The following is a 72,089-nucleotide window of genomic DNA, read 5'->3' on the forward strand; positions in this document are numbered from 1 at the left end:
CCTTCCACATAACACCTTGCTCTCCTCTGGAAGTCACTAAGACTGAAGAACTCAACTTTAATGTACTGTGGTAATTTGAGTATTTATGCAGTTCAAAGTTTTTATTATAGTTGCGTCTAGGAATGTTTGCCTTTGAACTTATGGAGCTCAATATAGATGTATTCTGGAGGTTATCCTTATTACATTTAAGGATCGTATGTGTCTTCTTAACATCTTTGATGGTGACAATGGAATACTGTGTTATTGTGTAAGTGTTATTCAGTAAATCTTCTGATGAGACCAAATGGAATGATGCAGCTGATATACGAAAGGGAAAGGATGCCATTGAGAGGGAACTGGACAGGCTTGAGATGTGGGCCTGGCAAGCCTCATGGAGTTCTACTATGCAAAGTACAGGTTCACCTGGATTGCAACAATCTGAAGTGTGAATATAGGCTAGGCAGAAAATAGACTGCCCTGAGGAGATGGACTTGGGGGCATTGGTGGACAAAAACCTGAATATGTGCTGGCAATTTGTACTTGCAACCCAGAAGGCCAACTGTCTCCTGGGCTGTATCAAAAGAGGGGTGTCCAGTGGGAGGAGGGAAGTGATACTCTCATCTGGAGTTCAGCACCCAGGCCTGGGGCAGCCAGTACAAGAAAGAAATGGAGCTATTAGAACAAATGCAGAGGAAACCACAAAGCAGACCACATAGATGGGCCTGTCAACAACTATTCAGAAATTGTTTTTTTTAAAGAAGCTTCTTGGAAATTTTGCACAATTGGGTCAAAATGTAAATATTTAGAATATTTCTCCTGTCTGATTGTAAAGAAGAAATCACTAAGTACCTGGCTCAGTGTCATGTTGTCAATTCTGTGCTTACAATTTCTTTTAAATTAACATTTATGTTGGTGAACTATATGGAATATACGCTTTTTAAAGAACCTTTGTAGAACCATAAAGTAAAGACCTAAAATTTCCCCATTAGCGTTACTTCTCAAGGATAATTCTGTTGAATTATAGCACTGTTATCATAGTTGAAGCAGTAGTTATGCAGACTGGAATGTTTATAACTTTTTGGCTGTCAAGGACCACTCTGTGGTTTCATTCTCCTTTCTTTCAAGATTTTCAGCATCAAAACTATTCCTAAGAGAAAATATATTTTCTGCCTTTTTCTATTAAATTGCAAATTGTTTCCAAAGTCTCTGTACCTAACCAATACAGCCAAAGGTTTATATGTATGAATAGGTTAACACATATTGTGCCTTTTAAAAACCTGGAGTTTTAAATCTTCCTATTTTCTAAAACAGAATAGAAAATAGGAACCCATTCCCCTAAGTTAGCTACCGGTAGCTCACATAGCCAAAGCCAAATATTATCCCTGCCTTGCTTGGATTTTGTCAGCTCAAGTAGACTTTTGGATCTTATAAACTTAAGTTGACCTTACTGATCTGGAAAATACTTTGTTTTTGTTCATTTTTTTTCTTCTCTGAATGCTGCTGTCAGTGAGAAACTCTCAGTGCAAATTTAATTAAAGAAGTGCTTACAACAGAGTTCACCCAGTTAACAGACACATTCTTTCAACTAAAAAAGCCGCCAACGAATTAATGCCATTAGAATTTGTTTATTTCTCTGTTGTTATTAGTTACAGTTTTGCATGTCTGCTTTCTGTGGATTTGTTTATGCTTTTACCTTCCTACTCTGCTGAAAAACAGGCTGCTTTTCCATAACTGGTTGTTAACTGACACATTGCCAATTTTAATCTTATTCCTTGGATTCCTTGGATTGCAATAATGTATAAAACTCAGTACTTAGAGATAAATATGTATTTTGAAAATAAGCACTAGTTATAAAAATCTTAATTGAAGAGAAATTCTTAGAGCTTACTGCCCGAGGCATACAATTTGTAGCATAGCATGCACTCATGTTAAATAGCACACTAATGAAAAAAGCCAACCTAAAATGAGAACAAACCTATTCCAAGCCTCAGGTTACACTTGAGATAGATCAGTAAATTCCTCATTGCCACTACTTTTCCTAAGTTCTTAGTTGCTGTGTGTTGAATTACTGTAATTTCTCTCAGTTTTATTAAATTAAAAAACTTTCAGAAAAATACATTAGATAGAAACCTGATTGACCCCTGGGGAGTGCTACTTGTGACTTGTAGGTTATTTTCTAGGAATGTACTGCTTGGCAATCGTTCTCTAGAATTAATTGGTACCTGATGTCCTGTGAAAACAACTGTAGCTCACTTTTGATAAGCTCTAAGACTATATCCATACTAGTAAATGTGTGTACATGACTGGGAATGTTCCTAGATGCTGCAGTGTCTGAACTGCCAACTGCATGGCCATTCTGTTTTGGGAACTTTCTGTGAGCCACTCTATCTGCAGAAAAGTTCCTCAGAGCCTGCTACTTAGAACAGGCCATTACTATACTAAGAAATAGTCTAATATTCTCTCTGTGGCAGCTACATGATGTAGGAACTATCAGTGACACAGTGGGAGGGGAACATGCATTTCTCTAAGTTGGATATGTGGATGAAGTCCCTTTTTCTAACTTTGAAAGTTACACATTAAAATTCACATTAAATTAATGATACTTACAAATCCAATGATTTTTAGAGATTTTTCCTTTTACTTTTTAAATTTTTTCCCCTTTCTTTCCTTCTTTTTTATTATTTATTTATTTATTTTAAAGTGTGGAAAATTAAATTCATAATTTGTCAACATAGTTAGGATTTTGCATTTGATATTTACTCATGGCTTTCAAAATATAAAAAGGGATCAGCCCTTGTGGTCTTGTCATATGTAAGTCTTTATGACCCTAGGACATCAGAGATGTTTGGTAGAATCCATGGTTAATTGTTTGGGTTTTCTTGTTGTCTCTGGGTTTGCTTTTGGTTGGCTTTTGTAGTCTCAGTTTGGAATTTAGGGAATACTGCTTCTGAAAAAATAATATCACTTTGGAAGCAACCACAAAGCTCCACAGTAACAGCAAAAGTTAAGGGTTAGGTTTTCAAGAAAATATATCTTTTAGTCCTTTACTACAGTTCCAGTATTTTCTGATAGAACATTGCCTTTAATTTAAATGTGAAGGAATTATTAATTTCATTGTATGCAGATTACAATTTTGAAGTCACTCACTACCCACTCCTATAAGCTAACTTTTAAAATATAGCCAATTTATATTATTCTTTTATGATCTTGTCTGCAAAACAGTGTATTAAAATCACATTGTAGTAATTTACAAGATCTTATGTTAAATTATCTTCTTTTATTAGCTGTACATTATTGTTTTCAAAATCACAGGAGGGCCTGTATGATGCTATAATGATGTAGATTTAAGTGATTTCTGTATAGTACAGAATCAATTTCTATATAATATTGCATAGTACAGAAATTCACAAAGAATAAATCTGCATGAAAATATTGTATTTTATTTAAAAAAGTATATTTTAAAAGATCCATCTTAAAAGTAAATCAGTTACTTTGGATTACCTGTAAAAAGTTTAACTCTTTTTCTTGAGTTATTTGTTCAAGATGATCATTCTTGAACTTGAAATTTAGCAGCTCATGATATGCATCTGAAATTAGAACTATCCTCTTCTGCTTAAGTTAAGATCAAGTAATATGATTTTGCTCCTTGATAAGGGTGTGATGGTCCCTTTGTAAAAAAACCACCAAGTCAGCAGAGTTCATTATGTTAACTGATAAATAGCTATAATGTGGTAGGAAATGCAATACAAGCAGATCCAAATGTTTTTAGCTCAACGTGTCAACCAAAGCACACAAACCTCAGCACAGCTAAATCCTAACCTAATGCAGCCAAATGAGCAGCAAAAATGAGCCACAGCTATCCTGAGGTTTCAGAAGCTGTTTTAGATGAAGCATCAGCCTGGAAATAGTCCAGTGGAGGGCTACAAGGATGATAAAGGATCTGGAGTACCTCTCTTATGAGACACTGTGTCTGTTCAGCCTTGAGAAAAGAAGACTGAGAGGGGATCTTATTATGTTTATAAATATCTCAAGTGTGAGAGACAAAGGGACATGGCCAACCTCTTTTCAGCAGTCTGTGGGGACTGGACAAGGGAAAATGGCCATAAACTGAAGCACAGGAAGTTCTGTGTCAATATGCAAAATAATTTCTTTATGGTGAGGGTGATGGAGGACTGGAATGGGCTCCCTAGGGAGGTTGTGGAGTCTCCTGTGGAGACGATCAAGGCCTTCCTGGGCACCTACCAGTGCTGCCTGGTCTGGGGAGCCTTCCTCAGCAGTGGGGTTAGACTCAGTGATCTCTGGAGATCACAGAATCACAGAATCACAGAATTATAGGGGTTGGAAGGGACCTCTAGAGATCATCGAGTCCAACCCCTCTGCCAAAGCAGGCTCCCTACACCACGTCGCACAGGTAGGCGTCCAGGCGGGTCTTGAATATCTCCAGAGAAGGAGACTCCACCACCCCCCTGGGCAGCCTGTTCCAGTGCTCCGTCACCCTCACCGTAAAGAAGTTCTTGCGCACATTCGTGCGGAACTTCCTATGCTGGAGTTTCAGCCCATTGCCCCTAGCCCTGTCCCCACGCACTACTGAAAAGAGACCAGCCTCGCCACTGTAGCTCCCACACCTCAGGTATTTATAAACCTGGATCAAGTCCCCTCTCAGCCTTCTTTTCTCAAGGCTAAACAGACCCAGTTCCCTAAGTCTCTCCTCATAGGGGAGATGCTCCAGGCCCTTCACCATCTTTGTGGCCCTCCGCTGGACTCTTTCCAAGAGATCCCTGTCTTTTTTGTACTGGGGAGCCCAGAACTGGACACAGTATTCCAGATGAGGCCTCACCAGGGCAGAGTAGAGGGGGAGGATCACCTCCCTCGACCTGCTGGCTACACTCTTTTTAATGCACCCCAGTGTGCCATTGGCCTTTTTGGCTACAAGGGCACACTGCAGGCTCATGGCCAACCTGTCGTCCACCAGGACGCCCAGGTCCCTCTCAGCAGAGCTCCTCTCCAGCAGGTCTCCCCCCAACCTGTACTGGTGTATGCAATTATTTCTACCTAGATGCAAGACTCTACACTTGCTTATGTTAAACCTCATCCGGTTTCTTACTGCCCAGCTCTCCAGCCTGTCCAGGTCTCTCTGAATGGCCGCACAGCCTTCAGGCGTGTCAGCCAATCCTCCCAGCTTCGTGTCATCAGCAAACTTGCTGAGGGTGGCCACTATCCCCTCATCAAGGTCGTTGATGAAGATGTTGAACAAGACTGGACCCAGCACAGACCCCGGGGGGACACCACTAGTCACAGGCCTCCAGCCAGACACCGCACCGCCAACGACAACCCTCTGCACTCTGCCAGTCAGCCAATTCTCGATCCACTTCACCGTCCACTCATCTATCCCATACTTCCTCAGCTTTGTTATAAGGATGTCATGGGGGACCGTATCAAAAGCCTTACTAAAATCAAGGTAGACTACATCTACCGCTCTCCCCCCGTCCACCCAGCCAGTGACATCTTCATAAAAGGCCACCAGGTTGGTCGAGCACGACCTCCCCTTGGTGAACCCATGCTGAGTACTCCTGATAACCTCCTTTTCTCCCAGTTGTCTGGAGATGGCATCCAGCACAAGCTGTTCCATCACCTTCCCTGGGACAGAGGTGAGGCTGACTTGCCTATAATTACCCGGGTCATCCTTCTTGCCCTTTTTGAAGACTGGGGTGACATTGGCCATCCTCCAGTCTTCAGGCACCTCCCCAGTTCTCCAAGACCTTTGAAAAATTACAGAGAGCGGCTTAGCAATAACCTCCGCCAGCTCTCTCAGCACCCGTGGGTGCACCCCATCAGGTCCCATGGATTTATGGACATTAATGTTTCCTAAGCACTCACGGACCACCTCTTCCCTGACTAAAGGGAAATCTCCCATTCCCCAGATTCTCTCATCAACCACCGGGGGCTGGGATTCCTGGGGGAGAGCCCTTTCACTAAAGACAGAGGCAAAGAAGGCGTTCAGTATTTCCGCCTTCTCAGCATCCCCCGTTACCAGAACACCCCCCTCACTTAGTATGGGGCCCACATTCTCCCTAGCCTTCCTTTTGCTGTTAATGTACTTCAAAAACCCTTTTTTATTATCCTTTATCTCCTTAGCTAGATTCAGCTCCAGGTGGGCTTTAGCCTTCCTGGTCGCATCTCGGCAGTCCCTGACTACATTCTTATATTGTTCCCAAGTGGCCAGACCCTTTTTCCACATATCGTGTACTTTCTTCTTTCTGCGGAGCTTGCACATGAGTTCCTTACTCATCCACACAGGTCTCCTGGCACCTTTTCCTGACTTCTTAGTTACAGGGACGCACCGATCCTGAGCCTGGAAGAGGAGCCGTTTGAATGCTAGCCAGCTCTCACAGGCCCCCTTGCCTTCTAGCACCCTGGCCCACGGGATGGCCCTAAGTAAGTCCCGGAGGAGATCAAAGTTGGCTCTCCTGAAGTCCAGGGTAGCAATCCTACTTTTTGTTTTGCTTCCTCCGCTCAGGATCACAAACTCCACCATCTCATGGTCGTTACAACCCAAGTTACCCCCGACTTTTACTTCCTTAACAAGTCCTTCCTTGTTGGTGAGAATAAGGTCCAGCAGCACCCCGCCCCGCGTCGGTACCTCGACCATCTGCATTAGAAAGTTATCTTCAATACACTGCAAGAATTGTCTGGACCACGCATGCTTGGCCATATTGGTCGTCCAGCAAATATCTGGATAATTGAAATCCCCCAAAAGTACCAATGCCCGGGAGCGTGATGCTACTTCCAGTTGGCTACGGAAGGCCTCATCAACCTCCTCTTCCTGATCAGGAGGCCTGTAGTACACACCCACAACAGTGTCCCCCTTACCAGCCTGGCCCTTGATTCTCACCCACAAGCTCTCGACTGCTACATCACTCTCCCCCAGGTGGAGTTCAATACATTCTAGCTGCTCTCTCACATAAAGAGCAACTCCACCACCCCGCCTTGCTAGCCGATCTTTCCTAAAAAGGACATAGCCCTCCATGACAACATTCCAGTCATGCGAGCTGTCCCACCACGTCTCTGTGATCGCAATGAGATCATAGCCATGCGATCGCACACAAAACTCCAATTCTTCCTTATTCCCTGCCCTCCAACCCCTATAATTCTGTGATTCTGTGAATCAGATGAAAAGGAGACCATTTTCAGTGTGTTTTTAGAAGAGAAAAAATCCAACTGAAATTTATTTTCACTGATGTTGCTGAGATATGCTGTCTTTTCTATGATTCGAACAGTGAGAAAGGACTTTTTAGGTTGGCACAGACTCTGACAAAAGTTTTATCAAGTTTTTGTGTCAGACTGAAATCCCATTCTTCTTCAAGGTTAATAAGCATAGTATTTTATCTTACATTCTAGAGCAATGAATGTGGCTTTCTAACTTTGTAACTCTTTTATTGTTTGTTTTATTTTCAGGCGTGAGTCATGTAACCTTTCATCTACTTAGATATAAAAGCACTATGAATTATTTCTTTTAACATGTTCCTATTTCTTCTTGCCCAGTTGGTCTGTGTTATTTCTTTTTGCAATATTGTTTCTACATCTCAATAAATATCATCCTACTTATTGATTTATTTGTTCATTTTTGCTAATTGTAATAAATAATTCTTTAATATTTTTGAATACACCTATGTTATTTTCCAAACAACATGGAATTCACCTTGCTTAGGTGGAGAAAACTGAAATTAGTTGTGTTCACATTTATTCAGTACTTATGTCCTACCTATCAAATAACTACTTTCAAAGTGCTGTGAATTCAGGGAGTAAATTCTAAGAAGAGTATAATCTCAAATGTTACTCTAATCTTTTATAAATACAAATGTCTATGTGTTTTCACTCTAGTACAGAACACCAGACTTGCTTTCTGGCACTTCCTTTGACCTGGTAGGCACACATCTTAGGATGCAGCTCAGGATATTGTTGGCTTTCTGGGCTGCAAAGGCACATTGTTGGCTCACATTCAGCTTACCATCCACTGGTACCCTCAAGTCCTTTCTAGCAGGGCTGTGCTCAGTCCTTACATTGCTCTACTTGTATTGACAGTGGATGTTGCCTTGACCTAGGTGCAAGACCTTGCACTTAGATTTTTTGAATGTCATGATGTTCTCCTGGGCCCACTGCTCAAACCTGTCTAGGTACTTGGGGATGTAGACTGCACCCCACAGCTTGATGTCATCCACAAACTTGTGAAGGGTGTACTCAACCCCACTGTTGATGTCCTTGATGAAGATATTAAAGAGCATCAGTCCCAGCACTGACTCTTGCGGGACACCACTTGTCACTGATCTCCATCCAGACACTGAGCCATTGACTACTACTCTCTGGACTTGATCCTGAAGCCAGTTCTTCCTCCACCAAACAGCCCACCCATCAAATCCATACCTTTTCAGTTTGGAGAGATGGATATTGTGGGGTTCTCTGTCAAAGGCCTTACTGAAGTCCAGATAAATTAGTTGATCTTTCCTTGTCCATTGATGAAATTATACCAACTTCAAAGGACTCTAGGTTGGTCAAGCAGGACGCATAGGCTTGCAGATGCTCAGGTTTCTCAGGGGATCACAAGCCTGACCTTTGCTCATAGCAGGAGGAACGTTACTTCCTCCTTCCAAACCAAAGGCTGTGTGACCAGCAGTTATCAGACTGAAGCAAAAAAGTTGCTGAGTACATCAGCCTTCTCCTTGTCTGTTGTTACCAACTTGCCTGTGTCACTCAGTAGATGGGGGGTAAACACTGTTGGACCTTCTTTTTCTGACCCTCCTGGACTTTCCTTTTCTGGTTGAGGTATCTGTAGAATCCATTCTTGTTGTTTTTGGCAATCCTTGTCAAGTTTATTTCAAGTTGGGTCTTGGCTTTCCTGACCCCATCCAGACACAGCCTACTCTTCCCACAGTGCCTGTCTCTGTTTCCACTGTCTGTGCATTTTCTTCTTGCTCTTCAGTTTGATCATCAGATCCTGGTTCAACCACGCTTCTCTCTTGCCTTCCTTTTCTGAGTTGCTATACCCAGAGTTGGAGAGCTTTTTAGCTCTGAGGAAAGCTTCCTTAAAAATCTGTCAGCTCTGTTCTGCACCCTTGCCCATGAAAACAGTTTCCAAGAGTGTTTCATTGGTGATCTCCCTTTAGAGCTGGTAATTAGTTTTCCTAAAATTTAGTGCCCTGATTTTATTCACTGACTGTCTCATATCCCTCAGGAGCGTGAACTCCATCATAGCATGGTCATTATAGACCAGGCTACCTCCAGTCCTGATGTGAGCATTGGCACTGGTGAGCAACAGGTCCAATATTGCATCTCCCCTGCTGGGGCTGCCTGTCACTTGACTCAGCAAATTATTCTCACTGTGTTCCAGGAGCCTCCTGGGTTGCTTACAGCTCACTGTGCTTCTTTTCCAGCAGATATCTGGGTGGTTGACGTTCCCCAGCAGGACGAGTGCTAACAATTGTGACACTTCCTGTAGCTGAAGGTAGAAAGCCTCATTGACAGGCTTTCCTTGATCAGACAGCCTGTAGTAGACAGCAGTTATGTCATTCCCTTTGCTGCCTCAGTCTCTATCACTCATAGGCTTTCATCTTGCTTGTGACTCTTCTTCAGGGACAGCTCTTCACATTCTATTCTTCTCCTGATGCTATCGCAATGTCTCCCATCCTCCTTCCTTGCCTGTCACTTCTGAACAGCTTATCACCTTTGGTAGCCATAATCCAGTCATGGGAGTCATTCCATCAGATTCTGGTGATGGCAACTATACTGTGGTTTTCTAGTAGCACGGTAGCTTCCAGTTCTTCCTTCCAGGCTGTGTGCATTGGTGTAGAGGCACTTCAGATGGACAGCTGGTCCTGTCACTTTCCTAGAGGATAACTCCTTAATTCCTTTTAAATATTCCCTTGGTTTTCACTGTTCTCTTCTCCTATTGTCCCTGCAGTCATTGTCTCATTATCATAGGGTTTCGTATGTGTTGCATTTTTCCAGCACCTCTCAAGGCAGCATGTTCTTCAAGGACCCATTTAGCACCCTGTCCCTCTAATATAGCTATGTCATCCCACCCCTTATCATAGGAAAGCTCACTATCCCCCCAAGTTGCCATAGTAATGGTCAATTCATTCTCTTACAGACTAGAGATGCTTGATCACTATGTACTTGGTCCTGATCTGGTGTCTGTTAAGGAAATCAATAAAACCATGAATGTCTTTTGTGATCATGCTGTCCCAAATGCTAAGAGATCAGCTGAAATAAAATTTCAGTGTATCCTGAAAGATATTTTTGGCTTTTAATTTAGCAGCACTTTGAAGAAGAGCCTTGATTGTATTTTGTCTCTCTTTTTCTTCTTTTTTCTTCTTTTTTCTCTTTCTTTTTTCCTCTTTCTCTTTCTTTTTACTCTTTCTTTTTCTTTTTCTTTTTCTTTTTCTTTTTCTTTTTCTTTTTCTTTTTCTTTTTCTTTTTCTTTTTCTTTTTCTTTTTCTTTTTCTTTTTCTTTTTCTTTTTCTTTTTCTTTTTCTTTTTCTCTTTCTCCTTCTCCTTCTCCTTCTCCTTCTCCTTCCCCTTCCCCTTCCCCTTCTCCTTCTCCTTTTTTTCTTGGCAAAATCGAAGGCTAAGTCTTTGTTTCGTTGCAAAATATCATGTGAGTGACTTAGTTTCTGTGTGTATTGACCATAGTTTTTAGTAGAAAAGAATAAGAGTGAGCTACATTCAGTAGTACTACAATTTACATTTTGAGAATGAGAGAATGTAACAATGGTCAATAATCTGCACAGGTTTGGGATTTAAGTATGTACTGTTTGGGGTCCACATGAGGTGTATCCCTGAATAAAACTAGATAATGTAAGAGTTCACTAACTTACCTTGCTCTGTCCCTTTGGCTATTTCTCTCTCTTTCTCTCTCTCTCTTTTTTTTTTTTTTTTTTTTCCTGGGACAGTGATTTCATGCAATGCCACACTTCCTGCTTCTGGTTTCCAAATCTCTTTTAATTTTAGTGTAGTTTTTCTATCCACAACTGCATCAAAACCACTTTTTTTTTTTTTTTTTTTTTTTTTTTAATCCCTCTTCTGCACATTAGGACATTTTCATAGACTCCCAGATACTCCTGAGCATGGTTTCACTTTTTTTTTTATACTTCTTCAACCAAGCAGGTGCTGAATCCAGTTGTTGTGCTCCTTGACATGATAAAATAAAACAGGCTGAAATTACATATGAGGTGTATCTGTACCGGTAGTCTTATATCTTGCCTATGCATTTGGAACTTTCCTGAACCATTCCACATAACGTAGGCAGAGAAGGACTTTATACTCCATTTACCATATGTGATTTATTCAAATGAGTGGTCAGCTGAACAGTTTGTGCTCTGCTGGGTCACATCCCTGCCCTGGGGCTGTACTTCGGTCAATAAGGAAACACGGTTTGGTTAGCAGGTGGATTTGCATTCTGTTTAACTCTATCACAGCTTTGGCACATGCAGTTTGCATCTGCAGATAGACAAAGAAATAAGTGCAGGCAAATTTAAAACATTCATGTTCAGAATTTAAACAAATCACAGAATATCCCAGTTTGGGAGGGACCCAAGGGGACCAATTAATCCAACTCCCAGCTCCACACAGGACCACCCAGAATCCACACCTGAGAGCATTATGCCTGAGAGCATTATCCACTTGCTCCTTGAACTTGGCCAGCTCAAGGCTGTGCCCAGTGCCCTGGGGAATCTGTTCCACGCCCACCACCCCCTGGTGAAAAGCCTGTCCCTGACCTCCAACCTGACCCTCCTCTGAGGTTCCAATGAAATGTGAACTTTCACCAAAGACTTCAAGAAAGTGAATGGTTTTGACTTGTCAAGGCATGCAATATAATAAAAAAATACTTCAGTACAAAGCACTAAAATGCGGCTCCTTTAGTTGACTGATTTGCACTCAGCTTTTTGCTCACTATTTTAATGATGTACTCATCTGAATTACAGGTGATGAGATAGTAGCATGCACTTTCTCTACAACGTAGAGAACTCTGCGATTTCAGCTCAGGATATTCTATGATTTATACGTGGGAGTCCAAAGTGGCTAGCTAGAATCTCTGACTGGAAACCTTGGATGATCCAGGGCTCGTTGCCGTGAACAAAGCAAGTGTTTTCGCATTGCTGGAAGGTGTGACTGAGGCTTAAGACTCTGTGGCATCTTCACAGCGTTGGCATTCCCATTCAGGTATTGCACGTGAACCGCACTGCCTCTGAATTGCCTGGCACCGGCCGTGAGCACTGCCGGGAGCACCAGCCAAGGGCACCCGAGGCCCAGCACCCGCCGGCTCACTCCTCGGGACCTTTCCGCCTCCCCCCGGGAGCCCCGCCGGGCAGCGAGGAGAGCCGAGTTGCGCGTCGGGGCCGGAGTCGGCGGCAGTGCCCGCGCCCCTCAGTAACCCCCGCTCCGCTACACTCCTCTCCCGGGGCCACCGCTGCGCCCGCAGCCGCCGAGAGCCACCGCCCGCGGCCCGCCTCCCTCCGGCTCGACAGGTACCGGGGCGGAGCGGGGCCGGCCCGCCCCTCCCCGCCCCGCCGAACGCCCGGCGGAGTGGTGCCGCCAGCTCGAGCCGCCGCCTCTCGCTCCGTCCCGGCCGCGGGCGCAGGAGCCGCGGGGCAGCGCTGCCAGCGGGATCGATGGACGCCGAGGCAGCGGGGGACGAGCAGTCCCGCCTGCGGGCGCTCTTCCTGGCCTGCGACGCCAACGGCTCGGGCCGCATCGAGCGCGAGGACTTCGCGGCGCTCTGCTCCGAGCTGCGGTTGCGGCCGGCCGAGGCCGAGGCCATCTTCCAGCGCCTCGACAGCGACCGTGACGGGGCCATCAACTTCAGGGAGTTTGCCCGCGGCTTCCGCGGCGCCACCCGGCGGCGGTCCAGCGGCGGTCCTGGGGAACCGGAGCCGGGGGAGGAGGGCGAGGAGGCGGCGGCGACGTGGAGCTCGGCGGGGCTGGAGCAGCCCTGGAGGGACTTCGAGGTGCGGCTGGGGGACGAGGCCAGGTACATCCCCAGGTAAGTCCCGGAGCACAGAGACTCCGCGCTACTGCCGGCGCTTCGGGGACCCCGGGCCAGCTGTGCCGGGCGGCTGAGATCCCCGAGGGCAGCTCAGCGCCGCTGGCACGCTGTCCTTCGGGAGCGGCTCTTGTGAAAAGGGCTCTGCGCTCTGGTTCTGGGATTTCCAGCTCTTGTGCTTTTTCTCTTTTTCCATTTTTTCTTCCCTTTCTCTTTTTTCTTCCCCTTTTCTTTTTCTTTTTCATTTTATTTTTCGTTTTTCGTTTTCTTCTTTTTCGTTTTCTTCCTTTTTTTTCTTATTTTCCTCTATGCGCAGCTTCTCCCTCTCGCTGCTCTCCGACCAACCCACGCGGGAGACTCGGGTGGAGAGACGGGCGGTAGGCATGCACATCGCGGCATCCCAGCACTCCGGCAACGTGCTGCGCCCCGGGAGCCTCCGCCGCCGGTGCGGGCCGGATGAAGGGCGCTGTCGGGGAGTGAGGGTAAATCACATCTACCTGCACGGAGCCGCCCGGCCGCGTTTCGCTGCAGGGCGTAGGCCGTAACCTGCCTGAAACTATAGGTGTTTTAAGTTGTTGCAAAAATGTTGCTCATAAAAATACAGGGTAATTCTACTGCGCTTAAATGTTGCAATTTAAACAGAAAAAACAGGCGATCGGAATTGAAGGTCTTGCCGGGAGACCAGTGAGTTAGCCTAGGTGAGCGGCTGTATGCAGTGGAACTTAAGCAGAGCTGCCGCAGTGTGAGAGGCGCAGGAGACAAGTCTGTAAGTTTTCTGCCACTCATATCGAATTACAGTTTTCTGCTTTACACATTTCAAATCATGGACAAATATATAATCCTAGTCCTCATGTAATGCTCCTCAAATCACTTCCTAGTACAGTAATACGGTTCTAGCTGTTTCTAAAAGTGCTTATCTCTTCAAAGAACTTCTCAGGGAGTTACAGAACCCTCATGACCACAACCAGAGGAGACTTTTTTTTTAATTTATTTTATTTTATTTTATTTTATTTATTTATTTATTTTTTCCTGAGAGTGTAAGTAACACTGCCCATACTGGAATGGTCCATGCATGTCAGTGCCTCCTCAATGTTCTGATCTTTTATACCGAGTTTGAAGGCACTAGTCTTCCCTGCTGTAAATGGAGACAAAGTGTAGCCTCTTGTTAAGAGAGTCTGCAGAAGCAATTCAGAAAATTCAGAACTTAGCCTGAAGCCAGACAGTAACTCAGTAAGTGATAGAAGAAAGTGACTCAGGACCAGTGATGGCATGTGAAAGCATCTCTCTCCTTTATGAACTAAGCCTATCTCTGTGCTGCAGGAGCAGCAGTGCAACTGCTGGATTCTTGCACTGGAGAGGATAGCAGGGGATGGGAATGGCCCTCTGACACCTCACTGTGCAGATATGTCATTTCATTATGCTGCTTTGGGATTCTAATGCGTCAGATTGCAAACAGAACTGAACGTCAGCAATTAAGTATGTGTGTCAGGTGGGCTGTTGCCTGATGTAAATGTTTCCCATTCATGCTCAGCTTTGTGAATACCTTGGAACACCCTTCACAGTTGGCTGTGCTTCTTAGGTGTGTGCCAACGTCAGCCCAAGAACAGTGTGCCCTTTGTTTTCCTTGTTGTTTCTCTCTCCTCTCCTGAAGCTGTGGAAGCAGACCTTTGTTGCAGCTCAGCTTTTTTCCATTTGTGGCACACTTTCTGTTGTTGAAACATTTGTATAAGTTTTTCTTTGTGTGAGTAGTCCCACTGTATATATTTGGATCAAATATGTGAATAATAGTGAATATAATAAAATTGTCAGAAGAGTCTGGGCAAGGAAGGGTTTTTAATGGAAGAATGTAACAAAATTATGACAAGTACTTCAAAACAGTTGCTTATTGTTTTACTTAAATTACTTATTTTTAGTTGTTCGTCCTTTATTATTTTTTTCTATATCAGTTTTCAAAACCAGAAACAACAACAAAAATACAACAAAACAGACCTATCTTAGTGCATAAAGCAGTCACTGTTAACACCTTTTGTATCGTATTTGCAGTTTCATGTGTTGGAAAATCATGAGAAAAGTAACTACAAGGAAGATGCTCCTCCGGTGGAGATGAGTGAAGTCCATTTTTCTGATCTCAACCATGTAGGGGGTTTGGTCTCTCCGGGTGCTTCATGTGCTGGCCCCACTCTAGCACAGTACTGGCATATGCTTTCATACTGCTATGGTTTCTATAGAAAAAAAAGCAAGACATGGGAGATAGAGTGGGAGAGATGGAAATCAAAAGGGAATCTGTCATTAGTATATGTGGTTCAGGCTCTTTTTCTGAAAATGAGCTTTCAAATAGCATGAAAAAGCCATCACAAAGGCACACAAACTGCAGTAACACTGATTAATTTCTTAACTTAGCCCTTAATGGAGAAGTAGACTTCGGATAGTGATTGTTTACTTTTAGGTACTGCCTAGTTCCAGAATATTTTGAATTCAGTTAATATTTCAAAAGTACTGTTACTAAGTGATGGATCATGCCTCTCCTTAGTTTGGTGTATGGGTTGCACAGTTCTGTGAGTTTATGCTGCGATATCTTGTAGTTAAATAAAGGTGTATGACATCAGAAAGTCTGTTTTCAGCCTAGATTCTTCCCTCTCTGTCTGAGCAGGTCTGGGCTGGGTTCAGTTTTATGTCCTGCTGAGAGGGACGCTGTGAGTCAAATTACTGTTGGTCATCATCTTCATTTGTGCTTAGTGGACAACTGTGCCTTGAGCACAAAAAATTGTAAAATATTTCCAGGCTGATCATCCAGTGTAATGTGTGAAGCCAGATTTTAGTGGGATTGCATGTAGAGAGCTGTTTTTTAAATTTTTGGGGGCATCCATTTCATTTGAAGTACAACTTCTTCTCCTTTGCAGTTAAACATAGATGATGGCAGTGCTTTTGGTTTCTATGTTGTTCAGAATTCAGACCTGTTAGCTGGTTTATTCCCCTAAGAAGTATTTGCAGTGACTCAGCAGCAGAGAAGACATAAGAAATGTGTCTATCTGGTGCTCCAGGCAGGAGTACTCCAGTGCACTGCTTGTGCTGAAAGGCTTTAGCCTTTGGCTGTGTTATCTATTGTTTCATTCCATTTTAATGTGTGATCATCCTCAGATCTATTTGGATTTCTGTGGTAATATGAAAAGGTTCCCTCTACTCCCTTAGCATGTATATGCTCCTTCAAGCATCTGTAATTGTCTCCTGGTGGCAGTACTTTTCCATTTCTCATCTTGGAGCAGATTATAATCCAGTATCTGCTGGCACTTCAAGAAAATTCTTACAAGCTCCATGACAGTTATCTGTGTCAGTAAATCGTAGCTGAAAACTTCCCAGGAAACAAGTTCTGAACTCTTTATTTTGAAGATCTTAAATCAGAAAGAACTAAGATTTTCAACTGTGGCATACTGTGTACATTCTTATGTATTGCTGGAATAGTTGGAATCTGTTTTAACGATAGCAGCAGATAATTGTGTGACACTTGGCAAATTGGATTTGCATAGAAAATGTGGATTTGGGGCCATGATAAAATGAGAAAAGAGTGATATTTTTAACATTAACTGCTTGAAGTGCAAGGGCAGGAGATACTCCTGGCAAATACTGCTGGCCTGCATGAGAGGAGAGGAGCTGCAGAAAAAACAGTCCAAAACCTGTTCCACTTGTGCTGTCATGAGCCAGAATGGATTTTTGACAAAGCCAATACAGAGGTCAGGTCTTGCTGGAAGATTGCGTTTTCTTCCAAGAAATGAAGAACACTGGAGATTTCCTTGGATGTGGATGTGTGTTTCTCAGGGAGACAATGGAGGCAAAGCCTGAGGAAAAGCATCTGCTTGGAACTCCTTTATCACAGCACTGGAAAAGGATCTTTGCTGTAATTATCACATCTCATCTTTTAATACATCTCATGGCAAGAGCCTGTCAAATGCGCTCTGCTGAAAGTGTGACAGATGCCTTTCTATGATCTAGAAGACTTTCAAAGCCACCTTAGGTTTTCCTGATTTTTTTTTTTTTTTTTTTTTTTTTTTTTTTTTTTTTTTTTTTTTTTTTTTTTTTTTTTTTTCCTTTTAATCATAACAGCTTCCGTGTGAAAGAACTTGTCTTTCAGCATGTGTCTACAGCATTTGGTTTCCTGAAATTTTGGTAACTCAAGATCCGGAGCCATAAGTTCTTCTTTTGGGATGTTCTTTTCTACAGACTTCATCTTTTCCTTCTGTTCCACAGGCTTTTTCTACTCCAGCTCCACTACATGCTTCAAGCTACACCTTTGCCTTTAGGCAAAGAGAAGTGCTAATTCTGTGGAAACATTAAAATTTCCTTCCCTGAGAATCAGCTGAGGCTTTTCTTGCCTAGACTTTCACATGGATGTTGTATATTTGTTCTTTTGATGCAATCCAATCTGTGAAAGGACAGGTTAAGTTGGTAGTGAAAAACACATTATGTTTCAGGTTGAGAAACACCTGAAAGTTTATTCTGTATGAAAATTTCATGGAATCTTGTGTTTCCTCAAGACACTTAATCAAGGAGAAAGTATTAGGCCAGACTTTTTCAACCCACACCCTACGGACTGCATGCAGCCTGGCCCAGCTCACCTTGTGTTTGCCCCCCACCCCATGCAATCATGGTGGTGGCTCTGCCTCACTGAATGGCCTGGTCCAGCCCCAGGTGGACTCTCATACCCCAGAATAACCAAACATTGATGTGTAATTGTATCATCTGAGCTAAAACCAGAACATGGGGAGGTCACAGTGCAGTGACGACTTCAGTGATGACAAATAATTGTATGCATTTTGATACACTGGCTAAATGTCCTGTGAACTGCAAAAAATATGCATCACTGTAAGGGAATTTGAGAATAGGCTTCAAGAGCTCCAACAATGTAATCATTTTTTCGGTATATTTGTGACTTCTTTTTAATTCAGCATAAATGCATTTTAAAAAATGGAATGTGTAAAGTTGCAATCAGATGTTCAACTGAAAAATCTGATCATGTCTCTCTACCAGACTTTTAAGAGAGAGAAAGTTATCCCTTGCTTCACAATCATACCTTTTTGATCAATTGTTTTCAAGGATGAAACACAGCAGGAATAAAATTTCATCAAAAAAAATCTGAGAAATACATGGAGAGCTCACTAAGAATTGCAAACACTGCTGCTGAACAAAACCAATGCATTGGTTTCACAAGAACAAGGTCAAATATCCCACTTATTTTATGTTTTCTTTTCCTTCCTTCTTCTTCTTCTTTTTTTTTTTTTCCTTCCTCTTTCTTATTTTTTTCTTTTCATTTTTAAAATAAAATTATTAAAAATAAAATAGGTTTTGTTACTTATATGCATCAACAATTTCATTTATTTTACAAGAACTGCTCTGAAAAGAGTGGTATTTATCTGTGTTATTCTTTTGACCCATGACATTGGAGGTGGATGCTGGTGATATGTCAGTAGAGGCTGAACTTTCCCATAGATATTCCATTACATTTTGTTGTTGCGTGACAGATGGCAGTAGAGGAGCAGTCTTGTAGAATGGCGTCTGACACGGAAGTGTGTATGAAGCAAAGGAGTATCACTGAATTCCTTCATGTGGAACAAAAGATACTCATTGACATTCGTCAATTCTTGCCAAGCATTTATGGAGACAAAGCAGTAGGTGTGAACACAGTGAGATGGTGGGTAGTGCATTTCAACAGTGACAAGAGTGACAGTGGGTCATCTCTGCTGTGTAGGCTTTCGTGTGCACAGCGTGTAGGCTCTTGTTCATTGCTGATGAAAATGCATAGCTAATAGTACTGATTATATTTAAAAATTTTGTTTTGTAGTTGTGAATTTGCTCTATCAAATAGTGTCATTGTGCTCATTGTATCAGTTGTAGTTTCCACAGAAATAAGTAAGATGCTCTATTTTCAATGCAACCTATGTTTATGTGGCTAAAGACAATTCCTCTTCACTTACTCCTGCCCATGTAAGCCAAGAGGTTGTACTCTCATGTATTAGGCACTCACCTGTGACAACAGTAGAACCTTCACTCTTTAAAACAGATTTCATGGATTTTTTTAATGGTTAACATGATGGCATATCCAGCTTGTTTGCATTTCTGAACAAGGTATTTCTCTATCTATGGTAGCTAACAGATATTATGATCTCCAATGTAAGAACAATTGTCAGATTGTAATGCCTCTTTCTCTTCCTCTAAATCAGGCTTTCTTGGCTCAGATCACCTTACATTTCATCCCTTCTTATCCATGTTAGAAGAGAGGTTCTATAGACAATGAGTGTTTTTATAAGCAACACTGGGAAGAGAGTGTTGCAATAGAGATCATTGTAAAGCTTAGAAACAGGAACATATTCTGCACCTATAAAAATAAAAAACATGTGTTTTTCCAGTGCCTGAAAAGCAATAACAGTATGGATAAAGAAGAGAAAAGTAGCGAGGGCAAATGTCAGAAAATCATCAAGGGGTTCTTCAGAGTCAGGGAGGTTGTGATGAGAAGGGGTTTGGCCTCTTCTTGAAGGTAAAAAACAGGATGCAAGGAAATGGCCACAAGCTGTACCAGAGGAGGTTTAGATTAGACATAAGGAAAAGCTTTTTCTTTCAAAGAGTGGTCATGCACTGGAATGATCTGCCCAGGGAGGTGGTGGAGTTGCTGTCCCTGGCAGTGTTCAAGAGGCGTCTGGATGAGGAGCTACACGATATGGTTTAGGGTTTAGTATCTTGTGGCAACAATGGCAATGGGAGGATGGTTGGACTAGATGATCTTGTAGGTCCTTTCCAACCTTGTGATTCTATGGTTTCATGAAAGGAAAAGTGGTGTTGTAACATCACAGTCAAATCTTTGATTTTCTTCTGTTTTCCACTATCTTACTGCAATTTGTACTATAATTGATGAAAAATGGTGTTTCAAATATGCTTGTTTAGGTGAAGCTAAGTGGACCATGTAATCCAGCCTACTTTCCTTGGGAATTACAAGGAGAATAGATGTAAGAATCTGAGCAACTACTTAGTCTTTTTTTAATACATTCCATCAACTTTCTTTGAACTGCATTCAGGGTGTGGACCAGTCGGCCAACTGCCACTGTACATTCAGCCATCCAGAACAGCACTAGGAGTTTATATAAATTGGTTTATTTGGAATTATGCCATGTAATGGAATCTAAGTGTCTGATATCTCTAAACCCCACTTTTTTTTTTTTTTTTTTTTTTTTTTTTTTCCTTTGCTCCACCTTATTCCATTTTGGTATTTTGGATCTATTATATTACAGATGGCATTATTCTCAGGGCAGGTTTATTTTCTTTCTGTAATGCAATAACTTTAGGCAATACAAAAACTCCCATGTAAAGATGTGAAAATATGGGCTGATTTCATATACTAATATTACAGAGAAGGCAAACTAAAATAGTAGATTTTTTTTTAGATGAAGTAAGGTAAAGCCAGAGCAGTACTTGTCTACTGTACTGTACTTTTTTGAGCCATTCATGCCTTGTGCCTGTACTTGCTAGAAGCAGCAAAAAAGCACGTGGGGTAGGCTGTGAAAGCATACAGCTAGAAGGTCCAATGGGACAGTTTCTTTCACACTGTGTATTAAAAATCTCTTTCTATGCATTTGTTGTCATGAGTTAGCAACACAACACAGGGTTCTTGTGCCAGGAAGTTTTTTTTATTGCTGTGATGATCATGATCATGATGTGTATCTGCATCATCTCTTGCATTCGTATCATCTTGTGTATCCCTTCTTATTTTTCTAAGCAAGCATTTTATATTCTGACCTGTGCATTCAGTATATTTCCACTGATAATCCATGGGCTAGAAAGCAAGTAATTTCCATAACAAGCAGAGAGCTTATCTTATGCCTAGGTACAAAACACCCCTGTTTATTCAGAACTTCTGTAGCCTTTCCAGAGCCTCATTATCAGAGAGCTGGCATTTGACAAGGCCAAGCTGACCTCTTCATCTCCCACATAAATGTCTACATTTTAGTTAGTGAGGAATTTAAGGGCACCCTTGAGCATTTCACATGAATTTTGTTGAAAATGAATGAAGAACTTCTGAATTCCTTTTTTGTACTGCAAAGACTGCTGAATCTTTAGCAGTCATCATAGTAAAATCTGTTTGTGAAATCTTCCTCAATAAATAATTTTGAATAACTAACAAATATGCAAAAAGAAATAGTATGTATTCAGTGGGAGCTGGAAACATACCAATACTTTCAGCAGTGCCCATTGCAACCATTTTACCGTGCTGCAGTGGCATTACTAATAACTAGTAAAGCATGTGAAAATAGGAGTGATTTTAAATGTAAGAAGAAATGATTAACAACAATTCCTCTTAGAATCATAGAATTATTTGGGTTGGAAGGGTCATCTATTTCCAACCCCTTGCTATCGCACCTACCACTCAAAGCCCTATCCAGCCTGGCCCTGAATGCCACCAGGGACCTGGGTATCCACAATCTGTTCCAGCGTCTCACTGCCCTCACAATGAAGAATTTCTTCCTAGACTAAATCTACCCTCTTCTAGTTTGAAACCATTTCCCCTTGATCCGTTACTACATGCCCTAATAAAAAGTCCATCCCCAGCTTTCCTGCAGGCCCCCTTCAGGTACTGGAAGACATAAGCATTTAAGTATCATTCCATCAGTTTTGTTGCATGACTAATTTCTCCCGTTTTTCTGTTGCTTACATCAGTTGTTGAGTCATGTTTCTAAATAAGATTTCCTGTGAAGCTGCTATAGAAGTACTCAGGTTAGTGTCACTGGGAGTTTCAGTGCCAATTTGAGACTAAAAGAGCCTTGTAGGTGCTTTCTAGGATTCTGCATGTTTTGTTTTCTAACCCTCATAAAACAAGGTCACAGATATTTTGAGTCCATCTGTATGGTAGTCAGTCATGAGGAAGAATAAGAAATATAAGGCTTTTCTTTTCATCACACACTCTCATAGTAACTATTTTTTGCTTCTTACAGCTGCATCTTAAGGCAAGCAGGCAGGGGTATGGCATGGGCACAGCGGTGTGGAGGGGCTGATTTTTATCTTAATTTCTGTTAAGTGTATTTGCATAAGCTTTTAAAAAAAGCTGCAAGGGAGAGTGACAGGCATTCTTATAAAGAGAATTCAAATTGCAGAAACTCCTTACAATATTCCACTACAGATTCTAGCACAAAGTATGGTAAAGAAAGGCCAAACTAATAATTGTTTCTTCAGTTCCTCAATGTAAGACACTGTAGTTTCTGTTGTAGTGTAACCAGTAACAGTCCATGAGGTAGGAGATTCTGCTGATAGGCATGTGCTGTTTTTTATCCCTGGACTCTTAGTACAGACTGAGATACTGTGTAGTTTTGTGGATACAGCTTCATTTTTATCTGAAGACAGCAAATGACTAACCCTGCATAAGACGAGGTAAGAAAGATAAAGTGCTTGTGAAAAAGGAGATATACGTCCTTAAATATCCAACCACGATTTGGTAACTTGTGATTTGGAAAAGGCTCAGGTAAACATTTGCTCAGGTAACGAATGTTCTGTCTTAGTATCAGGTAAAATGAGTTTTGCTACTGCTTGTTTGCTTTCTAGGAAATAAGATTGTTAGTAGACATCTCTTTGCCAACACTGAAATTGAAGGTGAAAATATAACTTTATAACATAAATCTTTTGTTTATGTTTTTTATTCCTAAAAATCATATATAGAATCATGGAATTGTTTGAGTTGGAATTTACTCTTAAAGGTGATCTAGTCCAACTCCTCTGCACTGAACACTACAGCTAGGTCAGGCTGCTCAGACCTTGTATGTCTCCAGGGGTGGAACATGCAGCACCTCTGGGCAGCCTGTTCCAGTGGCCTAGATTGTGCTGAGTCTATCTGCCCTTTAAGATGGATAACTTAACTTCTAATTTAGACTAGATATTAAGAAGAAATTTTTTACTATAAGAGAGATGAGACACTGGAACAAGTTGCCCAGAAAGTCTGTGAATGCCCACTCCCTGGAGATAGATGTTCAAGGCTAGGCTGGATGGGGCTTTGATTGACTTGGTCTAGAGGGAAGTGTCAATGCCTATAGCAGTTGAGGGGTTGAAACTGGAAAATCTTAAGAGATCATTTTCTGCCCAAACCATTCTGTGATTCTATGATTCTGTCAACCTTGCTGTGCCTAGTGTCATTTCTGTTTAACACAACACACTGCTAAAGAAGTATATGAACATCCACGCTGTGAGAAGAAGTGGCATTCTTCAGTGTCTAGTTCCAAATACGCATAGTAGCTGCTTCTGTGTAAAATCTGAAACTATTATGGAACAGTTTGTTAGCTGTTTCAGTGAGATATTTGCAGCTTTGAAGGACAACTGCTGAAGTGCTAAGAATTCATGAAATGCAGCATATGTTACCATACCCCGCTATCTAAATAAATGGAATTTCAAATAGAGGGGTAATGAGAGATTGCATTTTGTAATGTTTAAAGTACAGTCATGCTCCAGCTTCAAGGCTAATCAACAGTAATGGAAGTACGGTAGGAAAACTATAAATGGTATCACCTCGAGACACTAAACTTACTGTTTGTCCAGCTGCTTGTACTTGGAAGTCACTGTTTAAATACTACAAATCTGCTATATACTGGCATTTTAACTGAGATATGCTGAATATGAATCACCAACATTTTGTGGTAATCACTGTCAGCAGAACCATGCTGAAATTCTCTGTTGTGCAGTAATCCTTCAGCGCAGAAATCTTGCGTACCTCTGAATGTATATTTGAAGAGATAAGAACTTTTTTTATTTTAACTTTTTTTGTTTTGTTTTGTTTTGTTTTGTTAATTTTTCCTATCCTGGTGTTAGTATTTATCTTGGAGTTGTTATAACAACTGTGGTTGTGAAGGAAAATGTCTGAAGCTGTTTTTTAAAGGTGGAATATTGAGTAAACGTACATTAAGGGAGTTTTTTAGCAGTATGTTTTTTTACATAGTTTGTAACAATTCTGTATTTTTATGTGCTATTTTTATGTTTCTGTATATTAAAATAAACATCTGTATTTCAGCTACAAACAGATTTTATGATTTCTTGAAGTATTTCAGTTGATCAAAACAGGACTGTGAGATAAAACAATTATACTGCTGTTGTAGTAAAAGAAGTTTTACTTTCCGTGGGAAAATCATATAAAATAAACAAAGTTCTGGGATGCTGATAACCTGCTTCAGGTGTAAAATCACAGTGATTGTTGATATTATGGTTGTGTTTAATGGGTTAATGAGTACTACCTTTATGGAAAATATGAAAATGTCAGCTGTCTAACAAGGAATATCTTTAAATCAAAGGTTAAACTTTCCTGTAACAATAAAAAGAGGACAGGTACTCATGATGTGTTATAAATGATGTGGGACTAGTAGTTGCAAAACAGTATTTTTGTTTGCCTTTCTGCAACCTGTATGCTGTGTTTCCTCTTTACAGATCTGCTTCCTGCACATTTGTAGACCTCCTTTCTTTCTGCTTTTTTTCCCCCTTTATTTTGTCTGTAAGCTTTTGAACACTTGCTCACATTTTGGTATATTGTCTCCATGGCAGTCAGCTTTTCTTGTCCTTGGGATTACTAAGTTCTGTTGTAGAATTTTCTCTGAGAAACTGCCTTATTAAAGTGCCATGTAACATGACCTGTGACATGACACACTGTTGTGTGACCAGAAAACTGAGCTGTTTATGTAATAATATGTGTTACAGAATCTTGGTGCTTATGCTATTATTTGCCTTAGGATCTTGCCAACAATTAAATTGTAACTGACAATTAAAACTGTTCAAATATTTTATTTTTGCATTGGATCAGCCTTTAAGAAGCAGTATAAATTTCAAGAGAGTTTTTAATTACTCAAGGATCTACGGAGACTTTTCTTTTTCCCTTCTGAGATGAGTCTTTCACATATAAGTCATACATGGAATCAACTTTTTACCAAAAAGATTTTATTTTTTTTTATTTTTTTATTTTTTTTGTGATGTAAAAGAAGGCTGTCATTATTTGAGTTGTAGGCTTCTCAACTAAAATAACTGGTTTTAAATGAGAGAGCTATGTTCTCTCTTCTGCTACAACTCCCATCAAGTTTTTCATGCAAGAAATATGAAGGAAATCCAGTAGCTAAGGGAGCATCAAGCTTTATGTGAGTAGCTATGTTTTCTTCCAAGCTTGCATGGGTAGTTTTTACATCTATCAGGTGAGTTCATAGAATCATAGAATCACCGACATTGGAAAAGACCTACAAGATCATCCAGTACAATCATCAACCCATCACCAATAGTTCTCACTAAACCATGTCCCTCAGCACAACATCTAAACATTCCCTGAACTCCTCTAGGGTCAGTAACTCCACCACCTCCCTGGGCAGACCATTCCAGTGCCTTACAACTCTTTTAGAAAAGTAGTATTTCTTAACGTTCAGTTTTGCAGGTCATGTTTATTTATTTCCTTGTTATTGCAGGATTGTTCTCTGTTCAGTTTATTCCCTTTAGTGATGTCATGTTCTTCTTTTTTTTTTTTTTTTTTTAACTTAGGTAGTTGGTATTCTTATCCCCTTCCATTTCCTTTGTTATTCAGTTTCCTATAGCAGTAAACCTCTCCACAGTGTATAGTTTATTGTTATAGCCACCAGCAGTCTTGATTTACATTATAGTTTGCTCCAGTGGCACAGTCTTCTGTGTATCTCAAATATAAGTACAAAAAATTTACTTAAGCTAAAAAAGGTTTTTCTGCAGTAGCTATATTAAAGAAATGAAAGGGGTAAAAATAATTTAGAATAATTCAGATGTATCTTTGCTGTATATTCAAAGTCTGTACATGTTAAATTTAAAAAATGGGCAATAAAGAGGTACACTTCAATTTATAGCATTTTTCAAACCTCTACAGAGCATTGTTCCAAGTAAGTATGTTGAAAAAGGATCTGTCTCTTTCAGACAAGAGCAAGTCAGTGTTCTGTATCAGAACATACACCTAGTGGAACCAAGATTAATCCAGTCATACGAACATGTCATTCAGAACTTCATCCGAGAGATCAAACTTCAAAGCACAGAGATGGAAACCTTGGCCATCGCAGTGAAAAGGTACAGTGAGCTTTACTTCTAGTTCATTTATGCAGTTACTTTTCTCTCTATTCTACCTTGTTGGGTTAAACTACTATTGGTTAGTGCCAAAATATGCCGAACAGAATTTTCATAAACAGAGTTCAGAAGTTGTTTACATGCACACACTTTTGTGTAAACGTTCCCTGTTGAAGTTCTGGGTACGTCCTGTCCTTGTTCTTACATCTAATTACTTAATCTAATGCATTTTGACCACTCTTCACATCTGTAACTGTGTGGTTTAGCACCCACTCCCATTACAATTTCATTTTAAAAGACAGTTTTGCTTCTCCAGCTTCAAGGAGATTAGCTCAGGACAGTATAGATAGTGCAAGTTGCTGTCATTATTGTCTAGAAGCCTTGTCATAGGAAAACCAGAGGGTCCTTTTTTCCTTGTAATTTAAATTTCAATATGAGGTATCTTTCACACTAATAATCTGCCATCTGCTGTAATTTAAAATCTAATTTGCATGTATTTTCAAATTGATTTGTGATTTTTGGTTCCCAACCACATCGGTTTCAAGGTCTGGTCACTGTTAAACGCTGTTTAAAATTGTTTCTATTGTTAAAGATTTTTTCTATGTTTGTCTATCTAATTCATTTCAGCAAATGTACTTCACACAATTTTCTGTCAAGACACAGGACAATTTCTAAAACGATATTTACTTTTAAACTTTAGAGCTCAGGATAAAGCAACAGTTCAGCTCAGTGAGCTGGAGGAAGAGATGGAACAACGGATACAGGCTGCAGAGCAAAAAGTTAAAAAGGAAGTGAGTATTTTTTGTTTGCACAATTTCATTGTGACCAAACTCTCTGTGCGTTTATACAGGATTAATGGCCAGGTGAATCTTCATTGCTGCCAGGCTGACTCAAAGGCACTGTAAACAGAGCCTGGATGAAATGAAACCTCCTATGAGGTGGGAAATGTATTCTCTTAATGCTTACGCAAAGGGGAATGGCTGCTCAGATGTAATAAAGAAAGAAAAAGAAACAAAACTCTTTTGTAAGAAAATTTTCATGCAAAGGAGTTTATTTCTGAGAACAGTATCAGTAACTGATTAGAAAAAATTGGCATTCACCAGGAGATGATGGAATCTACTTCTAATAATGCAAGAATTTAAGTAATTAATGCTCAGATCATTTATTCTTCATCTTTACATCCAATTGAAGCAGTAATCTTTCCCCTGCTGGTGCATTTTTATCCTGCAGTTTTAGTTTTGAGATTTCTTGAGGAGAGATGCTGTTTGTGATAGCAGAGTGTGAGGGCCTGGACCCCTCAGTTGATGGGGATGTCACTTGTTTCAGTGTGCACAGTTTTCAGATGTTGTTCCAGCTCACTTGCAGTCTTCATGCAAAGTACAAGAATCCTTTTCCCCTCTCATATTGAAAACTTGAGTAGAGCCACAAGTGTCTATCTAATTTTAAGAAGAAAGCAGTAAAAGAAAGTTGCTCTGTCTTGCCTGCTTCCTAATGAACTGTTCCTAAATTTATGTGGTATACCTAGCTTTGCACTGAGTGTAAGAGCAACAGTTCTTGCAAAGTATTCTAATGCAGATGAAAGAAATTCACATTAATTTGGTAGCAAAAACTACTGAACCTTTACTTATTTGGTATGTGTTCTTTCATGAAAGCATTTGCAAAATAGGAAGCAATGAAGTGCAGTCAGCCAGTGGGTCAATTTTAAATATCCCTTAGCCTTAGCAATTGAGCTGTGAAGAGAAATGGTGCTCTGGCAGATTTGCTTCAAATGTCTTGTTCTGTACAAAAGGAAACATTCCTACCATCAAAGTCTGTTTTTTTTTTTTTTTTTTTTCCTTGTAACAAAACACAAAGCATAAAAATGTTAAAGAACCCATTCCAGCAAAATAGCATATGTATATTTAACCAATTACAATAAAACTCTCAGAACAGAAAAGCTTATTATCCCCATAGAGAATATGCATTTTTGTTTAGAAAACATAGGCATTTGCTTTGGAAAATTTCTGTTCTGCATGAAGTGTTTAATCACTGGAAAAAGCCCTGTAAACCTTATTCCCTACTGTAAAAGGATGACCTGGATGCATGCACTTGTTCAGTCTGAGAACCTCTGCAATTAGATATGATCTTTACATAAAAGTCTGCTATCTATGATCTGCATATAGCTTGTTTTAGTTTCTAAAAAGGACCCTTGTGATGCAATAAAATGCCTTGTAGTTTGCAGTGCTTATGCTAGATCTAGTCTTTGGATTGAAATGCTAAAGAAATGGCAGGGCAGCTGTTTTTATCATTGTTAGTTTTCAGATTGTCACTGAGCTGAGATGGAGTTTTCACACCCAGATATCAAAGGTGGGCCGTGACTTGTTTCCTACGGTACTTTTCTCATTTTCACTCATGTACATTTTCTGTAGCTCATAGCACCTTGTACTCCACCTCCTAAAACGCCCTGAGAGTAAATGTAAGATATTTACTTTGTGGGATTGTGCTCAGCCGTTAATCTTACGGCCTGCACTCATGACCATTGTTTGTTAGAATGATCTCACGCCAGGGTGACACCTGCCTCTGCGTGATGGTATCTGCAGCATGAGCCTATCCCCTGTTTTATTTCCTCAGGGAAGCAAATAGTTACCAAACAGTACTTAAGAGTCTGATACAGGGACCAGCAGTCAGAGAATCCAGCTTAAGCTGATTACTTTGACTGATTATCATTTTAACACACGGATGTCAGCGTCTGACTGCATTCTGAGCAAAGTCCACACCTGCCATCTCTTGTTTGGAAGCACAGGCTGTCAGTCTGGCAGCACGTCTTGCCACTGCCATCTGTCTCCCTGTGCTGCGAACTATGCACCTCTGCATCCAGGAGTGTTAGGCAGAGCTGGGCGCGTGCTTTTCCTATCAGTCCTAAAGTCTTCTTTGTCCCAGTCCCATGTCTCTTTGTTTGAATTAAAATGATTTCCTCAATAGTGCAGTTGGTTTAAGATCAACTGCTGTGTGAAACACCCATGACTAAGGATGCTGCAATCAGCATGTCTTTTGCCAAACATGGTCCTGTAGTAATGAAATGTTTGCAAGCAAAAAATTGAAGTATTGAAGTAATTTGAAGAATTGAAGTAAATGAGTAACGAACCAACGGTGGTATAGTAATGCTGTTACTAGCATGTTGGATCCCATCTGTATATATATAAGATCATCTGTATATATATAAGATCATGTATATATATACATCTGTATATATAATAAGCACCTACCTACATGTAAAAATGAACACTGAACATTATCCTTTTGGCTTTGTTTAAGACATTTAAAATGTTAAGGGCAGGAGACTGATGGACTGACGTGAAAGCAAGCACTGAATTCAGGGCTGAACCCCTACCTTTTCTTTCTTCTCAATGTTTAGTTTCTGAGTATTTTATAAGTGGACTGCAATAGTAGAAACAGTGTCTGTGGATTTAAGGACAGGGTGGTTGACTTAATATGAAATTACACACATTAATCTACTGGGGAAAAACACATTTGCTTTCCACGCTGGTGGTTGTGTCTTTTACAAAACTTTTGAAATCTGTCTCCACATTTACTAAGAGAACAAATATTACAGGAGAAACGAAAAGCTGAAGAAGCACTAAATGAGTTGAAGCGCCAGTATGACACTGAAGTTGGGGATCTTCAGGTGACTATTAAAAAACTTAAAAAGGTAAGTGACTTGAACTCATGACTTGAATTTTTTTAGTTTAAGAGATGCTGACCTTATGAAGGGCCTTTCCCAAGACGGATATTCACAATGCGGCCATTTAAGTTTATGTGCATAGGTAAATGTCAACTTAAAATTAAGTTTTTTTTCATTTGTGTTGTAGTTCTGTGTTGTTGTATACATTTTGTATAGTTTACTGAAATACATAGTGAAGAGACCAGATAGATAGCCAGATTGTCTTGCTGAATAATTTTCTAGATTCTTGTATGTGATATGTTAGAAACATCTAGTACGTCGCCACTCATTGTAATGAAGAGAATTAGATGAAATGGGCAATAAAAATGCAGTATATTGAACTAATACAGTGTTTTTGTCAGTAAGCACATTTCTTTCAGATTTTAATTTTTGGGATAAGTTTGAGCTATAATTTTAAATAGACATTACTAGTGGTATTAGTTATTACTAGTCTAAATCTAATTCCAACCTGATTAATTCAAAGCCCAATTGAAGGATAACTTGACATCTTAGATATGAATACTGGTTTGGATTATTTTATAATCTAGGTTTAATTTTGTGATTAGTGTTTGCTGTAAACTGGACTAGAATTTTTATAACTATTGAAGATTTATTCTTATTTCATCACATTGAATTGAGCTTAGAAGATCACTGATATAAATGGAAATTTCTCATGAGAAACACAAAAACTTTTGATAAATACGCTGTACAGAATTGACATTAGATGGAGTAGTACATATATATACACATATTAATGTTAGTGAGGATACAGCTGTTACAGTCTTCTCAGTTGCTGGGTTTTGTGTTCCAAGTTGTATGTATTCAATACCAAATTCCAGAGTGCCAAGTAGAAATTAAGTATTTGTAATGTACAGACAACCAGAAGTTTTTGGAATAATTCTCCCTACTCATGAAGCTGGGAATACTATTGATTTTTAAATCTTTAATAGCTGTAACATGTTCTTTGGGTTGTTTGATATGATTTCCATTACATTTTATGTATTTTGAATGAGAATAATCAAGTATGTATGTTAACTGGGTGATTTTATAATCCTTTTAGGTTGAAGAGCAATCAAGAAATATAAATATCAGGGAAGATGTTATTGAACTGAAAAAGAGAATGCATGATATGTTGCTGGTATGAAGTGTTTATCATCAATACATTAATTAACTTCAGTTTTATTCTTCTTGCAATGCAGATTTTTTTATTTTTTATTTTTGTATTTAATACTATTCAATAAAAAATTAAATTAAATACATAATTTAACAAGTTAGAAAAGAGAGAAACTTCTAAGGTTATTGATAGCTGCATGAGGGTCTCTATCTTGGAAAAAAACAGTTCTATATAATGTTTTTGCACACTTAGGAACGGCTTAAAATGGCATAATCCCATTTTTGTGGGACTGTGAAACCCGGAAGTCAAATTTCAGTGAACCTTGCCTACTGGTTTGCTGACTTCTCTGATGTTTAATTCTCTTTTCTCATCTCTGCTGAACTTTCTAGAGTTTCATTTTCATGTATTATGTTGGTTTTTATTTAAGCATTGTGGTATGTCAGCATTTTATGGAGATGATTGTGACAACTAACATCTAATGTCTTTCTTTTATACAGGAAAATCAGAAACTTAAGAAAGACCTCTTAGAAGCACAAACAAATATTGCTTTTCTCCAGAGTGAGTTGGATAGCTTGAAAAGTGAATATGCAGATCAGACTTTGAACACAGAGAGGTAAATGCTTTTACTTGATTATCTTCACTGGGAAAAGAATTTTTTGTTTCATGTAGGTATAATGTATTAAGTCAGTAACTTATTCTCTAAAGTTGCCTTAGGTGGGTGAATGAATATATGACACCATGACTACTGTTCATTTCGCTTGTCAGATATCCGAAAGAACTAGTTCTGGATGTGATGCAAACACTCATAATTGTTCAAGGAAATCTAACAGGGACTTCAGTTAGGAGTACAAATCTTTTCCTCCATGGTTTTTGATCTGAAGAGTATCTCTATAAATATTAGCAAAAATAGTTTGAAAAGCTTTCCAGCTTTTCTCATCCATCTCAGCTAGTTTGTCTAGGGCAAGTAAGTGCTGCTTCTAGACATTCAGGTTGATTTAGAGGAATCTTTATGACAATGTTACTAAACTGTTGTCCTCATACAACATAAAAGGTATTTCAAGGGACAGTGAGTCCTCTTATTTGATTATTTCATTGATCATAGAATTATAGAATTGTTTGAGTTGGAAGGAACCATTGATGGCCATCTAGTCCAACTCCCCTGTACAGAACAGGGGCACCTACATCTAGACCAGGTTGCTTAGAGCCCCATCCAGCCTGACCTTGAAAATCTTCAGGGATGGTGCATCCACCACATTTCTGGGGCAAACTGTTCCACTGCTTCACCACTGTTGTCACAACAAACTTTTATTACATCCATTCTAAATTTCCCCTCCTTTAGTGTAAAACCATTTCCCCTTGTCCTATCACAACAGATGCTGTTAAAGAGTCTGCTCCTTCTTATAGCACCCATTTATACAGAAAGTCCCCTTTTTAGGTTTCTATCTCAGCTGAAACCATGACATTCTCTCAAACCAAGGCCTGCCGTGAGAAGACTGATGCAGCTGACTCTTAGCTTGCTGAACTCTGGCTGCTTACCCTCACCTCATGGGCCCATGGAATGCCCAAGGCCTGTTTGTCCAGTCCAGCCCAACCCAATGACTCCACCCCGCAACCCTCAACTTTACTTTTCATCAACCATTTTTGTTGAGATGTATTGGCAGAGATTAATGAAGTTAGAAAATTATTTTGTGTAAAAATGCTTTTTCTGTATTCTAGAAGTCAGAGATGTGTACCCTGAAAAGCTTAATTCAGAAATACCCTGAAAAAGTACACAACACAAAATAAAAAAAAGAATACTATATTAAATACAACTTCTTATATAACTTTTTTTTTGTAGAGACCTAGAAATGATTCGGGAGTACACTGAAGACAGAGATAATCTGGAAAGACAAATTGAAATACTTCAGTAAGTTCTCAGCTCTTCAGATGTATTTTTAACAAACATAGTCCCTATGTAGGCACAGGTAAACATTTCTATTGCTCTGCTATAGACTGGGATGAGATTTGGGAAAAAATACAAAGTACTAAAATGGCTTCAATTCTCATGGAAGGTAGCTTGCTTATCTATATAATTTCATCTTATATTTGTGTTCTGGATAATTGAGTCAGAATCTCAGAAGCATGGATTTGCCAAGGTTGGAAAAGACCTCCAATATCATCCAGTCCAACTGCCCATCTATCAGTAACAGGCTTTGGATTGTTAGAAAATGGCGTTTGTCTCAGCTGTGCTGTCTTACCAGTGTGACTGCAATGGAAGCAGTGGTTTCCTTTTGTTATGAAGCAGGAAACACAGCCCTTGGCATGACTTGGAAACATATGGGCAAATTATGGCTTTGCCATTAGAAGTCTTTAGAATGCATATTCTCAATAAAAGATGGAAAATAGGTTGGTGCAAAGGGACAAACCCACTGCTTGTGATGGGGCACCTGCACAGGGGCCAGGTACTGGTGCTGGTGGCTGAGTTCCTCACTGCCCAGCGCTCTAATGGCACAGAGCTAGTCCGTGTTACATCTGAGTTTTGTGTTTCTCTCTGATGTCTGTAAGTTTCTCTTTTCCTCAAACAAACAATCAATCAATCAAACAAACAAGCAACAACAACAACAACAACAACAAAAAAGGCACATGAGATTCCACTTATACAATTACATTTAGAAGGCTGAATTCATTTGGAATGGTATTAATTACCTTTCTGATTTTTCCTTTTTGCCAAACATAGTTGTGCAGCAGATGACTACTGTACAATCCAGTTTTAGCACCCTATCCATGATCTGCTTATGACTTCTAAAATCATACCAATTTTTTCTGCATTGCTATTTACAGGAAGACTTAGGAAGACTTTACTGTGCTTTTTTTATGTTCAGTCATTTCTTTCAGCAAAATTTCTTAACCAACAATAACACCTACTATTCATCTACAGTAGAATAAAATATTTTCTTTTTAAAATGCATATTTGCATATTTTTTCCAAATTTTATTTGCTTCATACTACATACTTATATTGTATAGTTTTAAAGTTTAATTTGTTATACTTTCATAAGTTAAGCTATATTTCCTTTTTAGATCAGCTAACAGAAAACTTCATGACAGCAATGATGGTTTAAGAACTGCACTTGAAAACAGTTTCAGCAAGTTCAACAGATCATTGGTATGTAACTATAATTTTGCTATGTTTTATGAGTAGCTGTAAGAAATAACATCCCAGATATAAGTTGGTATATATTCAATGAGTACTTGGAAAACTGTGCTACATTCAACGATCTTACTCTGGGATTTTATTTGTGTGGTTGGATTTCATTAGATTTAATGTGCAACCATAGGGCTTTTGCTCCAGCAAAGCTTTAGGTGCTTCAGAAAATACTGAGTTTATCACCAAATGTACCTGATGAGGTGAACAAATTAGCTGTTTCTTTCACAGAGAAGGAAATGTGTCAGATTTGTTTATGTGGGAGCTCTTTATCACTGAAAACATAGATTTTTAGAAAGCTACCTTCTTTTTAACAAGATCTGAACCTAACTTTGACTTTTGTCCAGGCAAGTCAGTGGGCTAACAACTAACAGAGGCTGTTGATAATAGCAATCTCACTCAGACCTTCTGGGCTTTTTTATGGGCTTTTGGGACCTTTTTGGAACTTTTCTGGTATTAGAAAGCCTTCTAGACTTTAAAACTATTAATTGGACAAGCTCCTGTAATGCGGAAAGTGTAAAAAACAATTTAGACAGAATAATGGTCCTAAAGTAAAAATACTGGACAGGAATATTGAAGACAGAATTTCCTTCTGACATGCCCCAAAACATACTCAAGGAAAGCAAATTCTGTCTCAGCTAATAACATTTCTTTTTCACACTAGTAGACAATGCATAATCAATGTAATAATCCTTTTGGAAATTTCATTTTCTTATAGTTGAATGTGGCCAGCAGGTCCAGGATTAAGGCAACAGTGGAACCTAAATGGTGTATGTAGTGTTCTTTAGACATCTAATTCTGTTTAAGGAATGAAGCTTATTTAAACATAAGTGGTTGAATATACATTAAAATGCACAGTAGTCATTCTGTTGATATACATTTTGATCATGATGAATATGATGCTTATATTATGCTCATCAAACTTATTATGCATTTATTATTCATCTATCACAGCGGTTAGCAAATACCTCACCAGGAAGTACTATGTCTAGGAGCAGTCCCAAATGTAGTGGTGGACAGTCTCCTCTGAACCCACGTTATGACAGGTAAGCCAGGTTTGCTTCTACTAAGTTGAAAAAGACTAGGTCATCAAAAATGTCTTAGGAGATCAAATATCGTCAAATAAAAGAGAAAGTAATTCTTCCTGATTTGGAAGAAATATGTAACCATAGCATAAGATCCACAGTATGGTGAATTCAATAGCAATGTTTTCAATGATATCAGGAAGTTCAGGAAAAATTTATTCAGTGGTAATGGTGAATTAACAGAGAATTCAGACAACCTCTTCCTGTTTTTGGTTTAATTCTCAATGTCCCCTCCTTCCTCTGATACCTGTGTAACAAATGTTACTGGTCAGAGTGTCCTTGGTTTCACACCTACTGAATCAAGGTCGTGGAATCATAGAATCATAGAATTGCTCAGGTTGGAAAAGACCTTCAAGATCATCAGCTCCAATCACAACCTAATATGGTAGAGTTACCATAACTCTTAATGACCCCCTGCTAAATTGTGTCCCTGAGCACCACATCCAGACAATTTTTGAACATGTCCAGGGATGGTGACTCAACCACCTCCCTGAGGAACCTATTCCAGTGCATAACCCTTTCTGTAAAGATTTTTTTCCTGATATCCAACCTAAACTTACCCTGGTGCAACTTGAGACCATTTCCCCTTGTCCTGTCACCAGTGAGAAGAGAGCAACCCCACTCTCGCTGCAAGCACTGCCCCTCCACCCCCCGTGGGGAGCTGCAGCCACCATCAGGCCTCCACTCAGCCTGCCCTGCTCTGTGGGCTGAACAGACCCAGAGACCTCAGCTGATCAGAATAACAGAATTGTAGGGTTTGGAAGGAACCTCTGGTGATCATCTAGTCCAAATGATATGATGCTAACTTAAATAAACCAATATGGAATAGGCATTTCCCTCCTTCCTGGTCAACCAAACTACACAGCTCCTCACACACCATGCCATTAGACCCTTCTCCATTTGGTCCCTCTCTAATAGCATCTTATGTTGTGACACCCAAAGCTGCACCCACTGCTGGAGGTGAAGCAACACAGGACAGAATAGAGTGAGACAACTGCTTCCCTCACCCAGCAGTGAGGGGTGCTGCAGAGTACAGTTGGCCCTTCTGGCTGCCAGAGTGCACTACTGGCTCACATTTAAGTTGTCACCAACCAGAACAACCAGGTCCCTTTTTGCAAGCCTGTTGTCCAGCCTGTCACCCCTGAGTCTGCATGTAGAACCAAGGCTGCTCCATTCCAGGTGCAGAACCAAGCACTTGCTCTTCTTCATGCAGATGATGACCAGCCTCAAATTTGCCTAGATCTTGGTGCAAGGCCTCTCTACCCCCAAGGCAGTCAACACTCCTCCCTGCTTAGTATCATCCACAAATTTACTTAATAGAACTTCCATATCTCTATTGGGATCAACAGTGAAAACATTAAAGAGAAATGGCCTTAAAATGGAGCCCTGCAGAATCTCATTGGTGACAAGCAGGGCAAGCCTCCCTTTGCCCAATACAGCTAAGTTTTGGTTGTCATGGGACATTCTTAAGGTCACATTGCCATGGCCTTATGATGTCATGAGCCACCTCCCTGCCAACTGCTATAAATGTGGGGACCCTGACAACAGAACACTGACTTGTGGCTGGGAAGAACAGACTTGAGTCTAGGAGCACCTTAGACTCCACTTTGGGAATGATCCTCCTCCACCAAAGAAGCTTCGGCTTCTAGAGAGCAGCAGCGAGCTTGAGCCACTGGAAGTAGACCCACTGGGGAGTGATGTTTAGCCCCTGGTGGTAGACCTATCTCCAGAGGATGAACCAATGGAGGTGGATCCACCTCAGTCAGGCCCAGGCAACCACTATAGCATTATGCTTGCCCAGAGACATTGCTGTAGCCATTGGCATTGCAGCAGGGGCTCTTGATTTCCATCTTGGCACTGACGAGTCACCATTCGCCAGAGAGACCCTGGGCCAGCTGCTGTACTCTAGAACCCCTTCTTACCCATCCTCTATTCTCCTCTTTCCCCAAGACCTCTCAGTTTAGTGATGTCTTTCTACTTTAGAAAACAGCTTATGTGGAAGGAATAAAACTTAATAGGCATCATTAGGCATGTTATTAGATGTGATTTAGTAGTTTCAAAAGACAAAATGAGATATGAATGTCTCAAAATCTGCTAATTTTCAATAGTTTGTCACCTGATCATCATTATGAAATACTGATTTGGATTCAAACATTATAAGCAATTTACATTAGTAAGTACTTTTTTCTTCTTTAGCTTTACAGTGCATCTAGATCTAACTTGCTTGAAATGCATTTGAAATTCCTAGTACTGAATCCCTGCTTCAGAGAGGCTGAAAATTCACTAATAAAGGCTTTTATTTCAGTGAATCCTTAATAAGCTTGACTTTGTTGAAGGGTGCACCCTTCATTTGTTTTTCACTGATTTGCTATAGGCTAGCAGATAAGTGAATACAAAGAGTACGAACACTGTGATATTCCAAACAAATATAGCGCATGTTCCTTTCATTATTCATTAGCCTGCAAAGATTGAAATTAGACAGTTCTGCATGTTATTGTGTGGTAAAGCGAACTCCTTAACAACCCTATATGTTGGATCTTCTGTGGTGTGCACTGGAAGCTCCCAGCCCCTCTCGCAGCAGTCTTTATGGACTGCTGTTGATATTGTCTATTGTAGCAGTGAAGTGCTTCACGTGTGTTTCCATAGGACAAAGCGAAATGGATTCTTTTTGGCATGTAAATAAACAAACACTCTTAAGAGATTTATGCATTGTTTGTAATCTGAGCACTCAAGAACTGTTCTTTAAAAAAAATTATAAATGCAAAATAATATAGTACCATATGTGTTAAATGTTATGGTTAGCATTTGTAGGTATGCAGCATTCTAGAATGATATAGATTTTGTTGGAAGAAAACCCCAAAAAATTGTGAACTAAATCTATTTATTCTGTTGTTCTTGTTTTTCAATACTTGCTTTTTAGGTCATCTCCATCTTGTGTGGATGAAGATTACTATTCTTTAGCTCTTTGTGACCCCATGCAAAGAATAAACAGTGAAGTTGACAGCTTACCTGAGAGCTGTTTTGACAGTGGTTTGTCTACCCTGAGAGATTCAAATGAATACGATTCAGAGGTGGAATACAGGCATCCAAGAACTTTTCAAAGACCACAATGTATGCAAGAGAACTATGGTGGTGATGCTTCTGATATAGATGTGAGTACCAGACTTAACTGCCCCTCTAGGAATCACATTTGGTAGGAGGCAAGAATGAGGCGGATCTTTGCCAATTGACCATATAGAACTGAGTATGTGGATTATTATGTACTTAAGCAAAATCAAAGGTTGACTTTTGTAACATTCTTAAATAGTTACTCCTTTAAAGAAAAATGTATTAGGAAATATTACTTCTCAGAAAGGGTGGTCAGGCACTGGAATGGACTGCCCAGTGAGGTGGTGAAGTCACTGACCCTGGGGGTGTTCAAGGAACGACTGGATATTTTGTTGAGGGACATGGTTTAGTGGGAGCTATTAGTTATAGGTGAATGGTTGGACTGAATGAACTTTTAGGTCTATTCTAACCTTGGTGATTCTATGATTCTATGTATGTTTCGATTTATTTTGGTATTTTTAAGTATATTTAATATTTTTGAAGATTGCTGAACAGTTCAAAAGAGGAGCTCTTTTTCTAATGACTTAAAAGCAGGTACTATAAAAGTATATAAAAATAGATTTTGGTTCAGTTTTTTGTGCTATGCTACAGCACTGAATTAAAAAATCACGTATACAAGAGCTTGATATTAACAGCGCTGGGAGTAATGTCTTGTAGGGAAACACTTTTCTTTTTTGTTTAACAACCTTTGAAGTTACTGTTTTTTTTCTTTTTTTTTTTTCTTTTTTTTTTTTCCTTTTGGTTTGTTTGTTTGTTTTGTTTTTTTCCCACTTATTTTTAAAGTTGAAGTTTTCCCTATGGAAATTTTCTTTACTTGGAAACTTTCAGTAAAGCATGTGTCCCAAACAGCCAACACATTTAAGAACAGAATGTAGGCTGTAATAGACAGCAAATGTTTTAGTAGTGTTTGGTACCACAGAATCATAGAATGGCTTAGGTCAGGGACTTCAGAGATCACCGAGTTCCATCAGGCTGCCCAGAAACCAGTCAAGAGTGACCTTGAACACCTCCAGGGCAGGGTCATCCATGATTTCTTTGTGCAGGTTGTTCCAGTGTCTCACCACCTTTTCTCTGAGTGAAGAATTTCTTCATAACATCTAACATAAACTTCCCCTTTTTCTGTTTAAATCTCTCCCCCCTGTCCTATCACTATATACCTGTGTGAAATATTGGTCCCCCTCCTGTTTCTAAGCTGCTCTTGTACTGGAGAATTGCACTGAGATCTCCCCAGTCTACTCTTCTCCGTGTGAAACAATCCCAGTTCCCTCAGCCTTTCATAGTAGAGGTCAGCCTCTGACTATCTTTGTGGCCCTCCTCTGGACCTGCTCCAACAGCTCCACATCCTTCCTGTGCTGGGAGCCCCAGTCCTGGACACAGTACTCCAGATGAGCCTCACAAGGACAGAACAGAAGTGGACAGTCACCTCCCTCTCCCTGTTGGCCACTGTTCTTTTGATGCAGCTCAGGATATCATTGGCCTTCCAATCTGCAAGTACACACTGCTTGCACATCTTAAGTTTTTCATCTACCAGGACCGCTAAGTCCTTCCTGGCAGAGCTGCTATCAAAGAATTCATGTCTAGCTCTGTACTTGTATCTAGGATTGCCCTGACTCTTGCACTTAGCTTTATTGATTAGATTCTTGTGGGCCCACTTTTCAAACCTGCCTATGTCCCTCTGGATGGCATCTCCTCTTTCTGTTATATTGTCTGCAACACTCATCTTTGTGTCATCAGCAAAATTACTGGGTGTACACAATCTCATGGTCTAAGTCATTGATAAAAATCTTGAAGATCACTTGTCCCAAGATAGAACCCTGAGGGGGCACTGCTTGTGACTGGTTTCCATCTGGCTGTAGAGCAATTGATAACTGCTCTGCCTAAAAGCATCTATCCAATTATTTTTCCACTTAGTAGTTCACCCTTCAAATCCACCTTTCTCCAATTTAGAGATAAGGACTTGATGTAGAACCATGTCAAAGGACTTGCACAAGTTCAGGTAGTCTGCGTCTGTTGCTTTTCCTTTGTTCACCAATGCCATCACTCTGCTGCAGAAGACCAAAGAAGTTCATAGAACCAAGAAGTTAATGTTCTTCAGAATTTGCTATTGTTTTCACTGTGAAAAATAGAACATGTAGAAGAATACTGAATAATGAGTGTTATTTATTTGGTTTAGAGAGTATGTCACTTAAGGCAGCTGTTTAGATTTCACAGAGAAGAAGAGAAAAATCACAGTTTCAACCGGAACTGTATAGTTGAGTTAGGTTCATTATTTAATCCAAACTATTAAAAACAAAGGTTTCAATCAGTTTTAGCTGTGCCATTGAAGCAGAAAGCATATTTTTGTAACAAACTTAATATATTGACTTATACTTTCAGGTTCCTGAGATCAGGGATGAAGAAGCATACAGTCCTGATAACAGCAGTACAATATTAGATTGGAAATCCTCAAGACCAGTAAGTCGAAGCAGCTCAGTAGCTTCAACAAGGAAATACGTATATGCTCTTACTCCTCAGGTAACCAGTTCTCTAGGGAAAAACAAAACAGAAGAACAAACAAGCAAACAAAAAATGAACTGTATTTTAATTAGTTTTATATGAGATAAATCAGTTTTTGTTTTTGTTTTTTTCTCTTTTTTCCTTTTTTTTAGTCAGATGCAACAGATTGTACTCCAAAATACCCAAGTTCAGAGAAGGCTTACAAGATCATTCTTGCTGGAGATGCAGCGGTTGGGAAATCTAGTTTCCTTATGAGACTTTGCAAGAATGAATTTAGAGGCAATACCAGTGCAACCCTCGGTACAGTTGTTGTTCTTATTAAATATGAATATTACTGTTGTTATTCAGAGGTAGAGGATGAAAAGATTACCCACTGTGATTGCTAGGTTTTTCTGAATATGCCTGCAGTCTTTAGGTGGCAAGCGCTAATTGAGCATTAAAGCATAGAACTAACCAGTATTTGGAATGGATAATAGGAATTATAGAAATAGGTAATAGGAATAATAGAAATTGAACTCACTCTGATCTAGTTGTTCTTTGTGAAGCTCAAAGTCTGTTGCTGAACAAATCAGAGTACCAATAAGGGGAGCTACAGTGCAATGAACTTAAAATTTATGTCCAGACTTTTTCACAGTTTTTCTGGCCATCTGGTCTTCTCATTCTTTTGTCTTGCACAGTATCCTTTAATGTCTCTTGTGTTGTTTCTTTATCTCAATTTCTTTAAAGTGTTATTGGGGTGGGAAGGATTTCTGACTGACTTATTGTGTATATTGCTCTAGCTGCCAAATGACAAACTTCACTTACTGTTTCCAAAGACTGAATTTTTGCTTTCCAAAGTCACATGTATTTCTTTTATTGGCTCGCACTTAGGATTTTTGCTATATTTTTGTTATAATTTATTTTTCCTTTTGCTGGGATTTGAAATAACATCTGTCTTATAAAACATTTTCACCTATAGAAGTGTTTTGCAAAATGAAGCAGTGATATTTGTTGATCATAATGCTAAATTTTTATCAATGTTTCTGGGAAAATATCTGGTTCAAATATTCCCTTAAATGATTTTCAAAAGACAAATATGTGTTTTCATATTCAGGGGATTACTGCAGCACTATTTGAGTGAATCTATTTAGTACAAGCAATGTAGTTTGAGAAAACTGCTTTATCTTTGTATATGCAGCATAACATTTAACTTTCTGTGGATTTTTTAAGGTGATTAATGTTTTTCTTAGACAATATAAAATTATTCTTTTCAGGTGTGGATTTTCAAATGAAAAGGTTAATTGTTGATGGAGAACCTACAGTACTACAACTGTGGGACACAGCTGGGCAGGAGAGGTTAGTGACTACCTACAACTTAAGTCATTTCAGTGTTTTGGGTTTTTTCTAAATTAAATTTGGATTTTTTTATCTAGATGAAAAAAAGTCCAATAAATACTACGTGTAGCAATTGTAAATAAGTCATTATGACCATATGTAGATGTCTGTAGGAAGATGTAACTGTGCGCAGCTGAGAATCTGAGGCAAGTGGAATAGTTATTTGTTAGTTTTGGTGATGCCTCAGAGAGAACTATTAATGTTCAACTCAGCATTAATTAATTACATTTGTCTGTCCGTCTCAAGCAATACAAAAAAAAAAAAAAAAAAAAAAAAAAAAAAAGGAGTAGTTGTAAACTATTCTTTCCATTTTTATCCTGTCTTTGTTCTTACAGATCTGCATTTCAGACAGGTTTATAGGTTTATACTTGAGATACTCTTTACTTATATTTTTCTTGAAATTCCTGATCATGATTCGATTGAATTTAATATATGAAAAATCTTTCTTCTTCTGGAGACTCAAAAATGTACAGGAGAACTGTACAGATTACTAAGTATACAACTGAAGTTCTTTGATTTTGTATGTAGAATTTTCTCAAAGTCCTATGTCACTTACTTGCAGAGTCATAACTTTACTGACATCTTGTAGAGTTAATTATGAATCTTGCTGGTCACAGAATCATAGAATCATGAAAGTTGAATCTTTCCATAGAGTTGGACTCTATGATCCAATGAGTCCAACTGTCCACATATCTCCAATATTTTCCATTAAACCATGTCCCTCAGTGCAATATCCAAATATTTCTTGAATACCTCCTGGGTCAGTGACTCTACCACCTCCCTGACTGGCCATTCCAGTGCCTGACCACTCTCAGAGAAGAAGTACTTCTTAACATCCAACCTGAACCACCTCTGGTGTAACTTTAGGCCATTCCCTCTAGTGCTGTGGCTAGTTACATGGGAGACGAGGTCAACACCCACCTCACTACAGCCTCCCTTCAGGTAGTTGTAGAGGGCAATAAGATCACCCCTGAGTCTCCTCTTCTACAGACTAAATAATCCCATCTCCCTGAGCTGCTCCTTATAAGGCCTGTGCTCCAGACTCTTCACTGGTCTCATTGCCCTTTGAACATGCTCCAGGGCCTCAGTGTCCTACTGAAGTGAGGGACCCAAAACTGGACACAGTACTCGAGGTGCAACCTCACCAGTATGGAGGGATGATCACCTCCCTGTTCCTGATGGCAGCGCTAGTTCTGATACAAGCCAGGATGCCATTGGCCTTCTTGGCAACCTGGGCACACTGTTGAATTGTGTTTAGCTGAGAGTCAATAGACTCTTGGGTCCATTTCCTCTACATGGTCTTCCAGCCACTCTGCCCCAAGCCTGTAACGTTGCCTGGGGTTGTTGTGGTTAAAGTGCAGGACCTGCACTTGATCTTGTTGAACTTGATTCCACTGGCCTCAGTCCAGCAATCCAATCTGGCCAGATCCCTCTGCAGGGCCTTCCTAACCAGGGCAGATCAGCACTTCCTGCTAACTTGGTGTCATCTGCGAACTTACTGAGGGTGTACTCAGTGCCCTCATTCAGGTCATCAATAAAAACACTGATCAGGACAAGTCCAAGTCAGTTTTATCTATTCAGTGGCAAAGCTCTGTACTGTCTGTGTATATTTACTTTTGCTTAGAAGAGTGTTTATGTGACATAGGAAACTGAAGACAGTCATTCTCCTCCCACATAATAAGTTTGTGAAGAATATTGCAATTAGTAATATAATTACCTAGTTGTTGTACAGTTCCTTAGTAGACTGTGCTGTTAAGAGAAAATATGATTATAACTGATGTATTCATTCCTGGAGTTAATTCCTGGAAGTTTGTTGCTTCATATTTTTTTTTTTTTTCCAAACGTAGCTGAGTAATCCACTCTGCTACAGTCTGCAGTGTAACTCCTTAGTCTTACACAAGTCTTTTTTTTTTTTCCTGAAAGATTCCGTAGTATTGCTAAATCATACTTCAGAAGAGCAGATGGTGTCTTACTCTTATATGATGTATCATGTGAAAAAAGCTTTCTTAATGTGCGAGAATGGATTGATATGATTGGGGTAAGTACCTTAAATACCTACAAATTTTAAACTGTCGCTCTAATGTCGGACTATCTGAAGAGAGATAGTATGGAAAGCTTATTCATTGCTTTAGAATTCCAGACAACTTTTAGATTGTTTTGTTTAATAGGTAAAACTTGAGTACCTCAGAAATTAGCCAAACTGTAGTCTCTTGTGTAAGTTCAAACTAAATGGAAGTTCTAATGGTATTAAAGAATATTATTATATGCTTAGTGTAAAAATAAATATGTTTCTTATATGAAAGATTATCACTGTTCCCATTTACTTCCTTTTGGAAGAAACATGAGAGCCCATTTCAGATACCTTTCTGTGGATGGCTTAACTATTCCTTGGAGCTTCTGCATTTTAAATCAATATATTCTGTAAACTAGCTATTTCAGTATTTCTATCTGCTACTACTTGCTTATTTTAACACAAATTTGAATTTGATGAAAAATACTTTTCTAGTGTACCACAGTTGTTTAATTGGAGGGAAAATGTAAGCAAAATTCCTCTTCTTAAGACAGGTTTTTTTTTTTTTTTTTTTTTTTTTTTTTTTTTTTTTTTTTTTTTTTTAATATTAAAACAGAAGCTGATCACTCTTCCCACAGTAGTTTTGTCATAAAGCATTTAGCTATAACTATTTCCCCTAGAATATTAAATTCATGCTTATGTAACTGGGTTTATGGGTCTGGATGCACATCTATGCAGGCTGATATTTAAACAGGCTTCCTGAAGTATGTACTCTTTCTGAACAGTTATGTAGCATATAAAATCATGTGTTTTCTGGTAGCGCATATGAATTTTTGTGGAAAGAAATGACATGATGCTAGTTAACTTTGTTTATTCTGAGAATTTTAGCAATAAGGAAACACAATTTCTTTACAGGATGCAACTCATGAGAATATTCCAATTATGATGGTAGGAAACAAAGCAGATCTTCGCCAAGCAGTTACAGAACAAGGGCAAAATTGTGTACCTACAAACTGTGGAGAAAAGCTGGCGATGGTAAGATCTATGACTATCTTTTCAACATAAAATGGTTTCAGGAACAGTCTGAAAACTGTGTGGATAACTTGTAAACAAATGTCATTTACTAGTCACATTCAGATCACAGAATCACAGAATCATCAAGGTTGGAAAAGACCTAGAAGATCATCTAGTCCAACCATTACCAATACTTCCCAGCTAAATCATATTCCTCAACGCAACATCCAAACGTTTCTTGAACACTCCCATGGTCAGTTACTCCACCACCTCCCTGGGCAGTGCATTCCAATGCCTGACTACCCTTTCTGAGAAGTAATACTTTCTAATGTCCAGCCTGAACCTCCCCTGGTGCAGCTTGAAACCATTCCCTCTAGTTCTATCACTGTCTACACGAGAGAAGAGTCTGACTCCCAGCTCACCACAGCCTCCCTTCAGGAAGTTATAGAGAGCTATAAGGTCTCCCCTGAGCCTCCTCTTCTCCAGGCTGAACAGTCCCAGTTCCCTCAGCCGCTCCTCATAATGCCTGTGCTCCAGACCCCTCACCAGCTGCATAGTCCTCCTATGAATGCGTTCCAGGGCCTCAAATTCTTGCAGTGAGGGGATCTCAGATCTAGTTACTAGGATTCACGAGCAATTTTCATGAAAGCTTTATCTATTTTGATGATCCTTGCTGAGCTAAATTTTGCCTCAGTGCAGCTGAGCTGAACTTTTTTATTTTCTGGGATATTATTTCCAGCCTTCATGTTTCTAAGGTGAGTGGACTAGGAGACAAAGTTTTTTCACCTCTAGTAAGAAATAGAGTTTTGCAAGTGAAATGAATCACACCAGTAGGTGGATGAGAATCTTAGCCTAGCTTGAATTATATAATATGTTGAATTCTAAGGACCCACAAGGATTATCAAATCCATCTCCTGTCTTCACATAGAGTAATCAAAAATTCAAACTGTATTTCTGAGGACACTGTCCAAATTCTTCTAGAACTCTGGCAGGATTGGTGCTGTGACCACTGTAAAGCAGTCTTTATATATTTACTGAATAGATACTAATGTAACTAAAAATTGCTGTTACAGTAAAAATTACATTTAAAAAGAAATTTGTTTTTTCTTTACTGAAGTGAATATATTGGAGAATGAGGAATACCAGAGGATATCCTGTTCATTTAAATGCATCATGCCTTCCATTACTGAGGAAATCATTTTTAATTAAATATACATATCCAAATCAGATCAATTTCAGATGAGTTGGCTCAATGTCTTAATTTTTGCTCACAGACTTATAATGCTTTATTCTGTGAAACAAGTGCTAAAGATGGATCTAATGTTGTAGAAGCAGTTCTTCATCTTGCTCGGTAAGTAGTCATTTTTCTATTTTCTAAAAAGCACAGCTGACTATATTTTATAAAATGGACATTATATCTAAACTTATGTACAAAGACATGCATGTACATATTTAAAATTTTCCCAACATCAATTTCATCAAATGAAATTAGAAAAGCAATGTCATATTGAATCTTTATAGAGAAATGTGAGGCAGGTTTTATTCCTGGTATAGGCAAGGGTTTTGCTTACTGATGTTACACGGTTGTCTTATTCATTGATATTTAATTTAGAGCTTAGTTATAGACCTAACAATTTAAAGCTTGGTTGGTGAATGAATACTATGTTTTAATGGTGCAAGGCTTTACGTTCTTAATTCTTTCATATACATAGATCAATTTCTAATGCTTACAAATATTCATTTAATCAACTCTTAATTCTACCATACCTATTAATACGTATTCGGTTTTATACCTGATCATTCTAATATCACATGCTTTCTTTAATGTCACTTTCTCTAAGTCATTTGAAAGACAGAACTCTGCAATTCATCCATTTAGCAATGTGGTATTTCTGTGAAGAACTGTGAACAAAACATTATGCTTTTACAACTTTTCCAAACTGTTCTGTGCTGCAGTATTTTGAAAGGCTGGCAGTAAGAAATTCTGAAGCTCAGATTTTTCAGTTTTAGTCATCAAACTCAAGGCTACAATTAACAATTAGATTTTGTTTTTTGACTTAGCTCATGCAGTAATCAAACTTCATGACATCTGGTCAGTATTTGTATATTCAGTGTTAAAACATGGCCCAAATAAAAATGCTGGCTTTTTGGAGAGCATCATTGCTTCTTCACATTTGATTTTCAAGAACGCATGTACTTTGAGAAAAAAGCTCTACTGGAGATGCTGCAAGAGCACAGGTGTTTCATGGTTCTGTTAGCATCAACATTAACTGCTGATTTAAATGACACATTTCCGGGAACTTGTGACTTATAAAATTAGAGAACATACTTAACGTAGTTACATAATGCTAATCACAGTTGGAAAATTCTCACTAATATTTAAACATGGTAGATTTGTTTAACTGCCTCAAGGATAAAAATGTCTTGGCAGTTGTAGCTTTTCTTTTCAGAAACTTCAAATTTTTTTTTCCTTTGATAGGCTCATAGTTCCTTAAATGCTCTGGACATTACCTAGAGCCTTGGTCTGGAATGGTTGGTTGAAATTTCTTGAGTTTAGTAATACTTATTCTGAGAAAGAAAATTTTAGTTTGGAATTTAATATATATATATGTATATTTATATATTTATATATATATAAAACCATATCATTAGAGTGGGTAGTCCTCCAGACTAACCTATTACTTCTCTGTGGGATTCCTTTCTCCTATTGTTTGTTTTGTTGAATAATATGATGCTTTAAATTTAAATTTGTCCCAGCTTCATGAATTTATTCTACTGATACAAGGAGGACATAAATTATGTATGTGTGTATGTATATAACATACATACACATGTTAGCAAGGAATTCTAGAACTTGCTTTTGAGTTTCTAGGAATCCCTATCACAGTGGACCTGAAAAGATAAAGAATTTCTCACATATACACAACTTCTAAGTCTGCACACAAGACATCCAGTTTGTGTTTTTTTATCTAAGTATGAAATTGCAGTTGTTTAGTTTATTTATTTTTTTTTTTAATTTTATTTTCAGCTTTGAATGTAACCTGTTATAGTAATATAGTGAAGCAAAAACATTAAAGAAAAATGAGTGAAAGAAAATAAAAGGGAAGAAAGAACACTGTAATTGATTCAATTTCCCCAGTGAAACCTTTGAAGATATGTTGATTCTGTGGACTAAAAATTGTATTATTGTTGTCCTGGGAGTTAGGTGACGTTGAGCTGTGTAAGATATACTGGAAGAAACAAAATGCTGAACTTGAACTTCAGTAAGAATACAATAATTGGCTGCATATTTATTGTGCATTTTTTTTTCTTCTCTCTTATATTTTTATTTATTTATTTTTTCCTCACAGTGAAGTGAGAAAACGAAGTGATAATGAAGATGATACGAGGTCGGTAACCAACCTGTCTGGGACGCCTGTCAAAAAATCTGCACTCACAAAAAACTGTTGCAATGTTTAAGTGTCAGACACTTTTCCTGGCGTAAGCAATTTGTATATTTAAAAAGAAAAGAAAAAGAGAAAAAAAAAAAAAAAAAGAAAGAAAAATGAAGGAGTTCAATTATGTATTCTTTTTGCTATGGATTTATACATTTGTGTATTAGAAGCTGGACATCGTGGAAAAAATCCAGACACTAGTTTTACTAATTCATATTTATACACTTGCTTGACTCTTATTTCTGATTTCATTCTTCTTAAGCAACAAAATTCAATGAAGCAAGCTCTGAATCAATGCCACACTAGTCTGTGCATTAAATACTGTAATATATTTTATCTTCATTACCTGCTTGTTTCTTTATGGCCTCATTATTTCTCACAGAATATGATAGGACAGTATCATATATCACTCACAGGAACAGAAAGAGAAGTTCTGACAAGAACATGAATTACTTTAATCTTTTTGCTCGTATTTGTGTTTCTAGTTTTCTGAAGGTCTTACACATACATGAAAAAATTCCCAAGAAAACCCTAAGCCATTACAATGTTGCCTAGTTACAGGTAAATCAAGTTCAAGACAAAAAGTGGAATGGTTCATTAGAAGAAGTCAGTGGCAGGTGTGTAGGCTACTGGTGTAATTTTATAGCAGTGGGTTAGAATTTATTTAAACTGAAGAGTTGGGATTTGACTGGGAGCTGAAAAGTAGATTTTATTCCTAATCCTACACAATTCAATAGCGAAAGGAACATTTGCATGGACCATTACGGTTCCAAATTCTAGAGCATCCAATAATACTCGTGATATGTAGGATGAGATGAAATAATTTTTCAGTACCCTTCTGTTTGTTTAGACTAGATCACTGACAGTGTAATAGAGAGATGTGGACTGTAATTTTCCTGTGTTTTTCAATAGCTTTTCATTCAGACATGAATTAAGGAATCTTAATGGTACAGTGAAGTCTATTCTAATGAATATTCTTCATGCATTTTTAAAGTTATAGGTGAAAGAATTACTGCATGCACATAAGCATCTGTATGAACTGTTCATTAAAAGAAACTGCTGGAATGAATGGGAGCCACTTTTGTTAATGGGAATATTGTTGCCTGACTGTAAAAAATTTCTAAGATACTCAGCAGAGAATGATCTAAGTTCTTACTGCTTGTCATAGTTCCCAACATTCATAAAATGTAGTAGAAACTGTAGGTATTTTTATCATTATCAGTCATAGGACTGTTGACTCGTAGAATTGCTTGGATTGGAGGGGACCCTCTGCCATAGGCAGGGTGTGCCACCCACACTGATCAAGCTGCTCAGGGCCCCAGGGATGGGGCATCCAGATCTGCTCAGAGCAGTGTGTTCGTATACCTCACCACTCTCTGAGTAAAACATTTCTCCAAACAATGAATCTTTCATTATTTGTTTTAAAAATAAACCACCATGTAAACATACAAATCTGTTTCCCCTTTTTGATACCATTTGCCGCTGCTAAGAATAATTTGGTTGTGGTAACAGTAGCTGAATAGATCACCTAGTCTGCTGAAAGATCATGGTCTGTCCTCTTCTCTTCAACAGTATAATTCATTGTAGGGTGCCCATGACAAATGTGGCTTTCAAATCTTTAAATTTTGCAGTGTGTGTCTGTGCAGTAATTTCTTTCGCAGCTGAGGTTCTTTACATACAGAATGGTGTGTGAAGGGTGTGTGAAGGCTCATACCCTGTGGAGAACCAGGTTGAAGGACATGAGTTCATGGACTTAATTTCTTTTCTCTCTCCTGGGTTGGACCGTGGGTATTTTGGATACTTTTTCTCATTAATTTTAACGAGCAAAGTCTGTCCTGTGTTGTTTGGCCAAGTTTTATGTCATTGATTTGGCCAATCCCAGCTCTAATTATATATTATATTCTATTATATTGTCTTTTTTTTTTTTTTTTTTCTTTTTTTTTTTTTTTTTTTTCCCCAATACTCAGTTTAGTAAATTAGTTAATTTCTCATCACATTGTTGCAGTTTTGTTTATTAAATAATTTGGGTTTCCCTTTTTTTCCTATCTCTGGTAGCACGGATTCTAATAAGTCCCTCTGCCCCGCTTGTCATGGAATGGGGCAGAACCAGCCTGTAAACCGTTGACACTTTATAAACTGAATCACTTTTTGTAAGCTACATAATTTTCATGTGTGTCGTGTAAAGCAACAGTGTTTTATTTTTAAATAAGATTCAGGGTTGGAAACTGATAACAAAGTTTTACCTTGGAGTAGGTTTATGATCAATGTATGAATTACTGGAAAAAGCACTACTGAATGGGGATATTGCTATAGCTCAGTTGGACCTGTTTTTAGAAATTCTGTGTTGATCAGCTGCATCAGGTCTGAATATTCACATACTAACAGGTAGAATGAATTTGTGTTAAAGCAAAAGAACTTGGAAAAAAAACCAAAAACACATTTATTTCAATGTAGAAATAAAAACAAAAAAATTATACACGGAAATAGCAAATATTTAAGGTTTTCCATTGTTCTGCTTTAAAAAGTTACCTTGCCTTCTACCTGAAATGTAAAGTGACAAATATCAGCTTTATGCTCTGACATAGTTGCACTATTGTACTTTAAATGTTTTTATTGTTTTACACAGTACTTGAGAACTATTCATTTAATCATACAAAGCTATTTTTTTAGTTAGTGGATATATTCCCTTAATACATGTATTTATTCAGAAAGGAGAGGCTTTTCATGTCTTTCCTCACAATCTGTAAATATTTATATATTTTTCAGTTGATATGGAAGTATTATTTTGTCCTGTACTGTTTTTGACCTTTTCTACTTGTGGCATAGTGCACATTTCTGAGGCAAGGATTTCTCTTAAGACTCTGGAAATGCTGGGATCAAATGAGTGTTCTAACTACCCTATGGCTTACATTAGTGCTTTAATGCCGCATGTTTGGTTAGTTATTCTTGAATACATAATTAAGGCCTAACGTGGATTAAAGTTTCCAGTGTATTTATTTTTGTACTGACTGTAAAATCTTCTATTGTTTTAGGAAAAATAAATAACAGTTATGTATCTGTATGCCCATTAAAATGTGTTCCAAGGAAAATAAAGGCCACTCCTACAAGGAGCATCAATGCAGATATACACCACTCAAACACCCAGTTCAGCTAATAGAGTCTGTGCCAGAGCCTCCCCGCCAAGCCTACTGCTGTACAAAAATGCTAGGTAACTTTCTCGGAAATATGACTGCAGCGATCCTGACTCATAAATAAAAGGGAGTTATTTCCTCATGTAGTTTTTAAATAGAATTTACAGTCTTTATTATTTTAGGAAGAAACTTCCAAGAAATATTTCTTAGTGTAATAAGTATTTAAAAAAATAAAATAAATTAAATCCAATATTTCATCTGCAGTTCAGATGTCCTGTATCGCTGCTTTTTCCAGATTTGATATAGCATGATTCTATCCCTCTGATCATGTATGGGCTTCTTATGGGTTGAAGAAACTTCACAGCATTAAAGCTTGTAGTATTTTTCTCCAGCTGTATTAGTATCTGGCCAAACCCTTTCTTACTGACCTCGCTAGGATTGGTAACACTGTTATTGATTGTTGCTTTTTTTTTTTTTTTTTTTTTTTTTTTTTTTTTTTTTTTTTTTTAAATTAAGTTCACATTTCTTTTTTCGTAAGAAAACCTTCCTTGTGGATAAAGAGAATTTGGCTTAAATGTATCCAGAATATTGGTTAAAATGCATCAGATTGCTTGCAAAATGGAGTCAGTTTCCCACAGTTTCTGCCCTTTGAGTTAGAGCTATAAGAGTGTGTATAAGAAATTAATCATATTAATCAAGTGGCTGAGTAAACAATAAGTACATTTTCTTACTAGTATGGGGAAGAAATTCATTGCCAATTGCACATGCCGACTTTTAATAAAGCTGATACTTGTAAATAAGACTCTAAATTGTTAAAACTTTAAAACCTTTGTACTGTTTACAATCAGAACTGTGGTGTTCATGAACTTCGTTCTTCCTTGAAACAACAGATTGCTGCATCCACTGTGATTTTGTATGTTTGAAATGAACTGCATTCTCTGTGTTGAAAATTACTGTTCAATAAAACATACTTCACTAGCTTATGTTCTGTGTTGTGTTTCCCTTTGTCACTGCTCATGGGCAGTAGCCTAACATAGCATCTGTGACTAGTCAGATTTATACCTCTGGCTGCCCTGACTTCTTGAACTCACTGAGCAGCTGTCAGCTTGTATCTCTGCTGAGAGATGTCCCTGGCTGTGAATCTCCAGCAAGGCTGGATCTTCTCAGGGATACTTTATCCCCTCAGTCTCCACTAGTATGTGATAACAGTATCACAAGAAAAAAAAAAAAAAAAAAAAAAAAAAAAAAAAAAAAAAAAAAGTCTATTGCAAATATTATCAATGTTGTGCTCTGGATTTCAACTGGAAAATGCTTAGGGGTCCCTACAACAAATTAAAAAAGGTCCCCCAAATATAAATAAAATGCTTTGTCCGATGACTCACTACTTTAAGTGTTGATAAAATTGGGACTTAAGAGAAAATTATTGTCTGCTATCTTCTTGCAAATTAATTCTTAATAGGTACAATACTCCATAAGCATGGTTCTAGTTAATTAAAAAAATGGAGAACAACTTACAAGAAATTCTGTAGACTTTTAGTTTCTCAGATACACTGGCAGAACTGTAACTTCAAGAGTTTTATCAACTTGAGCTCCTTGAGGTGAGTTTAGAGCGGCATTGGCTGTGCTGTGTACTATGTAACATTCACTGACCTTCTTGTCAGTCAGAGTTTTAGATCTGTGATGTTTTCCTATTTACCCTGAAGTCCATAAAGGCATTCTGTTCTCATTCATATCAGTTTCTACTTGAAACTTCCTTTGGTAAATAGTTAAAGAACATTCTGGGAGGTGGACTGTTGCTCTTGAGAGTGGTTTAGTATTGGTTTTATTTCAGATAGAAAAAACTATGCAGCTGTTTTTATGACGTATTTTTTATTTAGATGGGGTGGAATACAAAAACACTGCAGGAATCTAAAAGAATGCATGTGCATGTCTCAGGGGTTAATTATTATTTAGATAGCCATGGTATCAAGCACCTGTTTGATCACATTAGTTACAGAGATAAAAGTTTTTAATATGGTGAAAGTTTTGCTGCATTCACCTGGAGACGTCCTTGTTTAAAAATTTGGAATGTATTTTGATAGTCAGAAGCCTTTGGCAGACTGAATATTGAGTTAGAGGAGGATGTGAACAAAGAGATTTTTATTTTTTTTTTTTAAACAAAAATTAATCCGATTCAAAAGGTAATTTTATTGGAGCTAACTATGTAGGATGAGTTTGTTCAGGCAAAAACGTTATGGACCCAAGGTTTTGTTCTGTTGATATGTATCGTACACACATTCATCAATTATAAATTATAAATCTATTTCCTTTCACCCTTTCTTTGCTTTTTTGTCTTTGAGGCCTAATTGAATCCTTGGAGAAGATTCCATGAAGCATCCAAGTAGCACCTGTGGTGTACCACAGACAGTGCACCTGTAGACTGTTGCATGTGAAGATGAAAAATTGGATTTTTACTGATGTGTTCTACTATGTTGATTCAAACTGTTGTAATTCAGCTGAGTTTACTAGTAACTATGCTGGTGGAAAACACAGGTTAAGGATTTTGCATCAGGAAATTGCATATTCAGAATTGCTATTAACGTGGATGAGATCCCACTTTAGTTATCACCTGTATGCTAGACAAAAAACCACTGCCACAAAGTACTGGCAATTTAAAACTACTATATTAAAGACTACCAAACAACCTGTCTTCCTATAAAGTAAGTTTCTTACCTACTTTAGCTACTTAAAGCAAGCGGTTCCTATTGCAACATGGGGAATTCAAAATACATGAAATTAAAGCAGTGATGCTCATTTACTGAATTACATTGTTGAAATATTTTTTTATTTTTATTATGACACTTATTTTTACTATGACACTTTTTATTATGACAGTCCCTCATAGTGTAAACTTGATTACGTACACAAAATATTTGCTGGATAGATATGAACACTTGATTCAATGAATTAGTTGCCATGTAATATCATAAATATTCCTTGATTGCAAATGTAACTTTTCTGAAATACTTATTGCACAATATTTTAGTACAATCCAAAAGTATCTCTGATTTTGATAATTCATTGTACTACATTTATAGATATATTTTACTTATTTATTTATTACATTAAAATGTCATACATTAGCTTTAACAGTTTTTTATATGCCATTTCTTAGCCTTGCAGGAAGAATTAAAATTTAGACTTGTATCCACAATTTGCAATGAATTCTGAATGCTGATCTGTCACTGCAACTGAAGAAAAATAAATCAACCTCCATTATAATATTTGTAATTCTGATAAATGAAGCAGGATGGCTTATTACTGTGTCTATGAGTAGCTCTGGTATTACACATTTTTTAACTTAGTGTATTTGTTGTCTTAGCTGGACTGTATTTCAACAGCTGTATACTGTTTCAACAGCTGTATACTCATAAAAAAGTTCTTGTTTGATTTGAATACTCTGTTTACTCAAATGATATTATAAGACTAAGATTTCACTTTCATTGGTAGGTTCCATTGCAGTTCGACAAAACACAGTTGATAATTGTGCTGAGGTCAAAGGAGCATTTTGAAGCACTCCCTTCCAATTGCTTGTTCTTTGTAGTCACTAGAGGGCAGCATTGCCCAATAAAACAGCCCATCAGGCTTGGTTTGTGTTGCAAAAACAGAAATAAAAATAAGAAAATCATATATGCAGTCAAAAAGTAGTCCTGTCTATCGGAACATTCGTTCTGTGTAAGTTAAATTCAGTACCTTTTTTTTCAATAAAACAAGTCTTCGGAATGATTTTTAACTTCCTTGTGGAACTCACCATGAGGCCAAGATTCACACTCAAAAACTTATTTTCTTTGCCATACGTTGGTTTGTGTGCTCTCATATTTAATTTTGTGATTCTGAAGATATGTTGGTGGCATATTTTTTGCTGGAAAAGCACTTGTTTTAGTTTATTTGATTGCTTTCATTTGCTTTTAGAATTATTAATCTGAAAATGAAGTGCTCTGGGGTAGTTACATTTCACTTGTTTACGGTTTTTGTATGGAAGAAAATAACGCATTCAAAGTCATCTGACAGTGTTAGAAATTAGGAAAGTGTGCCAAGTGTTGTGTTTTGGAGTATCTTGTGGGCTAAAGAGATTTCTTCTTTAAATATCCCTTGATGTGTATATCTTGATAGCCTCAGTTTGTTAAACTTGAATAAGTAAGTGATTAAAATATAAGTAATAGAAGTTCTTCACATTGAGGCTATTAAGATTAGACTTTTTGGTTGTGTAGCGGCAAATGTTAACTGACAATTAACTCAATTTAAGTAGAATAGCTGTAAATGTTGCTTGTCCCAAGGTACATATTTGTTGTTCTTTTCTCCCTTCTCATCAATGCAGCAAATATTTGCTTTTTACCTTGCCAATCATCTTAGGGTAATGAACACATGTTTGCAGTTGGAAACAAATGACCACCATGCCAGCCTTTCAGTGTGCCATGAAAACCACTTGCAATTGAAAAAAACAAACTACTTGTTAACTGGATAGCCTTTGACACTGGAAAAAAAGACCACTGTGGGCTCAGGTGAGACCTGGCCTCCAGAGCCTGTGGAAAATACTGAAATGGAATCCCCAGTGGCTGACCTGAAGGTTTCCCCCCTGTATTGGCTGGACTGTGGACTTGGAGGGGGAGGATGTGGGGAAGCAGCAAGGCTGCTCCCCCAATAAGAAGTGATGGTAAGCAGGGGAGATGGTGTAAAATGTCGGGCCTGTGGTGTGTGAGAATGGTGTGTACTGAGATCTTATGTTGGCAGAATGTCTCAGGATGGATTTTTTGAGCCAAAAAAGTATTGCATCATGTTTGGAGACTTGATTTCATGTGAAGTCCAGGAAGAAAACTCTCTAACTTCAATAAGGCATTTGAAAGCCAGCATTCTGTTCATTCACAGTATGTGCTCGGTGACTTGATAAATCGAGTGTTCACCGTCAGAGGTCAAGTTCTACATTTAAACAGTTAAGACATACACACATAATACATATGTGCACATATTCATTCTTTTTACAGAACTCATTAATATATGCTAATGTCCCTCTTGGCAAGCATGGTCACATCTATGGTGGTAGTAACACCACTTGCTTCCTCTCCTTTATTTCTTCTTCCTCTTCATCATAGAGCTGTTTGGTTTACCTCCAGCTATTTTTCCCCTATTTGGTAAATTTCCATTACTTGCCATGACTTTAATGTGTAGTTTTCTGTCTTTTCTAACTCAAAACAATTTATATGAAATTTAAGAAAGAGTACTTTCACTTGCTGGACACAACGATATATGTTGCTTGTTGTGAATTCAGTGCTTCTGTGAAGCAGGATCATTGAGAAAAACAAGGTTGTTAACATACTAAGCAAAGCTAAACAGGAAAATTTTAAAATTAGGACACATTGACACATTTTCCTAAACTAATATATTAGTCCTTAAGCTAATACATTGGTCTCTACTGCTAATCTAACCTAGATCAGTGTGTAGGAGGAGAGAGATCAAATGTCACCCTGCCTCAGGCTACCAAAGCTGAAGTGAAGTTAGAGGCAAAAATTGTTTTTGTGGATGAGAATAGGCTCTTAGGGCTCAGGAGAGACTGGGAAGGAATTACACGAAGTGGGTAAATGGTAGCCTTGAGAGAGTGTTGCCTACAGCCTGCAACAGCACTTAGTTTTGAGAAAACATCAGGGCTGGAGACTGCTGTGTGTACACTTTTGCATAATGGAGTGACTTACTAAAGAAGGGTAAATTCCCCTTCTCAGCCATTCTCTTTGATGTTCAGCCTTGCCCTGCTGTAGGTTTTGGGGCTGGAGATGATTCTGACTCCCTCTGCCTTGAATGCTCGCATGTGCATGATGACTGAGACACAGCATTTCCTCTTACAATGAGTGGGATAAATTGTATGATATATATATATATATTTATATAAATTACAAGGTTTTGGAGAAACTTTTTTTTTTTTTTTTTAATTATTATTATTATTAGAAGATTTGAAGATCAGTCACCAAGCAGCAACGATTTCTGACTGGCTTTTGAATGGGATTCCTGTGGGCTTGGTACTTGGGGCACCAAAGTCTAAGTACCCCATATTCTTCTGAAATATCTCTGCAGAACAAACATATGCCATACATACGTGGACAGAAGTTGGTCAGTGCAAAGAGCAGTCCAAGAAGTTGGTCTGATAAACTCAAATAGTTACTACAGGTTTTGTTATAATCTGAGTTTAGTCTCCTTGGAGACATAGAGAAGTCTGTAAGATGCTGGGTGCTGGAGCTGTTGTGAAGTGATGGTGTTTCCAGAGGCAAAATGGACTGGGAACTGTTATTTCTCCTTTGTCTGAAAATAGGGAAAATAAGAATAAAACATCAAGATACAAGGATTATTTCTGTAAATCCCAGAGATGGAGGGCTTTGATTTCTGACTTGTTTTCTGCTTATTTTGGGGGGAGATGAATGGGAAATAACAAAATTGGTTTTAATCAAAGCCAACTGACTTTGTTGTGGGGTTTTGATGTCAAATGGTTTATGTTAATGTACACATATATATCTTTATATATGTATTCATATATTTATGTATGAATATTTCCCCAAAAAATGAGATGCTTTAAGAGGTTTCAAAAGCCATGTTTCAATTATTGTTTTTGTGTTGCTTCAGTAACTCTGGAGCATTTATCCATGTAATAGCATGATCTTCTGCTTCACAGGTTATATAGACCTCATGCTTCAATAGCTTGGCCTGATAGGATTCAGATGAAATACTGCCTTGTATATTTTGCATTAAAAAGGTAATTTACAGCAAATAAAAGTGCAAGAACTTAAAAAGACATAATCAGGTTGACTTCAGAAGCTAATTAGATTTCAATATATATATTTAAATATGTGATTGAACATGGTTTTTTTTTTTTGTTTTTGTTTTTTTTTTTTTGTTTTTTTTTTTTTAATAGTAGGTGTCAATATCACTGTGTGTTATGATATATCTGAAATAGAAGTAACCAGAAAATCCATTTGCAATAAATGAAAAAATCTTGATTCCTTCTCTGCATAAAAATTCCTGACTCATAGTATATTTTAGGGACTGATTCTATAAGTTCATTCATACTGGAAAGTATCTATGTGACCTTAACAGAGTCTTTATAATTGAGTGGTTGGACAGTGATGAATGGGCATCCAAGTTGCTGATCTAGATCAGCCTACAAGATCATAAGCATTAAGCTACTAGTAGTAAAGAATTAACGTCACTGAACTGACTTGACTGCCCTAGTAGATGAGTACAGTCAGATACAGAAGTGGTGGATACATGTTAGCCCACTAGCCCAGTAAGCTCACATGTATCTCCAGCCACTTGCAGTTCCAGTTAATTACCTACTTTCATTGTGCACCACAGACAGATAATGGGTATTCTGGAACAAGTAAGAAAGTAAATTTTGGAAGATGAAAGACTTATCAGCGGTGTATTCTCATGTGTCACTGAAATTCCAGTTTGAACTGTAGGATTACTAATTCTATAAGTACAGCAAAGGAGAACGATTGCATTTCAAATGAGTTCCATACACATGACGACTTTAAATCACACATGTGGAATTCAATAGAAGCTTGAAAGCAACTGTTCGGACCTATGGATGTGGCAGGTATTCAGGCAGTTATCTTCTGTATTACAGGTGAATCCTTGAGTCAGTAGGTTCCATCAGAATTCTTACATTCTCTCAGTTTACCTCTCTAAAACTTAGCTAATTAGACACTGGAACTGTCTAGGAGTGTTTTTCACTAGTAAGAAAATGGCTATTCATAAATAAAGCTATCAGAAGAAACATGACAAACAAGGTTGTTATGATATTGCCTGAACACTCTCCAAAGTTCAGTGTAAAAATACAAATGTCTGCCAAAAATGGCTGTGAATCTAGATTGAAAATTTGCTTCATCCTTTGTTAAGCAGCAAGAAATGTTGACATGAGAAACTTGCTACTTCTTTACTGGCAGTTTTCTTGTGACCACAGTTTCAAGGACTTTTCATCATTCAGGGTAACCTATAAATCAATTACTTATTAACTACAAGGGGGTAAACATCCTGTATCCTTGGAGAAAAAAAATTAAACAACTGGATAAGAAAACTTCCGGTTTTTTTACTTTGGAGACAAATAAGTTTTACTCGCCTAGTTGTAGGGATCTATGTAATGTATGTAATGTAATCTCTGAAGATTGCTGCAAGACTGCTGCTGAGTGCAGGATAGAGCTTGACCACTATCTAGATTGCAAAATTCAGATCTATTCTAAGAAAACCTTAGGTTGTACACTTACGATAACCTTGGTCTAATATGTTCTTCATGTTGTCTGGATAAGATAGATTATAGCAAGGCTGTGATCAGGGCAACCATCAGACAGTTGATCAAAGTAGAGGTTTTTTAATCCCAGCTCAAGCACCTTCAGTGAGAAACAACTGAATCCCCAGCAGCAAGGAGGTGAATGCATGCGAGTGGTGGAGCTGATCTCTGCTACACACAGGAGGAGAGCAGACAAACAGAAATATGTAGAGTGCCCAGAAGAGAGTGAGGTCTAAAATATGTGGGTTGCTCAGAAAGTATTGCCTCATTTTATTATGTTGGCTCATGGTGCCAGATGTGGATATTGCTGGTAAGGCAGCAGAGGCTGAACCTTCCCAACAATATTCTGTAACATTTATTTGCCATGGGACAGGTAGCAGCAGAGGGGTATTCTGACAAAATGGTATCTAACACAGAAGTAAGTATGAAGCAAAGATGTGGAAGTGAATTCCTTCCTGTGGAAAAAAAAGAAAAAAAAAAAAAACAACAACAAAAAACACCCATTGACATTCACTGATTTTTGCTGAATGCTAGTGGAGATGAAGCAGTGGATGTGAGCAAGTTAGGAAAGGGTTGTATGTTTCAGCAGTGATGACAGTGACAGTGGGTCACCTCCACTGGTGCAGATGTTTACAAATGCAGCATGAAGGCTTTTGCTCATCGCTGGCAAAAAATAAAATATAGCTGATGTTGGTGACTGTGTTGAAAAAGTGTTTTGTACATGACAGCTTGCTCTATCAAATTGTCTTTGTATCTGTTACACTTCCATGGAAATGAACAAGAGGCATTACTTTTGGAGCAGTCTACACAAACTACTCTGAATAATAACCCCCTGATCAACCCTAATGCCATCTTTCAAGAAAAGTTAGCTAAATCTTGTCAGACTACAGATATATGCTGTGAGATATTTTGACTAGTTTAGCAATGAGAAGGACTCTGTAATATGAATGATTCAGCTAATTGCTTTCTTTCCATTGTTTCAGGGGATGAAGGGAACCCAAAAGGAACAAAAGACATGCAATACTTTTTGTTGACATCTCATATCTGAATTTGTCCTGCACAGGAGGAAATTTCACTTTATGTTTGCTTGTATTCTTTGTGTAAGTAACTAGAGATTCAGAATTACTTGCATTACTTTAATTACTAGTGTCTTGTGTTAGCTGGAATCTAGGGGCATGCTGATAGTTGAAATTCCTGCGAGTCATCCTTTACTTAGGAAGTTACAGCCTTCTGAGAAAACTCTAATAGAAGATAAAGCAATAAATCTTAGAGCTGGTCTGATAATCCTAGATGGCATATGTAGTAAAGAATTGAGTTCTGTTTTGGTTGTACCAGAAGATGAATCCATGATAAACAGAAGTATATTTTTTCATAAGGCTCCCATGCCGGTAAGCAACAGCCTACTGAGGTGCCTTGCCTAGTTGAGGTTCTTCGGGCATATCAGGGAAAGCGTAAGTTCTTAAAGAAATTAAGACAGCAGTTTCATGTAATCCTTGAACAAAATGGATTTCTTTGCTTTCCAGATGCTTTGTCAGATATGTGTGTGCTTATCAAGACTGCAACTTAAACTTTCAGTTCCTGTGGAAGGCAAGTCATAAAACAGCTAGTGATGTTGAACAAGTCGTCTGACTTCAATAGATAGCATTGTCAATTTTTTATTTCTTTTTCCACTGACCTCTTTCTGGGAAATGGTTGAACTGTTCCTGCTGATACATTCAAATAAATTTAATATAGCCTTAAGAAGAGAGAAGCATGAAAATTTCAGACTTAACTAGTAAAATTTTCTGAAGCTAATAGCAAGGGACAGAATTGTAACAGGTGTAATGCAAAACAAATGAAAGAAAATGTCAGTTGAAGTGGTGTGCATGTTGTTATAGAGGAAGAGAAGAAGAAAATACATCAAAGTAACAAAGTAACTGTTTCTATAAACAGTGAAAGTTATGCAGAATCATACTCTTGTGTGATATTTTACTGCATTGATATCAAACAAGGAATACATAAAATGGCTCTTGAGGAACTACTTCTTAGTCTTCTGTGAATTCTTCAAACTACTGTGGATGTGGTTCTTATAGTTTGAGTAGTGGGAGGGTTTGGTACGTGTGTTGATTTTTATAAGGGATACTTACAGTCATATAGGCACCAGTGTTACATGCATGTAACATTTAATTATGAGCATAAAAGAGGCAGAGTAGTCAGGCTTGGTTAAACTGGGAGGATGTATGAGGACAGATAAAACAGTGAGAAATACAGTAGAGCATATCAACCTAGAAAAATTGGACTTCTCAGAATGTGATGAAAGGTCATAGGAAAAATAAACGGGTACCCATTCAAGTGTATAGAATGTATGTAAGAATGTGACTGGAAAAGACCTAGGATGACTCATTCTGACTGCCACGGGAATATTTAAATGTCTGATAGTTTTGCATGCTTTATTTATCTTGTTGAATCCCCCCCCAAACTTCTGTGCAGAGTACAGACTCCTCCAAAGTTTCCAGCAGTCTGATTATATGAGATCTAATAACCTATTTGATTAGTGACACATATGCATGCTATCTGCGCAATGTAGATCTTTTTTTCTTTTTTGAGCTTACATTTTATGACAGAAGATGTACTATACAAAATTTCCTGGAAAATTATGCTTTTCTGAGCTGAAGTTGCATTAACAGTCTGTTACACAGAATATTTATACCAGTAGTACCCTTTCACTGCAGGGAATTTGGATCAGATGACCTTATAAAGTTCCTTACAATCTGATGATTCTGACTCAAATACATCAACAAATTGGTTATTTCTGACTGGTGCTTCCACAGCATCAGTTTCACTTTCAGCTCTTCAGCACCCCATTCAATTTTTTCTCTCATAGTGACTAGACTGCAAATAGGTCAAAATGTGGGAGAGGACATGTTTGTGACAGTTGACCCCAACTGACTGAAGGTATATCCCATGCCATATAATGTCACTGTCAGAAATAAACAATGGTGGAAAGGAGGGGAGGCAGAGACGCTGTGATTATGTGCTTTCTCCTCTCTAGAAACCACTATGAAAACTGAGATTTTGTTCTCCTGGAAGTGTCTTAATGACTGTTTTCCTATAGGAAATAATAAATTATTTCTTTTCCTTGCATCTGCATCTTTTGCTTCACCTATTGAACTGTATTTGACTTGATCCATAAGATTTCCATCCCCCCCCCCCCTTTTTTTTTTTTTTTTTTTGTTTTTTGTTTTGTTTTGTTTTGTTTGTTTGTTTTCTTTCCTTCCCAAAGGAAAGGGGAGTGAATGAGTGGCCATACAGGTGTTTTGCTCTTTGGGTGGTTGAATCCAAGACTGTTCTTTTTGATGCCCAGCATGAAACAGGAGGTGCAAAAGTGCAAAGATAACATCAGATTTGATAGTAGTGTTGATTGTAGCATGCTGCACTGAAATTGCAGCGGTTACAACTGCTTAACTGTTAATTAGCATGTTCCCGTTATTGCCACAGGCATCATTTACACTGCTGTACAGTAGAACCTATGACTTGTTGCTCCTTTATTTTTAATTTTTAATTTATTTAACTTTTTTTTTTCTTTTTTCTTTTTTCTTTTTTTCCCTGTTTGATTTACCACTTATCATCTTATTCTGCTGTGCCTGGGAAAATCTTAATAACACCTTGTGATTATGCACATTGCTATTCCTGTACTATCCTACTGGTCTCAGAAAAGAAGGCTAGAGGTATTCTTGGCCGAAATAGGAAATAATTCTAGCAGGTCAAGAGAGATGATCGTTCCTTTCTACTAAGCATTGATGAGTCTGTGTCTGGAATACTGTGTCCGTTTCTGGGCCCCCCCAAACTGAAGAGCCATGGACAAACTGGAAGGAGTTTAATATATAGCCACAACGATCAAGGAACTTCAGCAACTTTCCCATGAGAGGAGGCTGAGAGAGCTGAGACTTTTCAACATGGAGAAGAGATGGCTTGGGAGAGATCTCCTCATTGTCTAAAAATACTTGAAAGGACACCTTTGTGCTTCCTCTCAATCAGTGAAAAGAATGGGATCATGCTCCTTTCTGTGATGTCCAGTGCCAGCACAGGAGGCTATGGGCACAAACAGAGGTTATATCCAACTATTCATATCATAGTATCATAGTATCGTGCGAGTTGGAAGGGACCTTAGAGATCATCGAGTCCAACTCCCGGGTTTCGAGCCCTCTGTGTAGCGAAGTGGCACTTCTACCCCTGCGCCACAGGGGGGATTCGAACCCGGGCCCTCCAGTGCCGCAGGCAGCAGCTTAAACCACTGCGCCACTGGGCACTATTATGAAAACCTTTTTTACTTTGTGGATTGCAAAGCACTGTCACAGGTTGCCCAAAGTCTGTGAAGTCTCCTCTCTGGAACTTTTCAAAAGCTGCCTGGACATGGCATAATCACATGGCATGTGCAGGACAGCTTGGGGATCAGGCCTAGCCAGCATGCATTTATGAAAGGCAGGTCCTGCTTGACCAACCTGATATCCTCCTATGATCAAGTGACCCACCTGGTGGATGAGGACAACACTATTGGCATACTCGACCTAGACATCAGCAAAGCCTTAGATGCTGTCTTTGTATTTGGCTTAGAAAGGTACAGTCTTTTCTAGGTAAAGAACTGGCTGGATGGCCATGACCAGAGAGTGGTGGTAAAAGGGATCACATCCAGCTGCTGACTGGTCACAAGTGGTGTTTCCAGGAGTCTGGAATTAGGGCTTGTCTTGACCATTATCTTATTGTTGATCTGGATGATGGGATTGAGTGCACTCTAAGTAAGTCTGCAGATTACACTAAATTGGAAGGAAAGTGTTGATGGGATTAGGAAGACCCAAGAGAGAGATCTGGACAGGCTGGACCGCTGGGCTGAGGCCAAAGGGATGATGTTCACAAGACCAAATTCAGAGTCCTGCTCTTTGTCAACAACAACCCCAGGCAATGCAACAATCTCCAGGCAGAATGGCTGGAAGACTATGTGGAATAAATGAAACTGAGAGTGTGTGTTGACTCTTGGCAGAACATGATCTATTTCACAAATAGTGTTGTCAGCAAAAGCAGAGAAGTGATCATCCCTCTGTACTCAGAACTGCTGAGGTCACACATTAAATACTGTTTTGGGCACCCCAATCCAAGAAATACACTAAGGCTCTGAAGCATGCCCAGAGAAGGGCAAGGAAACTTGATGAGAGATCTGGAGCAGAAGTCTTTTGGGGAGTGGATCAGGGAGCTAGGATTATTTAATCTGGGGTAGAAGATGCTCAGTATTTCTCTCTACAACTGCTTGAAAGGAGGTTATAGAGAGGTGGCGTCAGCCTCTTCTCCCACATTAACTAGCAATAGGGCTAGAGGAAATGGTCTCAAGTTGTTCCAATATGTTAGGAAAAATTTCTTCCCTGAAACGGTGGTTAGGCACGGGAATGGGCTGTCCACTAAAATTGTGGAATCACCATCTCTGGAGGTGTTAGAGACATGTTTAGATGTCGTACTGAGGGACATGGTCTAGTGGGGCAATATCGGCGGTGGTGGACAGTTGGACTGAATGATCTTTGAGGTCTTTTCCAACATTGGTGTTTCTGTGATTCTATGATTTTATTAATATTTTAAATCAGCATGAGAAACAGTGTTTGTGGTCAGTGATAATACTATGAATCTGGTTAAAAGCAAACAGCTGTTCTTCATTATGCAGTGATCTCACATCTTACAGAAGCTTTGTAATTTCCTAAACTGAAAGTAGTCTGATCATTTGATTTGATCATAACTAAGATGTAATGGAATGGTGAGTAGCATGTACTTGATATCCTCTCAATTCCCAACATGTATAACAGCTGCAGCATTGCTGTCTAAAACAGGACTTTAATTCTAAAATAATAGTTGAAATATAAGTGAATGCTGCTTCATTAACTCACCGTACTAACACTAGGGAAAAATAATGGTTATACTGGATGCTTCCATATCTGTCTGTCTGTCTGTCTGTCTATCTGATGTGTCGCAGGCTTATCTGTTATACTCTGCATGTAGAGACCTTGTGTAAGTTTTCTGAGGCATTCCTGTATGTGTATATTGGAACCAAATTCTCAGTGAAAATTTAAGTTGATTGCTTAACTTTGATGTTGACTTCAGAGAGTTCTGCAAATCTACCTATATTTACCTAATCTAGATTAAGATAGTTCCATTGTCATTCATCTGCTTTGCAAGGTGTTGCTCTACAAAATATTATCATAAAATAAATCACAGAATCATAGAATCATAGAATTACTCAGGTTGGAAAAGGCCTCAAAGATCATCAGGTCCAACTGCAGCCTAATCATAGTATCCTAACTCTAACAACCCTCTGCTAAATAATATCCCTGAGCACCGCATCCAAATGTCTCTTAAACACATCCAGTGATGATGATTCAACCACCTCTCTGGGAAGCCTATACCAGTATTTGACTACCCTTTCTGTAAAGAAGTGTTTCCTAATATCCAACCTAAACTTGCCCTGGAGCAACTTGAGGCCATTTCCCCTCGTCCTGTCACTTGTCACCAGTGAGAAGAGACCTGCCCCACTCTCACCGTAAGCATCTTTGAGATACCGGAAGAGAGCAATAAGGTCTCCCCTCAGCCTCATTTTCCCCAGACTAAACAGCCCCAGCTTCCTTAGCCTCTTCTCATATGGTTGATTCTCCAAGCCCTTCACAAGCCTCGTTGCCCTTCTCTGGACCTGCTCCAGTTCCTTCATGTCTTTCCTGGGCTGAGGTGCCCAAAATGGAACACAGTACTTGAGGTGAGGCCTCACCAATGCCGAGTACAGGGGCAGGATGACTTCCCTAGTCCTGCTCATCACACCATTCTTGATACAAGCCAGGATGCCATTGGCCCTCTTGGCCACCTGGGCACACTGCTAGCTCATGCTCAGCTGACTGTCCATCAGCATACCAAGGTCCCTTTCCCCTTAGTCCTCCTCTTATGTATTTGTGAAAGAGTTTCTTGTTCCTTTTGAAGGCCAGGTTGAGTTCAAGCTGGGCTTTAGCCTTTCTGATTTTCTCTCTACACATCTTAACAACTTCCCTGTACTCTTCTTGTGTCACCTGTCATTTCTTCCACAGGAGGTAGATTCTCTTCTTCTCCTGGAGCCTCGAGAATAGCTCCTCATTCATCAAAGTTGGTCTTCTTCCCTGTCAGTTCATTTTGCAGCTCAGGGGGACAGCCTGCTCCTGCACCTTTAAGACTTCCTTCTTGAAGAGCAACCAGCCATCTTGGACCCCTTTACTCTCTAAGACTGAATCCCAGGGGTCTCCCCCTACTAGTCTTCTGAACAATTCAGAGTTTGCCCTCCGGAGTCCAAGTTAGCGGTTTTGCTGCTCCCCCTCCTGGCTGCACCAAGAATTGAGAACTCTACCATTTCGTGATCACTCTGTCTAAGATGGTCTCCAGCCTCCACATCTCCCACCAGACATCTCTTTGTGTACAGAAGGTCTAGCGGGACAGCTCCTCTCTCAGGCTCTCTCACCAGCTGCATCGGAAAATTATCCTTCATACACTCCAGAAACCTTCTAGATTGCTTCTTCTGTGCTGAGGGCTCTTTATCGTCATTTCACTGGTCTGCAACTCTGTTGTCTATGAGTCCATGGGTGGTGTCTAAATGGACAAGTTTAAGAGCTTTGAAGAAAAGTTGATTAAATGGAGAGAGAAAATAGCTTCCAGCAAGACAGTTAGGTCATGCAGGACAGCAAGGTGGTGGGGTAGCATTCCTGTAAGCCTCAGTTTTGGGAACACTTTTTGGAGGAGGATTGGTTAGTTCTGGGGCCACTTTGATTCAGAGCAAATTCAAAGTTAAACGGCATAGAGCAGAAGATAATTTGGAGGGAGAAAGATCTTGCTTTTGAACAGAATCCAGTATGCTCTTTACCACCTGTAGTCATTTCACTGCCCAGGAGAGTATTGATACAGATACTAGCAGAGAGAAATAAATACTGCCATATTTAGTATTATTAGGTAGAATAATTGCTTCACTGCTGTTGTTTAAATCAGATGATAATTGTTTATTGATTTGTTAACAGAATGTAATTATCTAGTAAACTATGAACTACACACTCAAGGTCAGTATCAACCATACAGCAGATCAACCACAACACCAGGAACATACCAAATGTTCATCCATGTATGCTTTGTTTACCCTCAAAACTAGTGATTCTCCAAAATACCAATCTTACCATCACAGCACCACAGGCTCAGTCCAGCCTACTCCAGGCAGAAAGGTTCCTCTCTGAGAAGAGATGCAGTTTCTCCAACTCCTTTTGCATCCACTAGATACCAGTGACAGATTGCTTCCACACAGTCACACAGGCATGAGGGCCTGCTTACTGCACATTGTACCACCACCTAAGTGGTGCACGCTACATCTCCAACAGTGCAGCTGCTTGGATTAATCTAAGGGGAAGACAACAAGGAGTCAAATTCTGCCAGTTCCAAACCTTCTTTGATTGCCAGTGTGTTGTCAAGATCACACACGTTTTCATCAATCACACTTCTTTTTGGGTATATCTCTTCAAGCTGACTGCTCTTTCTTAGTGTTCGAGCTGGCTGATTGTAAACTAACTCAGACTTTGTGTTAAATGCTCCATAAATATGTCTGATAATATTATCAAAATTAGGGTGAATGCCCACTCAGTATTGAGGATGCCACTGCATACTCTGTTCATACTTGCACGTCATAGCAGCTGTCCAGATCATGTCAACGAGAGTAACCATGTGAATTCTCCATTGTTAGAGGATGATGTAATGCATACAGGGTGTCCTATTCCTACTTTTTGGGGAAATTGTGGGTAGAAGAAATACACTGATCAATATGCTAGACCAAATAATGAACATCAAAAAATTAGGCAATTTTTTGGCATGTTGTTTTCCTGTTTTATTTATTATTATTATTATTTCTTTAACATACATTTGCATCCTATAAGGACCGCTTGTATCACACCTAAGAAAGGTGTGTTAAGAAATCTAACCTAAATATTTCTATAGGTTAACAATTTTTCACAGAATCACAGAATTGTAGGTGATGTAAGAGACAACTTATTGTCAACTCCTTCATGACCTGCATCAGAAAGGTATCTTCTACACACTGGAGGAACTCTCTCCCACAGCCACTGGGACAAGTACTGAGTAAAGTTCCCCATAGTCAAAGAACCCAAAGTTCCTATGGTGGCATCAGCCTTTCAGACACTTATTCAAAGCTGGGGTTTTCCTAGCTGTCTCTGTAACCCTCACCAGATCCAAAAGGGATTGTTCAATCTAAACCTTGAAATCTCTTTTGACAACTCACAAGCTTCCCTGAGTGACTTCATCACCACCTGCCTGAGCTACCAATAACGGGCAGTAATCATAGGAGCAGACCAGACCCAGGTGTTTTTTGGTGATATCCCTGATCCATGCCCCAGGGAGGCAGCACACATCCCTACAGGTTGGGCTGCTGAGTCTACAAATGGGGCCCTCTGTTCCCCTGAGAAGGTATCGCCTACCACAATTACCCTTCTGTCTTTCCTGGCAAAGTAAATCTCAAAACATGGGGGTTACCACCTCACCCTAGGCCCCCCCTTAGGTAGATCCTCCCTTGCACCCCCACTCACCTCCCTTTCAATTTCCAGTGCCCCACTCCAAACCTATTGCTTATGGATGCCTGGGGAAGTGGGGAGGGCAGGCAGGATGTGTGCATATAGTGCTGAGCTAGGACACTCTTCTAACCTTCCTCATAAGTTAGGTCTGTCTGACTGTGACAGGGCATGGGGAACACCATTTTCTGGGGGTATTTTCTTGGCACCCTTCCCTCCAGCACACCAGTGAGTTAGTTACGCCATCAGTCTCCTTCTCACACTCCCAGATGCTCCTTAGTCTCTTCACCTCCTCCTGGAGTTCCACCACCTGGTTGAGCAGCTAGTTCATCCACCTGCTCAGACTTCATGCATGTGAAATCTCTGTCACCCTCCCCCAGGAGAAGCAGGCTCAGGCACTCCCTGAAGCCAGACGCTTGAACAGCCACATTTCTGAGCAGGCCCTCCATCTGAGTCTCCACAGTCCTCTTGTGACAAGCCCACTGACCTGTGGTATCAGACTGCCAGTAGGAGAGCTGGTCTCCTGAGCAAAGAGGGACAGTACTTATGTGTCTTGCTGCTCAACCCACCTCCCACACCTTCTGCTGCAGTATGGTATGGGCAGTGTGGGCCATGCTGACGCACTGACTTCCCTACCCTATTCTCAATAGGTGGCAACTGTATGGGAGATTGGTAATCACAGCCTGAACCTCTGATTAATCAGCTGAGGCAAGTGTGGAGCCAGCTGTGGGAGCACAGGTGAGAGTGATGTAGCTGTGCTCCCGGAAGGGGTGGAGCTCGACTCCATCCCCTCTGAGACCTCATTTAAGGGCTGACTCCCACTGAGGCAGCATCTCTTGGAGATTGCTCACCAGTAAGGACTGTCCCAGTTTCTTCAGCCAAGGCACCATCACTGGTGAGTTTTCCTTTGCTTATTCCTTCTGTACATTTGCTACCATCTGTATATTAACAACCAATACAGGCAACACTCTTTGTTCACCTGGTTTGTTCTAGCTTCTGGCCTCCCAGTGTAAGCTTGGCATGTTCTGTGGGCAGAAGTTAGCTTTTTCTTGGGACTTAATCTTGTCTACACATATATTCTGTGACAAAATACCTTTTACATCTTGAGAGCACATAGGGATCTAATTAATACTACTTTCAGTGTTTATTTCATGCTGATTTTTTTTTTTTTTTTTTTTTTTTTTTTTAAATCACTGTTACTACTAAAACATATTCTAACATATTCTAAGGGTAGACTGTGTAACAGGAAATGTTACAAATTTTCCTGAATGTTTCCCCTTGTCCTAGAAAATGTTGATTTCTGAAATAATAAATATTCAATGTTGAAGTTTCTAAAGTAAATTTTAGGTTTGTTGATAAGGTTAAGTATTACGAAGAGAACCATAATAATAATAAGGACATCTGGACTCTGATTGCACATTCTAATGGATGATGCATGGTCTTTGGAGGAGCAAATACAGGATGCATTTGTGTCACTAGCTTTACGTGATGCCATTTATTTGTTCATTCTTTTGCATCACTGTGAACAAAGATGGAGGTTTATAGTGACCCAGATCAAGTCTATCTGAATAATGGTTGAGTTCTCATGACCTTTCAACAGGAGCAGTAGTCAAATGTATACACAATGCTCCAGAATCAATGTAAAGTAAAAAGCCAGTAACTTCTCCTAAACAAAAGTGCTTCTCCTAACCTGGTGATCTTTTCTCCATTGTGATGTTCGTAACTTTTTGGTTGTGCTTTCGAAAATCTGAAGTATTTAGATACACATAGTGTATGAACTTCCTAATTGTGGTCCACTGCATACTTGTACGGTTTTCTTTCCCAAGTAGTATGGTACATCACCTGACCCTGACTGCATGATTCTGGGGCTTCTGACACTTGTACAATTATCAGTAGAAGTTCTAGTATGTTTTTCAAACTTCTCACCTTAGGATTAGAATCTAACTGTTGAATAAAATGGGAGAGGAATACAACCAAGTAAAACAAAATACTTTTGTTGGCATTTTTTTTTTTCCTTTTTGTTAATGTATTTATGAACACATCTAATTGCTCTCAAAAGATGTCTTCTGAAGTTAGTTTCAGTAACACAAAGTAATATAAGTTCCTAATTATATCAGAGAATCAGTATAGAATTCATGTGTGGTATGTCAATGTGATGACACTGATTATGTTCTTAATATATATTGGACACAAATTAATTAATCCTGGAAAAATATATTTTCTTGCTTTAATGATATTGGATTGGATAAGCTGTTTCTTGTGAAATGCCTGTCAACTTTCAGAAAGTTTGAAGCACTTTAGCTAATATCTTACAAATTTTATTTATTCCTAAAAAATTCAAATAATTTTCTAAACTAGAAGACTTGTGTGAATCTTATCCTTGCCCATGAAAGCAGTAAACTCTAACTGCATGTTCATCAGCTGTATAATCCCTGTGAATACCAAATTTGATCTA

General features: G+C 38.9%; 1 protein-coding gene across 1 annotated transcript; it reads left to right on the forward strand.

The window, feature by feature from the left end:
* Window positions 1–12,579: 12,579 nt before the first annotated feature.
* On the forward strand, window positions 12,580–48,630 carry RASEF (RAS and EF-hand domain containing). The gene is made up of 17 exons (XM_072359975.1): window positions 12,580–13,015; window positions 25,943–26,089; window positions 26,787–26,877; window positions 29,679–29,774; window positions 30,847–30,924; window positions 31,398–31,513; window positions 32,738–32,806; window positions 33,960–34,044; window positions 35,038–35,129; window positions 38,089–38,320; window positions 40,653–40,790; window positions 40,925–41,072; window positions 42,026–42,107; window positions 44,070–44,184; window positions 45,073–45,192; window positions 46,446–46,522; window positions 48,522–48,630. Exons 1-17 carry the CDS (start codon window positions 12,645–12,647, stop codon window positions 48,628–48,630), a joined length of 2,166 nt encoding a protein of 721 aa, XP_072216076.1. The 5' UTR covers window positions 12,580–12,644.
* Window positions 48,631–72,089: the final 23,459 nt, after the last annotated feature.

The sequence above is a fragment of the Excalfactoria chinensis genome, chromosome Z, assembly GCF_039878825.1.
Source record: "Excalfactoria chinensis isolate bCotChi1 chromosome Z, bCotChi1.hap2, whole genome shotgun sequence".
NCBI lineage: Eukaryota > Metazoa > Chordata > Aves > Galliformes > Phasianidae > Excalfactoria > Excalfactoria chinensis.

Coding starts and splice junctions, on each gene's coding strand:
- RASEF (XM_072359975.1), top strand. CDS start 12,645: ATGGACGCCGAGGCAGCGGGGGACGAGCAGTCCCGCCTGCGGGCGCTC. Junction 32,807..33,959: donor AGACAAATTGAAATACTTCA/GTAAGTTCTCAG, acceptor TTTCCTTTTTAG/ATCAGCTAACAGAAAACTTC. Junction 44,185..45,072: donor AATGGATTGATATGATTGGG/GTAAGTACCTTA, acceptor ATTTCTTTACAG/GATGCAACTCATGAGAATAT.